This window comes from Amphiura filiformis, chromosome 11 (assembly GCF_039555335.1).
Source record: "Amphiura filiformis chromosome 11, Afil_fr2py, whole genome shotgun sequence".
Lineage (NCBI taxonomy): Eukaryota > Metazoa > Echinodermata > Ophiuroidea > Amphilepidida > Amphiuridae > Amphiura > Amphiura filiformis.
Genome location: NC_092638.1, coordinates 10,759,753 through 10,831,841, shown reverse-complemented (window position 1 = coordinate 10,831,841; position 72,089 = coordinate 10,759,753). Strand labels below are relative to the sequence as shown.

General features: G+C 36.4%; 4 protein-coding genes across 4 annotated transcripts in view; 2 read left to right on the top strand and 2 right to left on the bottom strand.

The window, feature by feature from the left end:
• Positions 1-3,092, bottom strand: part of LOC140163480 (amidase-like) — an 11,776-nt gene extending 8,684 nt beyond the window's left edge. Inside the window, exon 1 of the mRNA XM_072186794.1 lies at positions 3,053-3,092. Coding sequence (XP_072042895.1) covers positions 3,053-3,092 — 40 coding nt within the window. The remainder of the gene's footprint in view (positions 1-3,052) is intronic.
• Positions 3,093-15,964: 12,872 nt separating this feature from the next.
• On the bottom strand, positions 15,965-31,620 carry LOC140163479 (amidase-like). The gene is made up of 10 exons (XM_072186793.1): positions 31,581-31,620; positions 30,140-30,374; positions 29,535-29,707; positions 27,164-27,303; positions 25,941-26,141; positions 25,311-25,385; positions 25,061-25,226; positions 23,455-23,555; positions 16,794-16,983; positions 15,965-16,295 (listed from the first exon to the last, which is right to left on the bottom strand). The coding sequence occupies exons 1-10, from the start codon at positions 31,618-31,620 to the stop codon at positions 16,102-16,104; spliced, it is 1,515 nt and encodes a 504-aa protein (XP_072042894.1). The 3' UTR covers positions 15,965-16,101.
• Positions 31,621-47,535: 15,915 nt separating this feature from the next.
• Positions 47,536-47,925, top strand: LOC140163478 (uncharacterized). The gene has a single exon (XM_072186792.1). The coding sequence runs from the start codon at positions 47,536-47,538 to the stop codon at positions 47,923-47,925; it is 390 nt and encodes a 129-aa protein (XP_072042893.1).
• A 209-nt stretch (positions 47,926-48,134) lies between these two features.
• On the top strand, positions 48,135-49,600 carry LOC140163476 (uncharacterized). The gene is made up of 2 exons (XM_072186791.1): positions 48,135-48,595; positions 48,916-49,600. The coding sequence occupies exons 1-2, from the start codon at positions 48,135-48,137 to the stop codon at positions 49,598-49,600; spliced, it is 1,146 nt and encodes a 381-aa protein (XP_072042892.1).
• The last annotated feature ends 22,489 nt before the right edge of the window (positions 49,601-72,089 follow it).

Here is a 72,089-nt window from a genome sequence, read left to right as displayed (position 1 = left end):
CACAAAGTCAATGGGATTTTTTGTCAAAAATTTCAAATGCTTATTTCAGGGCCTAAAAAGTCTACCAGGCTTGCAAAACTGAAGTAAATGTTCAATGATATACCTAACTTTGTGAAAACATGGGTTTTTACCAAATTAAAGTTCATAGTTGACAGTAATAATAAAATGTTTCAAAAGTGACAGAGGGAGTGTAGCTCAAGAAAAGAATACCCTTGGATATCCCCTGGAAATCCCACCAGGCACCCCAAATTTATACCTTATTGAACTGAACTGTTGATAAAAAAAAGATTAAAATTCTTCACATATTAGTTTGCCCCAATGGTGATACCAGCTTTTGAAATCTTATGTAATAGTAACTATCAAAATCCATACATCTGTATCAGGGGTGGTCATTATGGCCATACCTGATGAAGATTTGTATTGTTTGAATTGAATGACCACAGGAAGGATTAGATTCACCATGGTTGAAAAGAAATGTATATAAATTGGGGTCACAACATTGGATATTACCATAATATTTTGGCTGTTCCAGCAACTGCCTTGCCCCAAATGTAACAGTTTTCACAAAAATGCAATTTTCTGGAAAGCGGGTTAACATTTTTACAATTTTCTTTAGCATTTATTTCAAGGACATTACTCACACTATGATCAAATATTTTTGGCACAATCAGGGAAAATTAACATGGCTTTTTTGTGTTGTAAAGAAAATGGCTCATAAATCCCATTGACTTTGTGTACAAAAGTTCATTGACCGGTAGCACCCCTAAACTTTTTTGAATTTTTTCATATTTTGCAGGTATGATTTTATTATCAAAATGAACAAAATGAGGGGGTGTCCCGTTGAAAAATACCAATTTCATTTTTTTGTGAATCACCCTAATGGGTATGGTTATTACATAGGGTATTTTACATTCTGTCGGTTGCTCGCGATAGATTCGGCTATTCCATCTTGCGCCCTCAGACACAGGGGACACTTACCGTTGTACTCAATGGGGGAAATCACATGTCATATGATAAATATACCTCTTTGTGAAATAATTTTAAAAGTTTGATTTCTTATCAGAGGGTGTCCCCTTTGACAGATGTGAGAAATGGGTAAGTGCACTAGATGGAACAACCCTGACCGAGAGAATACATACATGTATAGCTTGTATGTGTTCACTATTCGCTGCACATTTGTTCAGTTTTTACTTTACACGTACGTGTAAGATACAATCGTACGCGTGTAAGATGCAGTTTGTCTTACACGTTTTATGGACCACTTGGCCTAGAATGTTGACAATCTACTACAGTACGTGTTCAAAAACGATAGTACCTAGTGAGTATATATTAATTGCACATCATGAACAACAATAAAATTCCTATCCTATAAAAACAATTATACAAAATATAAAGATACATAAAAAAACAAAACCACACACACCGAACACCAAAAGCACAGCGACATGGAGGAGATGAATAAATACAAGCAGGTAAAAAACATTCATACTGCAGTTACTGTCCGTTTTCCTATACACAATACACAGTGCTCTTTCCCATTGACGCGTGACCTTTACAAATAGCCCTACGTTAACAGTATGGGGATATGACTAGTTAACGTCGCTGTGTGAAGAATAACCGGGCAAGATTAAAAGTACTCTTCTAAGGTTCTAGAAAATATAGTTTTTTAACATGTCCTAAATTTTTAGCTAATTTAGATGTTTGGAAATATTCGTACTTTGGTGTTTTAGTTAATGTTATAGGTAATAGTACATTGCCTAGTTAACGTCGCTGTGTGAAAAATAACCGGCCAATATTAAAAATACTCTTCTAAAATTCTAGACAATATAGTTTTGTAACATGTCCTAAATTTTTAGCTAATTTAGGTGTTTGGAGAGGTTCGTACTTTTGTGTTTTAGGAAGGATATGTAAACGACAGATAACACCAAAAATATGAAGAAATTATTTCCAAACCGTGTTAAGTCAACAATCATTATGTTGCTCATTTTCAAGAATGCTGGTTTACAAAAAGCACGCCATTGTCTCATTTCGTGAACAATGGTACACATACCATTGTTTCCTTTCGTTTCCTTTATAATCGGTTACCCAACTGAAGCTTTAATACAAACTTTATTGCGATATCGCACATGAAAACAGTCACATGTGCACAGCCAGAGAAGATGCGATTTAATCAGTTGAGCTGCGTCAATGAGTGTTAACGTGGTTTAATAGCTTTTAATGAGGTTAAGTCCTGCAAAGGTCGAGATGAATTCTACTGTAGACATGACTGCATCATGTTCTTTTTTCAAAGCTGTGTCTGTTACGTTGATGTAATACTGGCACTAATAGTTTGCCGAAAACCTCTGACATTGCTATAGTATAATTCAATTTTATCATTGGCTGTATTAATCTTATAAACAACCATCATTCCTTGCATTGTGTTTAAAGATATATAATAAGATACATACAATGAATCACATGCCGTCTTATGGCAACTTTAATTTGATTATCAAATGTAGTAAACTTGTGTTGTATTTTGTTTTGAATCTTTTTTTCTATACAGTATGTTGATTTCATTTTTAAGTGAGGTTTTTGCTGCAATATGTTTATCTTAATGCTCGCTTTGATAACATTAAAAAAATAAGTGTCGCCATTCATATAGCGTCGTTTCAATGTGTTTAAATCGCATTTATATTTATTACGCTGCCATCAGGACATATCACAACAAAATTAAAAAATAACTGGACATAAAATAACAAAAAAATTATAACAATGGATATGAAGTATACTTTATATACTGGCAAAACTATGCACTAGCGACACTATACATGTAATTTAGACATATGTCTGGCCTATTTACGCCCGAGTTCAAAGAGCACCGTTTTATATATCACACAAATATATGTACATGATAACAATAGTGATCTAAAAATTATAATTTATATTATATACTCGTATTATTTCAACTTACTCAATTATAATAATATAACTATCACCTACGGTATTATAAGCTTTCTTTGTTAGATAAGAATGGTAATCTATTCAATAATTGAAAAAAAAGTAACTAACTTACCTGCCTTCTGTTCCTCATTTTCTTTGCTGGACTCAGCCATGTTGATAATATAAAGCAACTAACGTGTGCTTATCATCGACCTGTGTATTTATAGACCACTTGACATCACTGTTTATCAACAAAGGCGAGGGACTCATCTGTCGATATGGTCGAACGAGCCGCTACACTGTTCAATGGCTTTCCTGTACCATATGAAATGTGGCGGGCGATTTAAAATGCACATGCCCTTAGCAGACTACGATGCGTACGCACACTGCAGGGCAAAGAACAATGGAAAATGCCATAATGCGCGCGCATACTGCCGGGCAATGACGTCACATGGCAAGTATATATAGGCCTATAATGTCGAGTCTCCCAAATGTAAGGGACTGGCCATATCTTTTAGCATAGGCAACTCGGTAATTCCTAATATGCTGATTTATAATGCCAGGGATTTTATTTTCACGCGAAAAATCTAAAGGCCTATGTACCACCCAAAAGTCATTCAAATTTCAATACGATTTGTGGGCACAAGACCATTGTCCTTTTTAAAATACTAATGACTCTCCTTTCTGAATACGAGGGGAGCTGAGTTTTTGGCTTGGCTTGGGTGGTGGATCGAAATGTTTTACGGCAGGGAAGGGACGAAAACAACCGAAACAGGTTCCATTACCATACATGTAATGCCCATCCTCTCACTCTAGGAAGGCAAAAACAATACCTTTCCTGCAAATAACGATTAGGAGCAAAATTGTGATCCTATCCTTAAAAGGGCATTTCGTGATCCACAGCCTCATCCCCCCCCCCCTCACTTCTTTAAAAAAAAGTTGAGATTTTTATACCACTGGAAACCTCTGGCTACCGATATTTTATGTACCAACATTTCTTGCAGATTAATTCGTTTAGCAAAAATATCGTCAAATTTGAATTTCGTCCTGGTATACCAGTGGCCTATGTAATACAATCATGCATAACTCGCAAACGCTAAATCTGAATTAACTGAAATTTTGGGAATAAGCTTTTTTCGTGAATATATACTGACAAATGTCACAAAAAGAGGATGCTAGGATCACGAAATCCTCCTTTAGAACCTGTGGTAGATACTTTTGCACCACCCTAATAACGCCTTCTTGACAGGAGTACGTTACTAGTAGATAAGTTAAGATCTACCAAAAAACGTTTCAAAACGTAAAAAGTGGCCAAAGTTTCAAAAATCTTTCCTGTGTGGCTTTTCACACTTTTTAAACTTGGTCCCATTTAGTAAAGTAGCAATAACATGAAGAATGAGTCCTAATTTTTACATGCAACAATATAGCTTTAATTCATTCATTAAAACTCATGTTTTGATCGTATATGGCATTTTATCTGAAATATATTTTGATTATACACAGTCACTTTACACACCTTTTTGTGTGAGATATGTTTATAGGTTACATGTATTATTCTTCCATCTAAGCCAACTTGCCACGGTCTACCATTTATGTAAAATAAATATATATTACCTTTTAAGTTATATTATGTTGGTAGACCGTTATTGCGTCATTCTTGTTATACATATCATAAATAAATTTGCACGACTAACAACGGTTCTCCTGCAGTGTAGTGGATTCGTTACTGGGATTGTGATCAGGAGGTCTAGAGTTCGAATCTCATTTGCGCAGGTGTTTTTTTCATTTATCCCTTTTTGAAATTTCAGATAACACCTACCACGGCAGGTTTATCGATTCTTATTTAAAAAAATAATACTCCATTATGAAATCTGTGAGATAAATTAACAATGTCTCACGATACTGGTTATGGCTTACATTTTATATACTCCTATTTGGACACAAATAACGTAATGTATGTGTTTTGCATCAAAACAAAATAATCATAATAATTTTGTATCAGAAAATGAAGCTTACATTTTTTCAGTGTCAAACAACCATTTGTGTCAGGTTGTTGACAGGTTAATTAGTATTTCTCATTCATTTGGATGAGAAAGTTGTACAGAAATGAATTCCTCATTTAAAACAATGTGACAGTTGGTTGACACGTTAATTAACATTTCTCATTTATTTGGATGAGAAAATTTCATAGAAATGAGAAAATTTTCAATTCTCATACTTTTGTCAAAGACATACGCCACTGAATATACGCATATCGTAAACTGTTATTGTGGTTGATTGTGTGCATTAAACACCACATACTCAAGCTACCTTAAAGGTCCGTATCATTCCCAGGATTTGCTTATTGTTGAGAGTTTTTGGTATCACAATAGATCAATTTTTTTCTCATTTTCATCCTGAAATTTGATGTTCCAAATCGATGTATTTCTGAAGAAATCATCAAAAAAAGTCTTTTTGTTGTTTTAATGTGTAGTCCTGCAGGGGACATGTTCTCATTTAATGTATTCCTACTGGGAAATAAGTTTTGCTGTGGAAGTCCTATATTATTTTCACCTAACTATACATCCTACGACACAATGCGGTATGAATTGTCTGTTTTGTTCGAGCAAAAGCAGTTCATGTAACGTCATTTATCACCATTGCTATTTCATTGCGTTAAACAGCTGTCCGAGTGTTTTTCTTATGGATAATACCCAGCGAACAGCATAATGTTTTTAAAACATGATAATGAATGTTTTTTCATGATAATGAAAGTTAAAATATTTTGATAACATATTAATGTCGGGTTATCATGGTTATATAAAAGTCATGAAAACACTTTTTATATTCGTTTTATACTGAAAAAATAATACAACAACATTTTAAACCAAAACTCGAAATGCTATAGTAAAAAATAATTATTATTTGACAAACCTTTTGAACAAAATGTTTTTTGAATGTTATAAGAACTTTTTATACCCTTGACATTTAACGTTTTCTGTAATATATTTGTGGTTGATGGGTAGTGTTAATCGAACGAGGCATATTGAATTATATATTTTCATTTTGTTTTCAAAATCATTTATATGATAATGGGGTTTATTTATTGCTGTTCGAAAACATACACCTTGGAGGAATTGAGACGAAGATTCACCCATGTGCAATAAGCCAGGTCTGTTACGACTTAATGTGCATGCTCAGATCAATCAACCCAAATTTTCGCTTCAATAACTAATTGTATCTAATGCGCATAAGCATTTTACCTGACAACAAACCGAACTTTCTTTTAATTGCAATATCATACCGATCATGCGCAAATCGTAAAAACGTAGAATAGAAACTCTGTGGCAGGATCTGTGGTATCTCATATCGTGTAAACGGTATGCTTAGCCTGAGTCGTTCGGCCTATCTCGAACAAAATCGCCATCGCTGTTGAAAAACGAGAGGATTCGCAGTACTATCACGGCAATTGTTGACACGAAGATAATGGATGATGACGCTGTGCGACGTATGTGAATTGGGAACAAACTTGTGCTTCAAACTATAATGCGTATCAATTGTTTGAAAGTGAAATTGTACAAAATAATGCACGCGTACTGAGATTTTTTTAAATTTATTTATTTATTTATTTATTTATTTATTTATTTATTTATTTATTTATTTATTTATTTATTTATTTATTTTTTATTTATTTATTTTTTTTTTTTTTTTTTTTTATTTTATTTTTTTTAATTTATGGTAGATTAGTAAGTAATTAGTAACTTTCCATGATTCATCGGTTTATTATTGATTGTTGATAACTTGAAAACATGATCGATTGATAGTCATTTCACATTATATTCCTATTGTCTCTCCAAATAACTTAGACACCCGGTTTTTAGGATATATTTCGAAAAGTTTTCACTTTGGCAAAAAGTCATGAAAGAAAAGTTGCTAAACACGGTCAGACCTAACAGAAATTATTAGTAAAGCGATGAAAAAATATTCTTCCCTGTCTACTTTTATTCAATTTTGACGGATTTACAGCAAGATATCTGGGTCCAGCCGAATATTCCTAATGACTTGAAACTTTTGATGGGATAATCTATTTACAGTAAGGGGTGTTTGAACATTCCCTCATTTCAAATCATTAGTTTTGGTTTCTCTTTTGTTCAGAAACCAAAAATTAAGGGATTAAAAAGTGGAGACGAATTGGTCTGCAATCATAACACTATTGTGCTGGGAGGACACAAGAGGGTATATATAATCAAAAGTATAATGGCCTATAACCATACGTATATAATAGCCTATTGTGCTAACATTTTCATTATCGATATCCATCAACGCGGGCGACAGTTGATGCTCTCTGAAGTAGGTGGCACACTTCCATGACACCTTATAATTACACCCGAGTTCTATATACGAGGCCTACATGTAGAAATCATGTGCATATATTGAGGGGGGTGTTTTGTTTATTTGTCTGAAATATAAACGATGCATGATGATGTAGATGATTTGATTATGAATTAGATTATTCCCGGAAAGCACAACCCATACCTCTTACCTATGTTCCCTCCGCCACCTATATATAACCTCCTCCTTCCCCCCTCCCCACACTCGATATCGACTCTTCCCTATTATTCCACTCCACTCTTGAGCTCCCCTCTCCCCCTCCTTCCCTTCCCACTTCCAATGCTCTCTCCCCTCTGTTTCTCTTTCTCCCTTACCCTTACCCCCCCCCCCACACACACACACACACCCTCTTTCCCTGGCGATCTTTTCTCTCTCTCTCTCTTCTCCAATAAATAAATTGAATAAAAGTCAGTTTAAACCAGCTTTCTATGATATTGATCTTCCGTCATGCGACATGCACATAAATAGAGTTGTGTATAATAGTATTTATATCACTGAAGTCTTAATCTGTCAAGTGTCTATTGTAATGTCTGTGGAAATATTTCGATGGTCTATATATTTTCACAGTGAAATCAGCTTAGGCTATTTCGTAGTCTCAAGCCAATGCTTTCAAACTATATAAATCAATGCTTTCAAATGTAGACTGCTTTGTTCGACTTCTCTGCTCGTGAATATTGCACTGCGAAATGTAAACATTTCTTTTGTATACTTAGATCAGGTAACTCGAAAATCCTGTAATCTTATTCGTCACACCACTTATAAGAAACTGAAACCAAAACCGAAACTACCTGTCACAAATGTTTAGTTTTAAACAAAAGGTAGAAACAAAGAGTTCGATATCTTGTGATTCAAGTGGTTAGGCAGGACAATAGGAAACCACGTGACCAAAACCAAAACCAAAACTAAAACTAAATATTTGAAATGAGGCATTGTAATCATGCATATTGATCAGTGATTCCACCCTTTTTCTTTGATCCTTTTACTAATTCACAATAATGGCGATCTACTCAAATGCATTCAACAAAAGCATGTTTACAATCTACCACGAGAGGTCGTCTCACACGCATAACAAATACACTATGATCAAATAGGTTGATGACAATATTTGATTGAATGGACTGCACTGTGCCATGATTTTGGTGAAGGACACCGGTTCAAATCCTTTGTTTGGAGCCAATCAATAATTTCATGCACAACCTCTATAACTCAAAGATGTCACAGTTGGTGCATTATAACAAATGATAGGGCAAGTTACTATGCGTCTGGAATGTACTCCTCACCAATAACATCAGAACGTTCATAGGGCATACAATTAGTATTTTCTTAGAATTGGGCCAAGCCAAAAGCATGCACAGAAGAAGATTCAAATACCGCGCCGAATTGTTGTAATTGGTTGAGGGACAGCTGGGATCACTGAGTTAATACACTAAGAATAAATATGCCAATTAGAAACGCTGTCTGCATTTTATGAACTGAATTATATTTTTCATTTTTATAAAATGTTTTTGGTGAGGAGTATAATTAATTTAATATTCATTTATTTATTCATCCATTCACTATCCAAAATCACCATACCTACAAATTTGTACAATGAGACCTTCCAAAATAATGGTACCCAACTTCTACCAGATTATTTTTAAAGTGTTGAGAAAAACCTTCCAATTTCAAAAAATTTCTGGTAAACTCTCACTCAATGCTTTGGAAACACAAAAATTCTGTTAGGTCTCAGCGAATGTTAACACTTTTCTTTCATGACTTTCTTTGAAAGTGGATATTTTTTCAAATAAGTAACAAAAACTGGGTGTCTAAGTTAATTGGACAGACAAATAGTATATAGGCCCTATGGAACGCCTATTAATTTTGAATAGCATCGTACATTAGATCAGAGAAGATGTAATAAAGAGGAGGGTCAACGGAATTATATCCTTGAGATAATCCCGTAGGTAATCCTGTCGCATCTATTCATAGTCCTTTATTCTCAAGTAGTTAGACATCCACTTGAAATATCCTATGATGTTATGTGTGTGACCGCCCATGGTTGACCAATTTTCACTTCAGAATTGAAAATATTTCCAATGTTTCTATAGAGAATTTGTTAAAAAGTATGAAACGCGTGTGTTAAGGACCTGCTGCTTGGATGGGATACCACATGTGGATAATACAAGAAAGAAATCGAGTGCTGTAAAATTTCCCCCAAATCCACCGTTTTTTGTAAATATATAAATTTCTAAAGAAGACATTTTTAGGATTTTTTAGAGAGGTGATGATTGTTGATCATTTCTATTTTATTATTTTATGTATTTTCCTGTCAACCTAATAAAGATATTCTGATAATTGATAACATTCTTTATCATAAATAATAGAGTCTGAAAGTGGCAACAAGTAGCAAAAATTATAATTTGCCATGGAACTTCAGTCATATTTTATCTGAAATCTGACAAGATGACAGGGTCTGCATGCATGGTGTGTATGGCATGATGACATGCACACACTGACCTATCCTAAAATCAGTTAGCTGCAACTTGTGTATCACACCCATCCCGGGTTCAAACCCTATTGTGGTATTCTATTGTAAAGCAGCTAAATAGGGTGATTCATCATTTACTTTGAGTGAGCGGTCTCACACATAATTTGTTTGAGGATAGCTTGATCAACCTCCTCTTTATTACATCTTCTCTGCTAATAGTCCCTTGGCTTAGTGGTAACGCACTGAGTTTAAGAAAAGGGAGGTCCCGGGTTCGATTCCCAGCTCTGCCTATTTTTTTCAAGGCTGAGAAAAAAATGCAATTTCTGAACTGCAAACTTATTTGTCGCCGGATCTGAACTGGTCCTTTACACACTGGTGGCTGTGTCTGTTAGACAAGCACACTCCCTCTGTAATCTAAACCATTTTTTTTTTTTTTTTATTTATATATTTATTTATTTGTTTATTTATTTATTTATTTATTTATTTATTTATTTATTTATTTATTTATTTATTTATTTATTTATTTATTTATTTATTTATTTTTTATTTATTTATTCATTTGGTAGATTAGTAAGTAATTAGTAACATTCCATGATTCATCGGTTTATTATTGATTGTTGATAACTTGAAAACATGATTGATTGATCGATTGATAGTCATTTCACATTATATTCCTAGTATATAGGCCCTATGGAACGTCTATTAATTTTGAATAGCATCGTATATTAGATAAATAGGCCTATCAGTATTGATTTATTCTATTCAGCAATATCAAGGATTACTATCAAACTTTTCAAAGCTAATAGTCTGTTGGCTTAGTGGAAACACACTGAGTGTTAGAAAAGGGAACTCCCGGGTTCGATTCCCAGCTCTGCCTATTTTTTTCAAGGCTGAGAAAAAAAATGCAATATCTGAACTGCAAACTTATTTGGCCTGCGAACTGAGCTGGTCCTTTTCTGGTGGCCGTGTCTGTTACAAGCACACTTCCTCTGGAATCTAAATCATTTATTTATGTATTTATGTATTTATTTATTTATTTAAAGGGCAGGTCTATTGCAAAAACAAGTTTATCTCTATTCGAAGATAATAATTATTACATTACAAGTTGACACTCGTTGCAATTTTTTTATGTGTATTTCTCCTGAAAAAAGAGAAATTGTGTGGGTAAAGTTTAGGCTCGTACGTGTTCTTCCCCCGTTTGAAGCAAAATTAATTTTCAAAGCAGCGGGCTGATGAAGCGGGCACTATATCATGCTCTCATTTACTTGTGTGACACAATCACAATCACTTTGACAAGTTTGACATTAGCAACAAATTTTTTCGTAATTTCTGGTGGTATATCTACACGTTTGAGAGGAGAGAATTGGCTGAATGCATTCAATTCTACGCTAAACGAATGCATTCAAGACTACGCTAAACATTTTACCCTTTGGTTGGGATTCCGAAAGGTGGTTTAAACCTAGGTTTAGCTAAACCCAGGTTTAAACCTAGGTTTAAACCTAAGTTGCGTTTCCCGTAGCTGGTTTAAGTTAAACCTGGGTCTAAAGCTGAGTAGTAAAGTCGCAAAAGCCGGGTCTAACTTAAACCTGGCAGGGGGTAGGTTTAAGTCCAGGTTTAAGTGCTTTTGTCTGCATGCCAACCACGGAAGCCTGCTTGTTACGGAAGCGGACCACTGCAATTCGTGGTATTTGCAACTGGAAAAATGTGCCACAGAACCAATTTTTGGAAGTCATAATAAAAGGATTATGTTCCATAATGAATAGAGAAGAGTTGTGAGAATTGTAACCAGAGTTTGAAAGCGGAGGTGATCTGCAAAGCTTGTACACAGCTGCAATCATGGACATGGCAGTGGCAGTGAAATACACGGCAGTGACAGTCATACCGATACCCGGTACTCACGGCACAGTGCAATAGCATAGGGCCGCATCATGACAGTGAAGGTAAGAAACGTCGGCTTATTCGTGATATATTAATACTGTTTTACCACTTAAAAGCCCCTATATATGTAAATCTTCACTCATTATTAGTGACGATTTTAGGCTGTGGTATTGTTTTAGTCAAGCTTAGGAATCGATTAGGCAGTAGGCTTAACAAATTACATGTAAATACCGTGTACATGAGAATAGCCTAGCCGAGGCTTTGTGGATTTTTATCAGAAAAACGAAGCTCGGACAAAGCTTTTACAAATATAACTAAGTACCGGTATGGGCTTTTTCCCAATGAGTTTCAGCTTCAAATGAAGAGTTACTCACGGTACGTAGAGTGATGTCGTGGTGTTAGAAGCCGCTGTAGAAGTAAAACGTTTAGGCCTGCCCCATCAGGCGGCCCTGGCCTGGTCATGATGGTCCTAGCTGGCTAGCCTAGGGCTAAATAGGCTATCATGGGCTGTAGCCATGGTAGCCTAGGCAAAAACTGTATCAGTAAGCCTACCGGTACCCACTAGACAGATATTTTCCGTAGGCCTATGTTCTTTGTCTAGATGTAAATAATTATAGGCCAGGCTTCAAGTTCAAGCTTGGTAGTGGAACATCCTAGGCCCTAGCTTTAATACCGGTCTGTACCATGGGCATGGCATAGGGCATATGTGATGACATGCCCTACATAGGCCCTATGTTTACAGGCTGGCTAGGCCTGGACTCAGGCTGTTCCAGGCTTGTTATTGAACTTGAAGCTCCGCCTAATTAATTAAATATGAAATCTACCGTTTGTTTAATATTTTGTCTGACTCGTGCTAGGGCATTTATCAGGTCATCGTGGTATAACTGGTATGAAAGTTTGGTCTAATAGGCATATTATCAGGCATAAAAATAGATTGCTCATCATTCCTGTGACTGATTAATTTTATTGAATTCTCAGTGTTCACTGAAGTATCATTTTTATATACCACCATGATCATGTAGGCCTAAATATTACTACAATTAATATTGAATTGCAAATTTTAAATGCATGAAACTCTGCGACTGATTAACAGCAGCACCTTTGACAAATAAAATGGTATGCTTTGTTTTGTTTTTTCGTTTACAGGCCCGATTTAATGTCATGTCAAGAGCAGCACCTTTGACAAATAAAATGGTATGCTTTGTTTTGTTTTTTCGTTTACAGGCCCGGTTTAATGTCATGTCAAGAGGAATGTTTTCTAATCTTTGTTTTCTTAGTACGCCATTCCCATTCTACAAAGTTTGTTGGTGGAAGAAGCTGCTGTAAACAAGGAGGATCTTTATGAACTTCAGTTGGCTTTTTAGAGCGGGCTAATATTGTGGGGGTATTATTCTTCATGTAGCATCTAAGTTTACCAATTGTTATTCCGTCTTCAGATATCATATTGTTTTTCTGGATGTCAAGAATGTCTATGCGAAAGATTTGGCAATTTTTGAAGCCAAATTCTTAAATGAACCACTGCACTGCTTTCTCCCAGTTGTCTATGTTTTTTACTCCAAATTCCATTCCTGCAATTTTTAATGTTTTGGTGTTGGCGTACCAGCCAATGTTTATAGTTTTTGAAGGAAGGTCTGTTTGCAATAACGCAACATCTATCAATTTGTTCTGCTAAACATCTCCATTGGTTTGGTGCTGGTTGAATAAAGAATAGATATTTCCCTCTAAACATTTCAAGTGCTTCTTGCATGATGTTTTGGCAACTGCTTCTTCTCCTCTTTCAAAGGCGTATAATGAAATTTCAACTCTCGTGCACCCTCTCTCTTGTACTTTGGTGTAAGCAAATGTTTTCCTCATATGTTCATTGCTACAATCAACATAGTCTGCGAGATGACCACTAAATTGGGACTGCACTTCACCTGCTTCAAAATTAGACACTATTTTGTTGTAGAGTTTGTTTTTTCCATTCTCTGCAGAAATCCATGTGCATACATTGTTGCCTACGGATGATGTGTTTTCTAAAATTGTTGGAGTGTCATTGTTGAATGCAGATATAAAATCTCCTTGCATGTTGTACCCCTGACTCATAAGAAAGTTCACAAGTTTAGTTATGTGAAGTGTGCCTGAGAAGTCTTGGGTATAATCAACACAGAAGAGGTTGTAGGCAATTGCCAAAAGATGTTTTTGAAAGGTGTCTAAGTGTTGGTGTAGTTTTTGTATTGAAACGTCTAATTTAGCCACAAAAAATGCAGCGGAATCTTCATTGGCGATATATCTCCACTGGTTTATGCATTCATTGTTTGTTTTTCGTTCTATTCCTTCTATTGATTTTTCCTACTATCCCAAATGTGCCAGTGTGCATTGTTTGAATTATCTGAACAGGAATGAATGCTTCTCCGGTACCAAATGAGGCACCTATACACACTTGTATGGTTGCCCGGTTTCACCTGTTGATAAAAGTGTCTTTCCTCATTTGTCAATAAGGTTTGATTTTGAAAGATAGCCATATACATAAATGTCATCTATGAACATTTCTAAACCTTCTAGTGTTTCTAAATCAGTAGAATCGATGTTAGAAATGTCTGATAGTAAGTTATTGTCGTAAGTATTTTCAAGTAGCAGATGATAAGAAAGTCTTTTCTCAGCCCGCAATCCAATCTCTTGGAATGTAGTTGATAATTCTTCTTTTGTCGCTGAAACTTTGTTCGCTAAAAGTTTTTTTGCCATATATATAGAAAAATATTTTTTTTGAGCGAATTGTACAAAAGATGGAAAAATGAGTATTTTGAGGGATACCTTTCGCCTAAATTTGTGCTCGCTGAAAATATTTTAAGGCTCTGTTTAAACCCATGTTAGTGCAAGTTTTTTTACCCCGTTTTAGGTTTAAGAACACTATTAAGGAAAGTAAAAAAACACCAGAAACGTTCAAAAAGACATATTAAGAGATATTGATTTTTTTTTGGATCATATGTTGAATCTAACCCTGTATATATAAAATTGAGTTTTTTTACGTTATAAAAAAGAAAGTGGTTGGTTGAGGTACGGTGGTCTAATACTACTAACTATCATATATTTTAGCACTAACCTGAACATAGGCGGCTGAAAATTTGGTAAGGGGGGACGACCTCCCCTTAAAATCACAATAGAATAAGAAATTAAGCAATAATTGCCTGTGCATCTTACTTTTTAGAACCAACACACACTGTTTTGGGTCCATATGGTACAATTGCAATTGATCTTCAATTAAGGGCAGGGGAGACCGGGGCAAGTCCGCCCTCGGGGCAAGTCCGCCCACCCCATGTTTCTGATCTCGTGACTGCTGGAAAGGTACAATGATGATGTCATATTAGCTGGCACACGTCATAGCTAAGTACCCAAGAAAACAAGATAGTCCGACACATCTCGCCACAGAAATTATCGTCAAAAAACGTTTTAGAGTCAAGGAAGTTTACATTTTTGAAATTGGTAATATTGTAATAATCTCAAGACCTTACAGAGACGCTTTTCGTTCTTATATTTATTTGGAAGGTGAACGTTTTGCCCAACATATTATGCAATTAAAAAAAAGTAACGTTAGGGGCAAGTCCGCCCTGTGTTTTCCCCAGGCGGACTCCCGGGGCGGATTCGCTCCATCGGCGTATTATGCAAAATATTTATAATAATACCTTTAAGAAGAGTAAAACTACATGCAAGCATATTTTTAAGTTAAGTGGTATCACTTTTACTCATACCACCGTTTATGCCCTAAAACCATAAATGCCGAAGTTTTTGCTCATTTTGGACCCCTACATTTATAAGCTTACATTATACCCCTCTAATAAATTTAGTAGACTCTTTGGAAGAGAGTGAGTGCCTAATATACCCTTTGCTAAACGTTTGCATTAAATTTATAATTGTTTTGCAATAGTATAACCTTTTCTTTTTATCAGGGCGGACTTGCCCCAGCACGGGGAAGTTCGCCCTGTCATCGTGATTTTTTTTTTCCATTCTCCTGCCGTTACTGAAAGCTCAATGTCCTTACAAATGTGGTAGTATTTAGTTATAGTATATAGCTTTAAAATGTAAAAACTATAGCCTTCTAACATGAGAATTGTCCTCTCTAGGTGAGATTGAAGAAAATAGGGCGGACACGCCCCTGTCTCCCCTATCAAGTTATTTTATAATATATCTTAATGTGCCCAAGTACCGCATTTTAGATGATTATAACCATAAAAATGCATCAAGTATCAATATTTTCATTTTAATTAATTAGTAAATAGATTATTAATTAGAATATTATATGTACATATAATCATACAATTAATATTAAAACCCATCTATTCCACCCCCCAATTAATGAACTTTCTGAAACATATGATTATTGTAATGTTAATCGACGGAAGATTAGCTGGTTTTAGACAACATACTTATTGAACCTATTCGAAACTTAGGTACGTGTGTGTCGTCTTTCGGTTTTCTTTGTTATATCACTACTTGCTCGTCATAATTTTTTCATGAGCACGTGCCACTTTCAAGACCGTGGTTTCATCCCAGTGTTTTCCTACGATCATCATCCCTACGGGTAGCTTGTCTACCCATCCCGCGTTGATGGAAAGTGCTGGATGTCCAGTCACATCAGCCGCCATAGTGTTTTGTGTCATGTTTATGGACTGTGTTACGCGATCTAGGAAAGATAATAAAGAATTAAGATCAATCAATCAATCATTCAATCAATCAATCAATCAGTCAACCAGAGACCCAACCACTCAATCAATCAATCTGAAAAAAATAATTTGGTATTTTCATTTCATCTTTAAACCATGACTCATATTATTCAGCGTTGTCTATGAAATAAGATCGTAGGGTGACGGACTTTGTTAAACTTGTTTTTTTATCTGAAGGCCACACGGTGAATGTCTAATGTCTTGCCGAACCGCATAGGTAAACTGACACGAGATTTAGGAATTAAGAATAAGTTTTTATTCCTTTATTAAAATCCTTCCCATCTTCTGCACACCCACAGGAGTTGACGATCTACGGGCTCGTATAATGATGGAGCCTGTCCAAGGAATGAGGCAGTTGCCTAGTAACGGATGTAACCACTCCCTCATTTTAAACATGGAGTTTAGTTTAAAGATTTCATATTTTGCATCACAAAAAGACCGTTAACATATAAACCTACCTTCCAATGTCATTTCGCCATCTGTTGGCAGCTTTTGAGCTACGAAAGGAAGTGTTGGCATGATGATTACGTCACAATCCTTCAGGACATCATCATAGGCTTGGCGTAACAAGCGTCCCAAATTCTGACAACGTCCGTAATATTGTCCATGGAACGTCTCATTTAAGTATGCACCCGTAAGCATTACATACTAGAAAAACGAAAGATGTAATACATTTTAAAGTTTAAAATGCTGTGGATGCCACTAGTCATTGGCAAGGGACAATATCCGTGACCCTAGGTACAAGATTGATCAGGTTGGACATTGTATACCTTGGAATGGAAAATAAATAAACAGGGTGTAAATGGAGAATTGTCCCCTCTCATAACATTTACGCTTTTTGAAGCTCTCTCATTTCACAATTTATGGGACGTGCATTCCATGTGCGGGTTGTAGATGGAATGAAGGATCATGGCTAACAAAGTTAGAACTTGGAAAAAGAATTGCAAGCATATTAGATCTAATAAACGGAACGGTGAAGACCAGGGTCAGTCTAAAACTGGTCCGGTAGTAGTTGGCACATGAACTCTGGTGCATCATGATGCAGTCATGTCTACAGTAGAATTCATCTCGACCTTTGCAGGACTTAACCCCATTAAAAGCTATTAAACCAAGAAAACACTCATTGAAACAGCTCAACTGATTAAATCGGATCTTCTCTGGCTGTGCACATGTGACTGTTTTCATGTGCGATATCGCAATAAAGTTTGCGTATTATAGCTTCAGTTGGGTAACCGATTATAAAGGAAACGAAAGGAAACAATGGTATGTGTACTTTTGTTCACGAAATGAGACAATGGCGTGCTTTTTGTAAACCAGCATTCTTGAAAATGAGCAACATAATGATTGTTGACTTAACACGGTTTGGAAATAATTTCTTCATATTTTTGGTGTTATCTGTCGTTTACATATCCTTCCTAAAACACAAAAGTACGGCCCTCTCCAAACACCTAAATTAGCTAAAAATGTAGGACATGTTACAAAACTATATTGTCTAGAATTTTAGAAGAGTACCTTTAATATTGGCCGGTTATTTTTCACACAGCGACGTTAACTAGGCAATGTACTATTACCTATAACATTAACTAAAACACCAAAGTACGAATATTTCCAAACATCTAAATTAGCTAAAAATTTAGGACATGTTAAAAACTATATTTTCTAGAACTGTAGAAGAGTATTTTTAATATTGGCCGGTTATTTTTCACACAGCGACGTTGACTAGTCATATCCCCATACTTTTAACGTAGGGCTATTTGTAGAGGTCACGCGTCAATGGGAAAGAGCACTGTGTATTGTGTATAGGAAAACGGACAGTAACTGCAGTATGTGGTAAATTCGATGGAACATTGTAATGACACCAACTGCGATTCGGTGGTCCAAAGGCTGAGGGGTGGGGTCTCCAGGAACATCTATGATGCGAATGGCACGACTCAGGAGTGCACCTACTTTTGATATTGATGTAGGGGTTGCTACTGGGATACATATGATACCTATCTTCGACCTGACCATGCTCTTGTAAATCAGTATGCTTCGATTATATTTATGAATATGTGTACATCCATATCAAAACGATGCACTTGTCGTTTGCCACATGTGTCTCATTTTACATAATAGCTAGGAATGAATACCAGACTTATCTCAAGTGTAGGTCACATCAAATCATCCCCAAGTCACATGGTTCAGGAAAACAGAGAACATGTCTGAAACCATATGATTTGGGGATGATCTGAAGAGACCTGCACTTCAGATGAGTCTGGTACTTATTCGATTCCTAGCTATTATGTAAAATGAGACAATGTAGCAACCGACAAGTGCATCGTTTTGATATGGATGTACACATATGCATTATTAAATACGCACGTGACCCATGGGCACGACATACCAAGACCAGCGAGTGTGACCAAATCCTCATGCCATTGACGAATATACAGAAAAAGATAGAACTTCTTTAAATAAATATCATCAAATTTAAATATTAATTGAATAGCAAATTATTACACATTATTCCGAATTTGTAATAGGTTATTAAAACAACATTTTGAAAGTATTTGCCGGCGGAAAAAAATATTTATCGACGGAAACGTTTACAATATATTCACAGAGTTCAACAAAATAAACAATTTTGCTGCATAATAGTCTCGCGTGGTTTACCTCCTTTGCATTCAAATGTACAGGAAAACCACCCGCTGTTTAAAAGGTCACTTCGATACTAACTGTATGCAAGCTGTTGTGGTAGCGCCGAGGCGGTAACGTGCGTATCTGAAACTACGTATTTATAAATGTAGTCGAAGAATACTGTAAATCATAGCTCTCTAAGCAGGTATGGTAGGATGCAGCTAAGCGGAGGAGTCTGGTACGTTGTGTTTGGCATCTGACTAATAACAGGATTCCGAGAAAAAAACACCTGCTGAGGGTAAGTCCCAAAAGTTCCTTATGCCTCTGTGAGCTTTGTACCAAAGATCGGGTGCTAGAATTGTGATGAATTGGCATTTAGATGCTCTAAAAGGTTCATTCCATGTAGATGTCCATATTTCGATCTCTAGTAGGTCTTTATTTAGAGATGCAGCAGCAGCCTGTTAGTCGGGCAGCAAACTACCCAGTTTTTAAGGCCCGTGGCCTTTTGATGAAGACAATGTGCCACCTACCCTAGCATGTTGTTTGGGTCCCAAGAAACATATTTATACATGTTTACAAAAATCCAGATGCAGCAGAAGGCGACCATCTTGTTTTTCAAAATGGCGCCCATTTTGGCAAAATATTTCCAATATTTGTCTAAATGCCCCTTCCCAATGTGATTTTATCTTCACAGTAGTGATTGTTTTAGGCTAATTATAGTAGTTTTGTCATGTTGGCATGCAGTAGCACCAATATTAATGATTTACAAATTCAAAATGGCCGCCAAAAATTCAAAATGGCCACCGAAATCAATTTATTTCCTTCAAACATACAATAAGCCTATAACCAATCTGGTAACATATGAGATTGGACACGTGACATGAATATTAAAATAATAACACACACAAATCCCATACTTAATGCACATACCCCCCCACCCCACACCCTTACCCCCCCCACGTATATTTCGTATATTATTTTAAAGTGCCACAGAAAATGTATCAAAAACGTTTTCTTGGCTCATACGGGTATCCTTTGTACAAGAACAGTTGGTGGTGCTAGTTTGGGCTCCAGGCTGTATTACTACATCCATAAGCACATGGCAGCAGGGGGTACATGGTTCTTCAAAAAAATTGAACCATTTAAGGACAATTTTGCCCAAATGTGCCCAGTTGGTTGCACTGGTCTCCACTGAAATCCCACCCATCGATATACCAAAATCGCTGAAAAAGGTACCACAAAACCGTGGCACCTTCCTGTACACCTTCAAACAGGAAGACCTCCCTGGACATGACATTGGCCAGACATTGAGAGGTATTGAGGGGTATTGAGAACAGGGTAAAAGGTACCGAGTGGTCCCAGATATGGTTTATGGGTCCCGGTGGATGGAATTTTTAATGGTTTCTAGGGATGGAGTTAGGGATACCAGGGATGGGTTATAAAAGGGACAACAGTTTATGGATCCAGGTGAAGATGCTAGGTTCCAGGGGTGACATTAGAGGTGTCAGCAATGGGGTTTGGGGTACCAAGGAGAGGGTTAGGGGTTTGGGGATGAGGTTAGGGGTTCCAGGAATGGAGAGAGTCCCATGGTTGGTGTTAGGACACCTAAAACAATGCCTACTGTACCAATAAATTCACAATGGGAAGGGTCAATTTGAAAAATATTGGATAGGGTGAGGGGAACTGGGATGGAGTAAAGGGTCCCAGGGTTTGGATAATGGGTACCGGGGACAGCGTTAGGTGCACTGAGGAAGGGCTAGGGGTACCGAGGACAGGGTAACGGGTTATGGGTCCCGGTGATGGGGTTAGGGGTTTCAGAGATGACCGGTCATGGGTCCAGGAATGGGGTTAGAGGTCGCATGATCGTAACGCGTGTTTCAGGTCCAAGGGATAGGATATGGGTGACTGGGGATTGAGTTAGGGGTACCAGGGTTGGAGAAATGGGTACCAGGAACTGAGTAAGGGGTACTGGGCATTGGGTATGGTGAACCAGATGTGGGCTAACAGGTTCCGAAGATGGTATTAGGGTCCCAGGACGGATGTTTCATGGCCGGGTCTCAGGGACGGAGTTTGGTGTTCCATGAATTGAGTTAAAGGACACATAGTTTGTGTTAGAGGTCCCCGGGAATAGGGTAATGGGGATGGAGGCCAAGGGTTAGGGATATGAGTACCAGGAACAGGGTAAGGGGTCTAAGGCATTGAATATGGGGAACCAGATGTGGGGTTACAGGAGCCAAAGATGGGATTAGGGTCCCAGGGATGGGTCATGGGTCTCGGGACGGAGTTACGGGTTCCAGGAATAGAGTTAAAAGTCCCATAGTTGGTGTTAGAGGTTCCAGGGAATAGGGTTATGGGCAGACCTGCCAACCTAGCGCAGTAAGAAAGAGAGACATTGAGGCCAAAACTTTGTACATGTACACAAACCAGGTACCGACAAATTCAAAGACTTGAGGTGTGCAATACTTTCAGAATTCAGGGAAGGTTTTGCAGGTCTAAATTTATCACAATAGACTAAAAGAGAATGCTATAGCAAATTTTAAAGTGAAATTTGCATCATTTTCTGCTGTTCTTACATTTAAATTTGCCATCACTGAAATTTTTAGAAAGCAGGACTGTCCCTCTTTTTCACTTTGGAAAACCCCAAATGAGGGACAGTCCCTCGAAATGAGGGACAGTCCCTCGAAATGAGGGACAGTTGGCAGGTCTGTATGGGTCTTGCGAGAGTTTCAGGTTCCAGGAACGGAGTTTAAAAGTCCCAAAGTTGGTGTGAGAGGTCCTAGGGAATACGGTAAGGGGTATTATAAATGGAGATGGAGTTAGGGGTCCCCGCGTTGCGGTAATGGGTACCAGGAAAGGGGTTAAGGGTACCGGGCATTAGGTAAGGGGTACCGGATGTGGGGTTACCGGTACCAAAGATGGGATTAGACTAGAGGTTCTAGGAATGGAGTTAAAGGTCCCATAGTTGGTGTTAGGTGTCCCGGGAATAGGGTTAGGGGTACTGGAGATGGAGTTCCGGGTTTCCAGGTTTGGCGTAAGGAGTCCCAGGGATGGCGTTAGGGGTACCGAGGACTGTGTAAGGGTACTGGAGGAAGAGACTTATGGTACTAAGGATATGGTTAGGGTGATAAGGGTGTGGTTATGGGCTGGTCCGAGTACATCAAATTTAGCCAGAACATATCAGGTTATGGGCCACTGGGCAGTGGATTATGGGTTCCGGTGTTGTGTTAAGGGGTCCCTTGGATGGGTCTAGGGGCCCCATGGATAGGTAGTGCTACTGGCCAGGGATGGGGTTAGGGGTACCAAGAATACAGGATAAGGGTAGGACATTCGGGTACTAGTACGGGATACATGTCATTGGGTATAGATATCAGAGTACGATGTACGTTTAGCATGGTAGGCCTACAGGGTTATGAGTTAGGTACCAAGTTAGGAGTGATCGGGGTAAGGATTAGGATTACGGGTTCGGGTAGTATGGGCTGGCCCCGGTACATCAAACTTAGCGGGAACATAATTATTATTATCATATCCAGATGAGGAGGCATGAAGACATTTAAGGTGGAAGTTACAGATTTTAAATTCAGGAACTATTTTAAAATAAAATGTTATCATAGAGAGTGAATTATAGGTAAGCATTGGAATGTGGGGGTGGGTGTGTGGGGTGGTGTGGTGTGTATTTGGAGTGTAGTATGGAGTTTGTGTATCTGTTGGTATATTGATTACCATGTTACTTGCTTAAACTTATTTTTTATAATGCTCATTGTATGTATAGAGGAAATAAGTTGAATTTGGCGGCCATTTTGAATTTTTGGCGGCCATTTTGAATATCAAAATCGTCAATATTAGTGCATACATGTCATAAATAATATCTTAGGCCTAAAACAATTGCTATTGTATCAATAAATTCACAATGGGAAGGGTCAGTTTGAAATATATTGGAAAATTATTGAAAAAATGGCCGCCATTTTGAAAAACAAGATGGCCGCCATCTGCTGCATCTGGATTTTTGTAAACATGTATAAATATGTTACTTGGGACCCAAACAACATGTTAGGATAGGTGGCACATTGTCTTCAAAAAAAGGCCACGGAATTTAGTTTGCTGCTTGACTATGTCACTCTGTCTTCCCTAGACTCGATTTAAACGTCATCAGGGTGACATCGGCAGCATACAATATGAAAATATTTGTCAATCTCTGAGTGATGTCATCAAGTGTCACAGTTAGCTGGGTTAGCACAGTTAGCTGGGTTTGCCGTTTCTTATTTCGCAATTTTTAAACCTAAAATATGAATTCCACGACTCACATGATTCAAAGACAATTTTTTGTATGGTATTCATGTGGAAGTTTGTTCAAACTCGTCGTTGTACGGGCCCGATGTTGTCACTGCAATGACATTTAGCTATTCCAAGTAAAAAGTTTTAATATTAATATATATTTTCAAAACATTGTAACTTAAATTTAAGATATAGCATACTTAAAGTCGAAAACTTTAACCTATGTTATACCTTGAATGTGTCAGACAAATGCTTGGTGTCATGCTTCAAAGCCGCTCCTGATGTCTTCATGCTGTTAGTTGCATAATATCCTTTGAAACCAAGTCCTTGAACTTGACAAATGAATCAAAACGAGATTATAAAGACAGTGTGTGGGAGTATGTATGTGCAGGTACATGGCACATTTAGATTTATGTATGGCCACGAGATAACAACGTCATGGGGAGGCAAAGTGAGTCGGTCTCATTTGCAGAGACATATACCAGTTCATACCATGCAGTGTCATCGCCCCGATATCTCCATGGCAGAAATCGCCATGGTAGGTTGAATCCACAGCCACGCATGGCCATGTTGTTCCGACCTGTTTAATAGTTTTGAGACGCATAATGAACCGACGGACATCCGACTAAGACTATTGACAATAGCCTGGTAATTGACCTCTCTGTGTGTGAGTGAGCATGTGTATGCCATGATGAGGTCATCTGCTTTTAGACTGCCTCCACGAGTGAGTGCAGCTAGCCTACTCTGCGCTATAGCTCGGCACATATAAAATCAGACTTTTTGTCAGTTTTGAGCTCAATACGCACGCTTTTTTCTCAATGACGCAAGCTAACGACTATCATATCCTTTCAACACATATGTTCAAGTGCGGCGGTTGAGGGCGATTGCACCGGTGGTTGAGGACGGTTGAACCGTCTTACATTGTTCAGAACAATAGAGAATTAACGGCTCACATATCACATTAATTTAATGTTTTAGATTAATAATATAAACTGTACAGTTTAACCAAAATTGGAGCAGGACACTCTTATACTTACGCGATCCTCTGACCATTGTGTGATAAGCGCCTTCAAATCCAAAACCCGCCCAAATGTCTGCAGCTGAGAAATTTAAAATATCAGAAATAATATTTCATTCTGAAAAATTACCACATTTGTATTTCTGTCTCGAGCGTGGAACCAATGACTGTTTTGCTTTGTTCCTACAAGCTGTATCAAGTTGTCATTTAATTGAAAGCAATTGTGGAGTATAGATACAGATCATACCAACTGATTTATATATTAAATCATACTATAACGTAATAACAAGAGAATCCTATGAAACATCTAAAAAAAAGACTTTTCAATAAACATTAACCGCATCTGTATTAATTTTCATAACCACTTTGTAGGATATTTTATGTTTAGGCTATAGCTACTCTCAATGAGTATGCTATACCACTGAATACTGTAAGACGATATGTTGTACATATTAAAAGATATTTTGCTCAAAATTTTATTACATTTTTGTACTAACAATTTAATTTTAAAACTATAAAAAAACGTCAGCAGATTGGAGTCTCAAGATTAAGAAAAAAGAGTACAATGTCAAATTTTACATTTTTGTATTGCTCTAAACGAGGCCTTTGGTAGATTCTGTGTTTATGTTAGTTTATATTATGTATGTTTATTTTTAGTTTTTTTCTCTTTAGATCTTTACTCTTTTACTTTTGAAAACTGTAAACTTTAGTACACCGTGAATAGTTAATGTTAACGGCAGTTATGTCATTTATTAGATCTGGCATTGCCATAGCATGATTTTTTCCCCTTTGGTAGAAGAATTATTAGAGTTTACTCACAATTTGTATGGATTGGAATGGATACATCGACAACCTGAGCACCAACATTTGTTAAATTCTGTGCTGCTTCTTTTACAATTCTATCTACAGCCTCCTGGGATGCTTCGTGTCCGAATCCCTCCTTAAGAATCCCAATCCTCAATCCATTTAAGCCTTCCACTTCAATCTGGTACGAAAGTGGACAAATTGTTATTTTTTTTAATAGTACAGTATACCAACACATCTCATACACTTTTGGTAATAAACATACCTTCTTAGTGTATTCAGGGACCTCAATATTGGGAGGCTGACGATGATCCAATCCGTCATCATATCCAGCAATAACCTATGAAAGACATTTAGTAAGAATAAATAAGCACTGACTGTTTGACTGGTTTTAATAGCTCAGAATAGTTTTGCGCATTCCATTTAAAAGATTTAACACAATTTCTCTGTTACGGTAAGCGGAGATATGTAGCTTATCGGTTTTGGATTTTGTTATCACTTTGCACCACAGAGGTCCAGGGTTCGAGATAATTTACTCACTCTTAAGTTCATACTCGCTATCGAAGATTTTACCTGGATACTCCGGTTTCCTCTTGCATCAAACCCACCGGCCGAATTTGAACTCACTTAGTAAGTGATACTGTCCCACTGTTCTTGCATCATTTTATTTATCATCTTTGCACGTATCTTCTGGTTCTCGCAGTATCACAAACTGCTAAACCTTTCCACCAAGACACTGATCAGTTGAGATTGCTCGAGTACCAGCTGTGAACTCAGGGACTGCATGGGGGAAACTTTCAACCGGACCCAATCCCCGTTTTTTCCTCTCTCAATGTATGATGTTAGTTTGTCCGAGCCCATAAAATCAATAAATGGTCACTTCACTAAGACATACCTCCAGCATCAGTGCACAATCATGGACTGTCCTTGCCATAGGTCCCAGATGGTCAACTGATGGTTCGATTGACCCTGCTCCTGTGTATGGTACAAGACCCCATGTAGGCTTCAACCCAACACAGCCATTCCAACAGGATGGTATTCGAACCGAACCACCCTGATCACCACCAATCGCCATATCAACGTCTCCTGCCATAACCTGAACGTCAGTCAAGAGAACATAATGTGATTTTATGAACAATTTATTTGTGTGTAATCTACGCCGATAGGTGTCAAATGACATCGTCCTTTTTACCAATTCAGTTTCGTATCTGACCCCATGGACGTATCTTTATGCACGAATCTAATCAGTTATAATAACCAACATAACCAGGATCAACTCCACGAGTTTCTTACGGGTATACAGGAATTATTAGAAGTAAGTTCCTTAACCAGGGAATTACGAACTAGCTCAATTTACCACGAGAACAGAATGTGACACTGCGGGAATCGAACTTGTACCGTCAAGCACTCTCGCATCAGAGTCTAGCTAACTGGACTGCTATAAACAGCGTTGTCCACTGGCTTTGTCTTGTTATTTATAACAGATTTGAAGGTATTTTATATCTAGTGGTATCGGTTATATAATGTTATATGTGGGTGGGCACTACCAATGAGCCATAAACTGGGCAACTTGCATTCTGAGTTTGTAAAATGTACGTGACGGTCGTATTCATAGGTATCTCAATAAGGTGCGACAAGTATCTCATCAAACACTGTTTTAACCAATCAATAATCCTATTGCTGAAGAGGATAACAAGCTTCTACCTATTTCTATAGAATAGTTCTTGTCTTTGTTTGCTTTGGCGAAATCCTGTTCAAGTGGTGGATAACAAAGCATTGTATGTATCACCAACAATTAACAATGAGAGGACATTCCTGAACCTCATTGACTTTTGATGATTGTAAATGACCGCAAATTATGATTGTTTGATATTTATTACCAGAAATGTGGAAAAAAAGAGACACGTGTAGAACCGCAAAAAGCTGCAATTTCGTTGAACGAACAGAGTTCAGCAAACCACAACCCCGCTTCTGGATATCGTTTGAAGTCAAATGATATACCATTTTAAAACTTATGATATATATTTTCTAAACACGAAATAAAACAAATTGACCGGGCCGACTTTACGGCTGATTCGTGGTGTCCAGTCACATATGTTATATAATCATTTCTCATACCAGAACAGCGCTTCCGCTACTTGATCCTCCCGCTGAGCGTGTCTTATCATGGACGTTGAACGCTGGGCCATATGCTGAAGTGAAACTACACCCTGAGAAACACATGTTTTCACATCTTGCTTTGCCTAGAATAGTTCCACCTGAAATCAAAGAAAACCAACAAACCCATTATTTAATCAGAGAACCATGATAATGTACCGTTCTTCAAAGACACTTCGAAAAGAATGTTTTTCAAAGCGTCACAGAGAGTCCCAATCCTGGTAGAAAAATATATATTGCTCACTTGCCTCGAAAGGTTAGCAGTATACGTTGAGAAACAGAAAGTTAAGCCCAATTCAATCTTAACAATCATTTTGTTTAATTTCGCAATGGTGTACTAAAATACTACGTGAAAAACTACACTCTTATTTCGCCAATTAAAAAAGTCTTAAACAATCTTAATCAATCTTAAACTCGTGTTAGTTACGTGGTCCTCTCGTCGAAATATTGGTTAAGGGCCCTTAATTATTTTCTTGTTGTTTAAGGCTCAAATCAATAGTTAGTTAAAACTTTTAACCAATAAATGCATATAGCACTTTAACCAGCTTCAAGTTTAAGTGCTTAACCAACTAGGTTGTTTAAGGTCTTTTAATCAATATTTGCTTAATAACTCTAAACAGATAATGATTTATATGTTCTATTTTATCTAAGCATTGTTTAAGAAATACAACTGCTTAATCAATGGTTGTATTGGATTTAATTATGATTGGGACTTTCTTTCTTTCTTTTTTTTTAAATGTTATACTGAAACATAATTCATGATAGATTTGAAGTCATCAGATCTTGGTCAACTGTGAGATTCGTTCAAAAATACAATTTCATGCATAAAGTTGTTTGTTTTTTTTATCAGTTCAACCCGCTATGTATCCGGGCAATGTATCCGAGTAAAAAATTAAAATCTAGTAAGCCTTTCTCTCTCGCATGCATTACGATACAATGCTAAAATACAATACATCAACGCTAATAAATTCACACACTCGATACGGTATCCAGCATACCGATACTTCAATGCATCTCGTCTACATTGTAAGCTATTGTGCGTATGCCCAAAACTGAACATCGCGGTACACACATTGGTGATATACATGTACCGTGCACGTAGAACAGTATAGTACAGTATCGCTAGAATGTCAATCCCAATGACGTTGTTAAATCTAGCAAATGAACGCATCAATATCCATCCTTAAATGTCTCAATGATGTCTATGCATAACTTATCAAACGAATCTCGAGTTTGGTGCAACCTGATTGACTCAAACCTACCTATTTGAACGAAGTTTCAGGATACCATAAGCAGCACGACCAGCATTCACTCGTGGCCGCCATTTGCTTTTGTCATTTTAAACAATAATTGGTTAAAATTCCGTGGCGCGAGATGTATCGTTAAACAGGTAAAGTACAATTCCACTAAACATTACACAGTTTAACGCCTTTTAACGTAACAAAAAATAACCACCTTTATACGCTCGAGTTTAACAGTCTTCTAACATACGTTAAACTTTGCAGATTAAGCGCAAAATCACGCCTTTGAACATTAATTGTTTAAAAATCTTAAACTGTTCTTCTTATACTTGGCGACTGTTAACTGCCGGAACAAGAGTGTAAGCATAGAGTGCTTTAATTACATTAAAATCATTTTTTTAATAATAAACCCGGTATTCCACGTTTATTCACCGTGTTCACCGATCGAGTGATGGTTGATACGTGTCGTCAATGTGTATCATTGAATCATTGACTGTGTGTATATCGCTATGCGTTTTTTAGTTATACGTCTTATTTATACGTCCCAGATGCGTGAGTCTCCGCTGGATAACGATCAGCGAGCTAACACATGCATTGACGATACAAAGAATGAGATACCTACTTTTTTCCATTTCTCATTTCTTTGGCTCAAAATTAAAAGGAGTCATATAAATGTTACCAGTGAAAACTAACATTTGGGTAAAACAAATAAGAATTGTTTCTTTTATGGAAATCGCACATTGTTGGTTTAAGGACAATGTTTTGTTTGTTTACACTATCAGTTAAAATCAATAAATGAAAAAGAAAATGAAAGTAAAAACAATTGTTACAATAATCTTAAGCAAACATCCAGTACGCCATCATGAGTGGAGTGAACCTTTGCTGCTTGTATTCGAATAAACTATTAATTAAGAATTTTGAGTAAATGAAACGTTTATGAATACTGGTATTTGCCATTTGGCCAACATCTGCTTGTGGATATTTATTTCCCACAACCATGACAACGGGAAATACATGCCAACTCTGTCTGGATTTCACCATGAAAGTGAGTAAAATATTTTATAGTAGTAGTTTTCCTTGTGGTAACTTACCAGCATCCAGAAGTCTCGTGACTACGGTTGCATCCACATCAGGTACAGTGCCTTCCAAGGCTCGACATCCATTCATCATTGGTACTCCAGCTACCATAACATTGTCCTTTATTGCAATCGTCTTGCCGAACAATTTACCAGTATCAGCCCCTTTAATTGTTGATTTCCAGTACCTTAAAGATATTTAAAAGCAGAATTTACCATCCTTGACAAACAAAATCGGAACATGCGTACGCCGCACAATTACCACAAATTACACACAACAAGCATAATTAGCATCAACTTCACATAATGGCGGTCATTTTTTGAACGTGATTCCGAGAAAGACTAGAATTGGCGCAAAAGCTTAACACTACTTTGATCCACAGTCAATGTGAAGTTAGTTGCTAAAAGGGATTAAGCGCACAACTTCAACTTTGGACGATTTTCTGCCCGATAGATTGAGCTGGCCGGCCCAGTCAAATCACTTTGCGGTACACTCTGCCCCCCCTTGCATAATAAGCTACTTTATTGCTACAGAACAATTAATAAATACAGATGCGAGCTAATGTGTCTTGTGGAAACCGTCGCATCCAAAATGCATGAAAATTAACATTATACGTTACCAGGCGTTATAAGGGTTTTCATCACCATTAGGTCGGTAACCCGGTGTCCGGGGGTACTTCACGGGCAAAGTTGGTTCCACGAGATGGTCAAGGCGGTTGAAACCCTTCAGAGCACCATTTATAAGAGAATGACATTGTTTTAATTCATCGTCGTTGAGTGAATAATTCAGACGTGTCGCCAATGCTGACAACTCGGATGTAGTTGGTCCAGGAACCGTAGGGTCACTGAACAACTCTGTTATAAAGAGAACGTTGTTCTATATCATCAATGCTGCAAATTCTCATGAGGTCAAAAAATATGAATGGCCAAGTGGACCAAAAAACGTGTAAGATTATACGTGTAACCTTACACGTGTAAGATGGCATCTTACACGTGTAAGATAGCATCTTATACGTCTTATAATCTAGCGGGTTGCTTAAATTGATGAATCATGTATAAAGAACCCATATTTAAACCCCAAACCACCAATCATCTTACGCGTATTCATCTTCGACCAATGACATCTCGCCATAGCATTTCTTACACGCATAAGAATTGCCTATTAAGGACGAACGGTATTCCAAGTCCAAGTATAATCTCAGCCTCGATATCGGTATGTACCGCGGTAGATTCCCGGGTAGATTTCGCAAACGTGATCATTTTACTTTCACCTCTTGAAATTAATTGACATTGAATACAAATTGACTCCAGATAACTGAGAAAAAGTAACCAGAAAGTGAGATAAATAGGGCTGGGATAATATACGGTCCAACAATCGGAACAATTCCTGACAGAGTTTCGGCATATACAACACAGGACATTGTAGCAGTCATACAAATTTAGAAATTACCTTGTTTAGCTTTGTTTACGATGTTGTTGCCGAGCGCTACTTATCCTCGGAACACCGCCAACAACATTGTGTATCGTACATCTCTAAATTCAAAATCTTACACGTATAAGAAGTCGTGGGTGTTACAAATCTAAAAACATCTTTACATATTATTGGTCATTCACGTGACGCGTTTTGACAAATCACATGCGTGATATTCGATACCGTACATGCAGTATGCATATTTTTCGCTAGAACAAAATTTAAAAAAAAGATAAATAAATAACAATTAAAAAATAACTGGACATCAAATAACAAAACAATATTATAATAATGGATATGAAGTATACATTAGATACATTAAATAGCTATGCACTACAGACACTATACATGTAATTTAGACATAGGTCTGGCCTATTATGACACCCGAGTTCAAAGAGCACTATTTTATATATCACACAAATATATGTACATGATAACAATAGTGATCTAAAAATTATAATTTATATATTATACTCGTATTATTTCAACTTACTCAATTATAATAATATAACTATCACCTACGGTAATATAAGCTTTGTTAGATAAGAATGGTAATCTATTCAATAATTGAAAAAAAATAACTAACTTACCTGCCTTCTGTTCCTTATTTTCTTTGCTGGACTCAGCCATGTCGAAAAGCAACTAACGTGTGCTTATCATCGACCTTGACCTATGTCCTTATATTATAGGCCCAATGTCGGGTCTCACAAATGTAAGGGACTGGTCGATCATTATTTTTTAACATAGGCAACTCGGAAATTCTTAATATCATGCTGATTTATGATGTCAGGGAGTTTTATTTTCACCCGAAAAATAAATTCTAATTAATAGACTTAATGACTCTCCTTTCTGAATACGAGTGAAGCCTAGTGGATCGAATATTTGTAAATTTCCTAAGTAAAACAAGGGTTCGAAATGTTTTACGGCAGGGAAGGGTCTAAAACAACCGAAATAGGCTTCATTACCATAATTGTAATGCCCATCCTCTCACTCAAGGAAGATAAAAACAATACCTTTCCTAAAAAATATATTCCTGTCATTATTAGGGTCTCTGCAATTTACAATTAGGGCAAAAATTGTGTTCCTATCCTAAAGAACCATAGGCTTAGGAACCGGGGGGCTTAAGGGGGCTCAGCCCCCTCAATAATTTTGGTGCGGGGCCTTTCAGCCCCCCCCCCCCCACCCAATAATCCCAGGTGAAGTTAAAAAATTGTGGTAAAATAGAGGGAAAATGGGTGTTTGTGACCTATATTTTTGCACAATTTTCTGACCCCCCCGGGTGGCCCACCATTTTTGTTTCAAAACCCAGCCCCCCCATGTTGAAAATCTTCCTAAGCCAATGAGAACCCGTAGTAGATACTTTTGCACCACCCTTATAACGCCTTGTTGACAGACTTACGATACTAGTAGATAAGTTAAGATAAGGAAAGACCTTCGTCATAACATGTATACATAACGATATAGGCCCAGACGTAACATACGCCACTGACTATATGTGACCCGGCAGCACAAATGAGCCGTAAATTCCTTAAATTGTATTCTGAGTTACGGTATAAAATGTGTACGAAGGTCATATTCATCGGTAACTTAAGCTGGCCCGACATCCGTCTCATTTCGATAGTCAAAAACTAATCAATAATCCTATTGTTGAAGTGGATAATAAGCTTCTACCTTAGATGGCTATAGAACTTTTAATAGCTCTGGTCTTTGTTTGCTTATATTGCTTAATCCTGTTCAAGTGGTGGGTTACCAGGCATTGTATTTTGTACAGGTATGCATAACCAACAATTAACAATGAGAGAAACCTCGTTGACTTGGGGATGATTTGAAATGACCGCCAATTATGACTGTTTGATATTTATTGCCAACAATGTGGAAAAAGAGACACATGTAAAAACGTAAAAAGCTATAATTTTGTTCAAGGAGCAAAGTTTGACAAACCATAACCCCGCTTCTGGATATCGTTTGAAGTCAAATGATATACCATTTTTAAGTTTATGATGTTTATTTTTAAACACGAAATAAAACAAAATTGACCGGGGAGGAATTTACGGCTCATTCGCCGTGGACGGTCACATATATCGCAAACTATTATTATGGTTGTTTGCGTGCATTAAACACCACATACTCAAGCTACCTTAAAGGTCCGTATCATTCCAAGGATTTGCTTATTGTTGATGAGTTTTTGGCATCATATAATAGATCAAATGTTCCAAATCGATGTATTTCCGAAGAAATCGTCAAAATAAACCCTATTGTTGTTTTAATGTGTAGTCCTGCAGGGGACATGTTGTCATTTAGTCCAGTGGTGTAGCCCCCCCCACACACACACACACACACACTCGTCATGGCCGTCGGTACATGTTAAGGCCGTCGGTACACGGAAGGTGTTGGTGAAAAAAAGGTAGAATTATAAAAAAAGTATGAAAATTTTTAAATTACACATAAAAATCTTGTGGTTTTTTTGCTCTTCACTTTTTCAAACCATGCAAAAAAGTTTGGGGTCAACAAATTACAACTTCCGTCGGCAAAAAATATTTCCGTCGGTACATTTACAAGTTGTGCCCCCCCCAAAAAAAACATGGCTACGCCACTATGTAGTCCTACTGCTAAATAAGTTTTGCTGTGAAGTCCTATATTTTTTTCACCTAACTATACATCTTATACTACCCAGCGAACACCAAAGTGTTTTTAAAACATGATGAATGCGCTTTTGATTTCAGTTCAAACATTTTGATAACATATCAATGTCAGGTTATATAAAAGTCATGAAAACACTTAAAACGAAATTTATACATGTACGGAAAAAATACAACAACATTTTAAACCATAATTCGAAATGCTATAGTAAAATACTATTTGGCAAACCTTTTGAACAAAATGTTTTTTTGATTTCTATTAAAACGTTTTATACCCTTGACCCCATATACAGGCTGAGTCAAAAAGAAGTAAACTCATGTTTGAGGAGTTGTAACTCGAGATCTGTAAGGAATCTGCTACAAATGAAAATACCACTGGAAAGAAAAAAGAAACATTTTTACACGTCTAAATAAAAAAGAATTGTTGCAATTGCTTACAGCAAACTCAAGTTATACTCATTTGAATACAACCACCCATTTTTGTAGCTGCACACGATTTCATTACCCAAATAGGGGCCTACCTATTATATTGATTGGTGGAGGCGCGATATTCAAATGCAAATAAAGTTCTGTGGCAGGTGTGGTTTCGATCAATAAATCCTACATGTTAAAGGGCTCTTTTCAATATGAATTTTGCCTCATTGCACTACATTATAATAAAACGGGCCAAATGACAATATGGCACCACAATTTACCGCACGGGAGCGCACGTTTCTGTCGACGAAGTATCATGAAACTAAGAGTCCCACTGAAGTTCAGCGTCTTTTTCGTCTCCAATTTCCTACAGCTAACCGGGTTTCATGTAAGGGAGCAGTATATAAGAATGTGAACAAGTTCAATGTGCATGTGACACTAAGGAACAAACAGCCGGAAGCTTCAGGCAGACCACGAACTGCTAGATCACAAGTGAACATTGCTAGAGTTAAACATGCGTTACAGCAAGACCAAAGATCCCCTCAATCCTTTACCCAACATTCCACAATCAAGCTTCTGCCGGATCGTTCGTAAAGACTTGAATTGGTATCCCTACAAACTATAGTACCGTCACGGACTTTTTTGAATATTAATTAAAAGCAAAAGTTGTCTTTTCAACAATAAATCCTGTTAGCACTTTGCTGATTCGTCGAAATTGAAATGGATGAAAATCAATCAGCCGTGTGCAGCTACAAAAATGGGTGGTTGTATTCAAATGAGTATAACTTTAGTTTGCTGTGAGCAATTGCAACAATTCTTTATTTTTATTTAGACGGGTAGATTTGCTCTTTCCAGTGGTATTTTCATTTTTAGCAGATTCCTTGCAGATCTAGAGTTACAGGCCCTCAAACATGAGTTTACTTCTTTTTGACTCAGCCTGTACCCTTTAACCAAACATTTAACGTTTTCTGTAATATATTTGTGTTTGGTGCGTAGTAATCGAACTAAGCATATTAAATTATCTATTTTTATTTGGCTTTAAAAACTATTTAGGCTATAATGATAATGGGTGGTTTTTTTTCTTGCTGTTCGAAAAATATACACCATGGCGACTTCCAAAGCTTTAATGGTCAATCCAACACCAAATCTGTTTAGGTTATTCAGACAAATAGCATACACGTGTGAACAATACTCATCAGAGAAGATGAGAGTCTACTGCCATCTTTTCTGGTTCGATGCACCCAAGAGGATTGAATGGGTGCTTCATATCTCTTTAGGCCTATATTTGTCTCAGCAGCGCCACCATGAGCTTAATGCAGTTGTGTTTGGATGTAGTTTCGGGCCAGACTGTATGCAGCTATCACGATTATACCAGGAATGACGAGCGTTAGGACAGACACAAACTGACTGTGAAGGAGACTAGTTTGGATGCGAACGGCATAATGACGTTCCACCGCACAATGTCGCAATACGTAAACCGTGTATATGGCGTTAATAGTGAACGCCTCTTCACAATCTCTCTAATTGGTGGATGCTACTGGTCTAGTTGATGCGACCTGATTGTGATGATTCTTTGGAAGCGAAATCACAGCACCTTAAATCCCCTGAAAAAAACCACTATATAAATCCAAAATGTATTTATTTATTTATTTATTTATTTATTTATTTATTTATTTATTTATTTATTTATTTATTTATTTATTTATTTATTTATTTATTTATTTATTTATTTATTTATTTGTTTATTTATTATTTATAAGTTGCAATCGAAAGTATCAACATTGTATTGATGTACTGACTAAAACCAAGGTCGTATTTAAGAGCGAGATTATTAACCAACATATAAACCAATTGCAAAACCAATTGCATGCTTTTCTGTTATCATGCTTATGGCTTAATAATTTCATCTACATCCAGGGCCATACCCAGCAAACACAAAACGTTTTCAAAACGTTTTCAAAACGTTTTCAATTGGTTTTAGTTTGGTTTCGGTTTTGTGAAACGTTTATAAAACGTTTTAAAAACGCTGCCATGTAACATGATGTAACAGTTCAATTCTTGATTGCTGAATGTTTGCACCAAAACGTTTTAATAACGAAATAATAACGTATACAACGGCTCTTAAGACATTCATGATGGAACGCAATCATAGCGTTTATAAAACGTTCTAATACAACCAATTAGTATAAAGCATAATTTGTCATCATTAAATCGTGTGTCGTCTTCTTTAACATCATCATCTTCATATCAACATCGATCATCATCATCATGCATCATTATCAGCATCATCATTCCATCCTATCAAAGAACACATTTTCATAACATGTTTTATAAAAGTTCGGGGATATGGTTCATGTTAAAATTAATTTCTGATGATATTTTTGTTAATTTGTAAAAATGTACAATTGAAAGTTATTTCCTCAACCACTATTTTTTAATGTTGCGTAAATATTTACATCACATGTAGGCCTATCTTGAAAAGACTTTCTTTTTAGCTCCTTTTATTAGGAAAACATACTGCATTATATTGTACTCCCTGAAAAATGAACTTTTGAACCTTTGGCCGTAAACGATCATAAATTTGAAATATCCAGCCTCATACCATGTTGCTTTGACCTCTGCTTGTGACTGCGCAGTGCAAGGTGATACTATAGTATATGCAGACAGTTCGCGTACTGGAAATGAGACTGCGTACTTGACCTGTAGTATGCCAGGGCTGTTATTATTTTAACGGTCATTATACATCATGTACATGTTTTTGCCGAGCCGGACAATGTTGATTTTAGTATTAATACATGAGTATAGCATTTTTAAAATCAACAAGTGCAGGTATATGGAGAAATGACTATGCAGACCTACACCATGGGACCTACACATCAGCCAAGTATCGTTTTGGAATATAATTTATGTATACACTCTAATGACTGTAGGATAGCTGTTGGGATATTACTTCAATATTTTCCAAAAGGTGACATTTGCGGTTGAGTTTTCTTCCATCGGTAATTTGCATTGAACGGTGTCTTTACAAAATGCGAGTCTATGGATATGGATAGTATTCTATGCGGTCGCATAATCCAAACAGGTAGGCCTAGATGTTTGATACTGCAGTCAGTAAGAAGAAACATGGAAACTAACACAACGGCTAAAAGCTATATAGCTTTCATATTTTGGTTGATCTGAATCATTCCTGCCGGCAAGAAGAACCGTCAAGAGCATGAAGCATGGAAGCCTTTGAGATATGCATTATCTCATGATGTGAGCTTAATCAATCATAGTTAATGTATCTCTTTATCGGCCATGTCTTATACTACACAAGAGATCGAGAAGTTTTAACGTCATAATGATTCTATGGAAACGTTATTAAAACGGTTACGAAACGGTTTATGAAGTTGGGAAAAACGCTATGATAACGTTTTTAAAACGTTTCATGCAAACGTTATTTATACGTAATCAAAACTCTACACAATTGCGTTTTTTAAACGTAATACTGAAACGTTTTTAAAACAAAACTGAAACGTAATAGTATGCTCTAGCTCTGATAATTGGTTATATGCTACTTGTAGAACTTGTAATCTAGTTAAATTTCTAAACATATCGGCATTTATATTAACGTGAAAAAAACGTGAAATGGCTAGCTGGGATATACATACCATAACCAACACTAATCCTAATAGTGGGTGGAAAAACCATATGGAGCAACAACAGCCAGGCACCTCCTCCTCATGCTGCTCACCAGCCTGGTCACGTGTTGCTGTGGGATAGCATTCCATTATTCATCAAGGATTCGTCGCAGGACATTCAATGTGGTTGCATTGCATGGCTACTCTGGCACGCACAGCACGACCAATAAGCTTGTCTCACTAGTGTTCAGAAAGGGGTTTGTGGTCTGGGCTGATGGCAGGCCATTCCATTTTCTCTACTCCCATATTTTGACTATCCGGGCTCTATGAGGCGAGCGTTGTCATCTTGTTGGATTGCCATTATGTCCCAGATTGTGAAAATATGGGGTTGCAGCTTATACACGTACAGAATAATGGCCAATTTGGCACATTCTGTTTGAGACCCCACTATATTCACAAGACGTGTACTCAGCTTTAAAAAAGGTGATCACTTAAAATATGTGGTGTTATTAGGGGACTAATGTAGCTATTCATTGATATGCAACACAATATGAACATGTCACAAATAATCTGAGATATAGATGCTTAAAAAAACTTTCCGAACTTTTGTTGAGGAGTTTATATAGATCAATTATTTGGCCACAGTTAATCAGGATAATGGATCAATGACAACTTTAAGTTTGTCGAATTCCACTTTTTTCATCCATGTTGAAATACTTTTTTGTATTGTGTGTACACATTTTAATTTCATGTTAAAAACATTAAAATCATTTCTATACCAGTAAAAACATTTATAGAGATGAAATTAGATGGCCATTTTAATAACATTTTATATCCGCTAAAGTATGACTTTGCTGGCACTGTGTCAGAAGTGAAACAGAGGCAGCTTCCAGAGTTTTGCTGTGGCAGCCTACGCATGGTAAAAGATCAAGAGGACAACCACGGAAGGACTACATCAAGCAACTAATCGAGGATACTGGACTAGAGAAACAAGACATTAGGACCTGCATTCAGAACAGAGTTGTGTGGAGAGCCATCTGCGGAGTCCGACTAGACAAGTCGACATAAGCAAGCAAGCAAGCAAAGTATGACAAAGTTACATTAGTAGGCCAATGTATTTTATATACATATCAAAACATAATAAATATTTTTATCCTCTAATTCTTACCGATTTATTTATTTATTTATTTATTTATTTATTTATTTATTTATTTATTTATTTAAGAAGATGATGGTCATGATGGTATTAATAGTAATGTTATTTTTTCATCACAAATAAAATCAGTGACAATCACAAACCAATAAAGAATATTAACGTTCTATATTAAAAGTAAAATATCTCCGGTTTTGGTCTGGTCGCACCTGCAAAAAGGTTACACGTGTGTGACACCCTGTTTAATATCCAACCATTTCATTTCCTGTAAATCCCATCTCCATATTTATTGCCTATTCTTTATATTAACGTGTTGCAGACACCCCTGTGGCTGCCAAAACATGTCATTTCTTTCTTCAAAGAATTTGCCTCTATCTCTGTTCCAGATATTCATAAAAATTATGTTGGATAGAAGGATATATCTGCGCTCAATAATGGCTCGATGAACCTGAAAATACTTATCAGGGATAAATACGATTTTTTTTTATTCACATTATTATTTCAATAAAAATAAAAATAAGTAGTAAGCCGAAGCAAATGTTAGTTCTTTTAGTAATTAGCATACTTCGGGGTAAGAACCAATCATACAAACATTATTCTATTGTTGAAATTGATGCATTTGTAGGATTGTAGAATAAATCAGGTCAGATTTTTTGATTGACCAGTCAAAAACAACACTCTTATCGCTGATATTAAGAAAACGCTGTTTAGGAGAAAACTGTTTAAAATTTTTGCCCTGATTACGATTTTTTGCTTTAAACAGCTAGCATATATTACTCGTATTTTCTTAGGGCTAATCAGGGGTATTGATATTTGCGAAGTAAATGCTTTAATCAGCATGTTTGATTAAAGAAATAACATGCGTTTAAGCAACATCTGTTTTATTTCGGCAATAAAGTTCGCGCAACCCTTATTTCAATCAAAGAGTACAATAAAATGGCGAACGACATCGACAAGGCATTGCGTGGTGGCTGTCGACCATAAAAAAATACCGGAATATCTACTTCAATGTCCATCTACATTAGTCAGATGTGTAGCCAGGAAGCCCAGGATAATACTGATTTACCATGACAGGCGATTACAGAGAGGTTTTGGAAGTTCTAAAGATCGAACTTGTTTCGAGTCTGTCAGCTTCGGTCAGCTCCGTGAAGTGTAAATTCATACACGTACACGGCATTCGACACATGATCGATGCACCGTGTATAATGCATGTGTATATAGTGAAGGCATAGCCTATCAGTGTTCAACGATTACAGAGACATTTCTATGCATTGATGATTTTCGGAACGGTACCTGTCTGTCTTTTGATGTTTGTTTTGGCAAGAAAATATTTGGGGGGGGGGAGCGCCGCCACTGTCTATCGATCGGTTACTTAATTCTTATAGGCCTATATAATTGGATCGTATATGTGATCAAGAGAGTAACTACCGATATCCAAGTTGACTGTTTTGCCCCCCCCCCCCCAACCCCGCCTACTAATCCGAATTACTTCTCTGATGAGTCTTATTTGTTGATTTCAATATTTCTCAAATAGTTTGGGCTCTTCTCAATTGATTACATGATTTTCTATAGCGATGTGGTCGGTTATAGCAGATTTATTAAGTTTGGAAGTTGACACAGTTTTATTTTTACTGGTGTATTTCCTGTCAGCGACTTTTCTGCATCTTTCATGTTCTTTACGTCTCGCTCCAAAAGGACGTCCCGTCATGCCAATGCAAGACTTTTGCACTCAATTTCATGCACCACTCCACCAGTCTTGATGGTATCAACTTTGTCCTTCGGATGATACTTAATGTGAGACTTATAAGAACTAAGCAACCGAGGGATGCGAAAATCGCCGGAAGTAGCTGCCAATCCCACGGAATAAGTGGATCATTCTGAACATGCTGAAAAAGCCATCAGCTAAGATGGCGAAAGTCTAAAACTTGTGAGTAATTTTTGGATTTGTCCAGAATTGTTTTTAATAATAATGATTTTTTTTAAATAGTAGTACAAATTATATCAACTGAGCGGCGCTATTAACATAGGTCAACTGGTGCACCTACTCTGTGAGGCACCAACAGCTGCTAGAACACCAACAGTGACCTAGATTTGATTTCGTTCATGGTCCCTAATAAGAAGGATTCTACCCACCAAGTTTAATCCCAATCGGGCGAAAAACTTAAATTTAGCCCTTAGATGACCTTTAACCTTGGTTGGCATCGGATCTATTTTGTGCATATCCCCCTATAATTGAAGACCGAATTAAAAAGACTAGTTTGCGTCTGACGTCAGGGCAAAAGGGCGACGTGATTGTTTGCTGACCTGCGCAGTACGGCAATTTTGGTCTGGTTGACAGGACTTCATATGCAAACTAGTCTTTAAATCGGTCTTCAATTATAATATCGACGATTCCACACACCAAGTTTGATCTCAATCGGAGAAAGTTGAACCCTCCGTGACCATAACCTTTGACCTTCGATGACCTTTAGAACCAACCCGTAAAGAGTCCCCGCCCGGTCACCATCTTTTTCCCGAAATATCGGAGTCATGCGTCTATGCGCGGCGAAACACATAGCCTGATAGACACACAACACTCAATATTTAATTAAACATCTCAAAAAAAGTAATTACCCCCCTTAAATAATGACCATTATTCAAAAACGGGTGATTGTATTACAAATCTGTAAAATGCGGTGGAAGCAGAATTTATTTCTGCAAATGTTGACACCTCATTTGTAGCAATTGACTAAATATTGACGTCACAGCGTACATTTAAATCAATGTAGCCCAAGATTTAAAAGTTGCAGTAAATTCTATTGATTTTGACAATATTTTTCTCACTGTACCATGAAATATTTATTGAATGTGTGAAGCCTAAATAATGAACTTCTTAACTTGGTTAATTTTAATAAAAACAGAAACATTAGAATGTGTCTTTTTCGATTAATTTAATTAAAACGGTTTGAAACCAAAGTGTTACAGGGAATTCCCCCATCCTGAGCAAAATCATGAACAATGGCGGAATTGACACCACCTATAATTAAGCCTTGAGATCTCCGATAGAACACATACCATTCCTCATTTGTGACATTTTGTATTTTCCAGAATCCTAGAGTGCAAACATCGCTAGGTAATGTTCCCTCCAACCTGCCTTCAACATGTTATAGGAAACAACAAAAACAAGACAAATCTTACTGTGCTTCTTTAGCATCAGTTTTTAACGACTACGTAGAAAAACTACATAATCAGAAAGTTCGTCCAATATCATCACCACATTAAACACCACAATTGCATTCAGTAACCATTAGAAACCTAAATTACATTTAATTGCTTATTATGTTTAAAACATTTGCCTAACAGGGCCTCTGTAGGCATAAGTAATTACTAATTAGGTACGGTAAACAGATTGTGCCGATGACTAAGTTAATTTGATGACCCAAATGTGCCAACCTATTTGTATCACCACGCTAAATGAAGCATCAACTTGGTTCTGAGAAAACATTACAAATGGTGATATTTGTTACAATGGAAACTACACTGCAAACAAGTATAAGCTGCAGAGTAAAAATGGAACTTACCAACAAAATGATTGAATTGAACTCCGTGCTGATTAAATTGTACGCATATTTAGTACAAATGTAATCGTTATTATGTTTTGATGGATCCAAGTGTGTGAAAATATTGAACCCAAAACATAAAAATGATAAAATTGGATGCTTTGCGCCCAGTATTTATTGGTCTCGCTATGAGTCTTAAAATATATTTTAAAACTCGCAGCTCAACCAATAAATATAGGCTCAATCGATCCAATTTTATATCAATGTTGAGTTCCCTTTGACTCATTTTGTTGCTTAATTCCATTTTACTCAACATTGAGTATTGTTTTACTCTTTTTATTTAGGGTGTACTATTATTTGATGTCATGAAGTATCGTTTAAGGATCGAGAACGATGTACAGATTTATCATTAACACTGTCAATAATTTTGCATCAAAATCACAGCTAAAACATTTTTAAACTGATTACGAACTAAGAATATGAAATATAATAGCAAAAATTAATCAAAGCTTTTTTTGCCTTGCCTTTTCCCCCATGGTCTGGCGTATTCCGTAAAACCATAAAACAAAATTATGTTTTGACGCTCCGACAAAGTAGACACACAGGTCAACTTTTTCTTAATTTCCCTCATGATTGAATTCTACAAGGACCGGAATTCCGCAATAAGATCGGGTATACAGGATTTTCCGGCAGCAATACCGCACATATTCTTCATATTAGTTAATGCATTTCCGCATAATAGATTTTCATTTTCAGTCGGGGTGTGCTCCTGTTGTGTATTTGGCGAAGTGGGTGAAATAAATTGAATTTGTTTTATTTTTTCTTCAGAGGAGCCGCTAACCAGGTCACACGTGAATCAGATGATAAATGGCTGACATGTTCTTGTTCGTGATAATATAGTGTTACGTGCGACAATATTCTTTTCACAGCCATACTTCAAAACTTTTAAAAATAAAATGAAATTGTAATCGAATTGTGGTAATAAAAGACCTAGATGTTAATGCAATAAATTGTTATCCAAATAAATTTTTATATGAGGGCTTTAAATATTTACAATTAAATCCACATTATTTCCGTCTGTCTGCAGTGTCGTCATCAAAACGCTCGACAGAGTTGAAAGTAGGTTATGCTGGTGCATAGAGTAGCACATAAATAAATGTGTTTTGGGATGCGGTTCTCATACATTCTCAGCAGATGCCAAACCACTTTAGTTGGTACTTTCTAATGATAGTAGTGAGCTTTGCTGTTTGGTCATGGATCTTATGAAGTAATTGGTCAAACGCGTCTTATCTAGACATTTTTCTGTGAGAGTCCAGCATTCAGAACCATACAGAATGTAAAAAGGAACAAAGGCATATTAAAATAAAATTCATCTTTTGATGTGCCGGTCATTCTTAAAAAGCATCCGATGTTTTGCCAATATCCCCTTAGCATTGCACCTGTCTGCATTACAATAATGCTACCTAATGAGGCCTTCGTCTCCCATTGGATCAGAAGGTGTTGAGCCAGAATCACCAATTGACATGATTTCTGTTTGATAAGTCCCAACTTTACAGCTGCGGCTTCTATTGCTTCTGTAATTAAGGCATCATATTCTTATAGGAGGGCTATGCCATAATTTACATATTAGCCTAGATTTACCTCCGGATACCTTGAACATCGCCTAAGATTATACCTCTCTTGTTTTAATCTACAGCTCCGTGATTTAATTACGAAGTCAATGGTAAGGTCGAAAAGCAGCGGCGACCAGGAAGACAAGAATTTGGAAAGGGGGCCCTCTGGTTACCACATTTTAAACCTGTTATATTCATTGCATTTCTACATGCATACTGAATTATACGACCCAGTGAATACAAGAATACGGTTTGGGGGAACGACACTTTTACTATGGCAGATTTACCTTGACACTATTCTTTTCCTCATAACAAACACTTCCTCTCATGTAAATGTGTTTGCTAATTTAGTGATTAAGGGTACCCACTTTTCTAAATAATAGTATGCAAGAGTCACATCCACTGAACCAAATATTGACCTCTTGTACTTCTCCCTTAATTATATCAAGTGTAGATATAAAATCTGCATGTGACTAGGTAATTGTAGTGTCGTAGTTGTAGTGTCCACGGATGAGGTTTGGCTACATCAAAGAAAACGAAACACACGGTTGATGACATCAGCCAGCTAGCCTCCAACATCTTCGCACCCGTATTACTGCTGCATTCGCAAGTATACGGCTCACAAGGAGGGTACGCAATGCAATTGATGCAATGAAGACCAGGGCTGAAATCTGTATTCGTCAAGGAGGCAACCATGTAGAGGGTAAAGCAGCACAGTAAACTCACTTCAGAAGAACCAACGACATACCAAACAGCCCTTTTCCGTCTACCTTTTATCCCCAAAGAGAAAGCAAGAAACAACAAAAAGTAAGAAAGATAATAAAACAAAAAGGCATAAATAACCAAGAAAAAAATAGTTTAATTATAAGTATAGCAAGAGAAGTCACATCCCACATCCATTTTGCCGACAAGTTAATAGGCCCACCAGCAAAGACCATTGTCTAAATAAAGTTCGTTATTTTATAAAGTTATTATTAAGGAATGTTTGATATTCATGCGTGGTACGTCTACTCCTTTTCAATCTTTGAAGTAGCCAAACCTCCTATGTGGACAGAGTGAAAAACGGGTACATTTCTTTAAAAAGAGCATATCTTCAAAGGTTGTGAGCCGATTGAAATAATTTCTTTTGGTTTATTACAGCTAAAATTTTATTTTACTAAAAAGTTTATTAAAATAGGAGAAAAAGAGTACGAAATGAGAGTTCTGTTTTTATTACCCAGGGTTATATCCCAGGTTTCATAGCAATGGTAATTTGTTGTTTTTCGATGTTAGTATTTTGGTATTAGGTTTAAATTTAATGTATTACATGCTAGGTTAAATACATATGGCGCTGGAAAATTTATTATACATGTATTTTCTTGACATTTTTTTGGTTTCTGATGTTGTTAATCATGTGTTTTGGCCTGCAGTATTATGATCATAAGTCCCCTGAAAACATTTGCCTCGTTTACACAATTTTACATGTATAAAGTATGTATAATCATCTTCACACTAACTTGCCGTTTTCTGATTCTCAATTACTTCTTATATCTATTTACCATACAGCTATATACTCAAATTAATATTGCGTTACAATTAATGAATCATAATTTTGTTTGTTAGGGGCCGATTTCTCTTTATAACTACCCAGATAAATTCCCGTTTTAGAGATAGGCATCCATTGATCAGATGTGATATATGAATGATAACCTGTCAGAGTACCAAATAAAATAATAAAACTATCGTGGTTTAATAAATGTCTTCATATTATTCTGAGTATTTATGCACTTACCTAAGATCTGAGGTGTTTTACGTGTGTTGAATGAGGATCCTAACATTTTATTATTTTTCTGAGATGTCGCAGACAAGTATAAGTATGGGACTATGTTCCGGAATATAATCATGTGATCCTTCATATAACGAGTCTGCTTAAAGCCATATTATAACACTTCTGTAAAAATAGATTAGTATTTATAAAATGTTAGCTTTTACTGCCAGATATGCCCCCTTTGAATTTTTAGCCGAACAAGTGAGGTAAAGCATAGAAAATTGGAATTTACTACTAGCGCCAGTGCATGTTACTCCCGCGGTTGTAATACGGTACGATCCTCTGGCATGTGTGTGTATGTGTATCCCGCACGCGTGTCCGGGGTGTACATACGTGTTCGACTAATATTTCCACCGTAATAATAAAACGACGGTTCCAGCGTTTTATTCAAAATCTCGGATTTTGACCAAACTACAGCACCTAAAGTCTTGATTTTTGCAGAATATCTATATTGACTAAAGTACATTACAATCGTGTAAAAAGCAGAATTTACTTTTTTTTGAGGGCGTTCTCCTCAGTAAATGTTATAATATGGCTTTAAATGAATATATGATTACCTTATGATTATAAGCACTGCACAAAAATGCATTTCATGATTTAAGATTGAAAAAAAATCGACTACACATAAACACGAGTATGATAAATATCATAATATTTAGCACAACTTTAAGCATTAATCTAACCGAACGCCAAAAACGACAGAATAATGTGAATAAATGCCCCAATTATAGATCATTAATAACTATTATTAATCGCGGACATACATATTCATCATACTGCCAATGTTTTATTTTGCTTATTGGTTCTACATCATGGGAGTTGAGCTAATAGTATTACATGGCAGCTCACACGTTCTACAAAGTATATATTGTTAATCATTATATTGTGCACGACCCTTTTTTTGATTACCTCAAAATTGCATGCATTAAGCAACAATTAGAAACCTAAATTACATTTAATCGGAAAATTATTCATAACGTCTTTGACTATTAGAGCCTCAGTAGGCAGAGGTGGGTGACTTTTTGTCACAGGGGTAAGTGATGCGTCTAGTGCACATAGTTGTAGTTGTAGATGTAGTTTGCTGCTGTTTCCCTATCCTTCATTCTTAGCTTTCTACCCTTCTAACATTCTCCTAGCTTCTCTTCTATCATTCTCCTCGCTTCTCTTTTTTGCTTGCTTGAAACGCTTCTATACTGCGGACGAACCCAACTTGCCGCTGGCTAGCCGAAAGGCGAAAATGGAAGCAAATTATGTAAGCCTTCTCCTGCCAGTACATAGCCTCTCCTTACTCAAGACTCCTCATGGCCTCCCAGCGGTCACTACCGGGCAACTGGCATCCTGCGATACCAGGCAGACATGAGGGGATCTGGGAGCAGCAAAGGGCCCCAAAGGTGTGGTACGCAGGCCCACCGGCGCGTGGACACGCCCTGGTTACACACCAACCTTTGCCCCAACTATGGGTCAAATAGTTGAGGTAGTTCACTACCTCAGGCGGACAGTCTCGAGTACCCGGTATTGTTTCGGCAGAAGGGCGCCATGGATTACATTCATATCGCGGCCAGTGAACACAAACAGGGAGTCCTGGGACCTGTACTACTTGCCATATCTGGTTGGAGACGGGATGGTAAGAGTGAAGGGCGATGTGGATCAGATAGTTTCTCTTTGCTTCGGCCACTGGACAGCTGTGAGAAGGTAAACTCCAATGTCAAACCATTCTGTAGGAGTTGCGACCACAGATATTATAGAGCAACAGAAAAACTATGACAGCAAACCCATATAACACTAGGGTTAAAGTCCCTAACAAAACATCAATTCCTGGAACTGACGCTGATTCAAAGAAATCAAATGACGATTTTTCCTCAAAGCCTTATGGAAGGGACAAGTCTGATAAAAGCGTTTGTAACAGGAAAAACCTAATGAACTGCAAGAAAATCATCAACATCTCCACAATGAATGTGAGAACCATCCGAGAGAACAGATGTAGAGAAGAGCTAGTGTCAAACTTGATAGAATACAACATCGACATCCTGGGGATCCAGGAGCACCGCATAGTGCATAAAGAACCAGTCAAATTTGAAGACATCCTGGGACAGACTCTTATCACAACATCAGCTACCAGGAATAGAGCAGGTGCAGCTACAGGGGAGTAGGAATAGTGCTAAGTGCAAATGCAAAGGCTTCACTGGCTGGTGTGGTACCACATACAGAAAGAATATTGGTTGCCAACTTTCAAGGAAACCCTGCAACTACTGTTATCGTTACTTACTGTCCCACCAATGTGGAAGACGAAGACAAAGTAGAAGATCACTATAACAACTTGAAGAGAACTATAGATTCCATCCCTGCGCACAATGTCTTGATGGTTATTGGAGATTTCAACGGCAGAATTGGACCAGAGGATGCAAAGTTCACCTACCATGACATAACTAATAGGAATGGGAAGTTCTTGGTTGATCTGGCAATTGAAAAGAACCTGATCTGTGCTAACACTTATTTTAGGAAGAGAAAAGGAAAGCTATGGACTTTCTGTAGCCCAGCAGGAAACAAGTACCAACTGGATTATATCCTTCTTCGCAAAAAGTGGAGAAACAGCCTACTAAATACAGAAGCGTACAATACCTTCTCAAGTGTAGGATCAGATCATAGAATTGTGACATCAAGGATCAGACTCAGCCTAAGAAAGAACAAGACCCTGCCTAGAGGGAAGAACCATGACTGGAAAACACTCTGCTCAGACTCCAAGCTTCAGGAGTTATATACTGTTGAAGTACACAACAGATTTCAACCCTTGGAGGAAATGGAGGAAACAGCCACTGAGAGGTATGAAAGATTCATAAAAGCCAACAGGGAAGCAGCAGAAAGGTTATTCCAGTCAAAAGAAGAATAGGAAGGTACGGCTTTCAAGCGATATCAGAGTGGTGAGAGCAAGAGATGACATCAGAGAAACCTATGATGCGTACCAGTTGGATGCAACTGAGAGAAACAGACACAGATATAAGGAAGCCAAGGCGAACTTAGAGGAAGCATAATAATACTGCTACGGAAGAAGATCTCAGTAAAAGGCTAAGAGCGGTTGAGGATGCGCATGACAACTGCAAGCATGGACAAAGCTGGAAGCTAATTAATGAAATAACTGGAAGGAAAGCATCAGTGAAAGGTCAGCTGAAAGGAGACACACAGAATGAAAGAATTAACAACTGGTTCACCCACTTCAAAGATCTCCTAGGTAGCCCTCCAGAAATAGATGGAGAAGATGAGGATATTGTACCGGTGGCCAAGGATCTAAACATCAATGTGGCACCATTTAGTCAGGAGGAATATGCAAAGGCAAAGTGTGCACTGGTAGAAGGGAAGAGTTGCGGAGAGGATGGTATACCACCAGAGGTACTGAAAAGATGCGATCTGGATGGCATAGTTCTGGAGTTTTGCAATAATGCACTGATTAAAGGAAGCAAGCCTGACCAGTGGTCTATTCTCAACATAGTACCAATTCCTAAGTCAGGAGATCTTAGTCAAGCAGGGAACTATCGAGGGATGACCTTAAGCTCAGTTGTTGCCAAGATATTCAACAAAATGATACTCAACAGGATCAGGCCTGAAGTATACAAAGTTCTTAGGATCAACCAGAATGGTTTCAGGGTTGGCCGAACAACAGTAAGCCATATACTGGCCCTAAGGAGGATCATAGAAGGAGTGAAGGCTAAAAACCTGCCTGCAATAATAACCTTCATAGACTTCAGGAAAGCCTTTGATACATTCATAGAGGAAAGATGCTGCAAATGCTCCAGGCCTATGAAATCCCTAATCAACTTGTGGAGGGCATAGCAAGGATGTATGAAAATACCAAGGCAAAAGTAGTTTCACCAGATGGAGAAACTGAACCGTTTGACATTCTTGCTGGTGTACTGCAAGGAGACACCCTTGCCCCATACCTCTTTGTGGTGGTATTGGACTATACATTGAGGGAGGCAGTTGAAGGCAAAGACGAGCAGCTTGGATTCCAACTGGAGAAGAGAAGGAGTAGACGGATCGGACCTGAAGTGCTAACAGATTTAGACTTTGCAGACGACATAGCCCTATTGTCTGAGGAAATCCACCAAGCACAAGAGCTACTGCAAAGGGTTGATTCATCTGTTGGAAAAGTATGCCTCAAAATGAACGCTTCAAAAACTAAGTTCATGTCTTTCAACCACAATCAACAGATATCTATACAGACAAACAACGGCACCAAACTAGAAGAGGTGAGCGACTTCAAGTATCTGGGTGCATGGATGGCTAGTACAGAAAAGATGTAAAAACACGCAAAGCAGCTGCATGGAGAGCATGTAACAGCCTCAACAAAATCTGGAGGTCAACTCTCCCAAAGAAATTCAAGAGCCGTTTATTTGCTGCTACCGTCGAATCCGTTCTAACCTATGGATGTGAAGCGTGGACTATGTCTCCCAGACTATGTAAAGAACTTGATGGTTGCTACACAAGAATGCTTAGATCAGTATACAACATCAATTGGAAACAGCACATCACGAACAAAGAGCTATATGGTGACCTACCGAAACTTTCACAGAAGATCAGAGAGAGGAGGACACGTTTTGCTGGGCACGCATACAGAAGCAAAAATGAACCTGTAGCTAAGCTGATCCATTGGACACCAAAACATGGAAACAGAAAACCTGGTAGACCCCCTCTAACATACGTGGATGTATTGAAACAGGACACTAGACTGGATGTTATGGATTTGTGAACGGCCATGCAGGACAGAAGGGTTTGGCGTGCTGTTGTAGTTCGAGGACACCACTCATCTTAAGCAAGTAAGTAAGCAAGGCAGAGGTAATGGTTAATTTGGTACGGTAAAACGATTGAAGGGGCCTTTAATTAAGTTGATGTTTATATAGGTGACGCATCAACTTGGTTTAGCTAAAACAATATGATGGTGGTATTTTTAAATAACAACCCGGCCCTTGAAATAAATCCATATCTTGGGTAATGTGAGGGCGCTCTATCCGTTGGTGACATCCGCAAATTACCACCGCGCTTTGTCACATTTTGTCAATTACTTGTGTTACGAAGTCAATCAATGAAAAATCAAATTAACTTCCTAAAAATGGTCGTTATTTCAAAGTTACTCAACTAAATTAGCGATTTGTTTTGGAAATAGTAAGACTTTTAGATTAAAGATTTTTATATGTGTTTATTAATTTATATATTTGATAAAAAAAAACGTCAAGAGTTCAAACTTTAAAGCCCTTTTTCTCAAAAAAGCGATTTTCAAGCTAGATCATGTTACCAAATCAGGGCCGAACCATGATTAAAATAAAATTAACTCTTACTTTGCTTTGTCGTATCGTTCGACGACTCTCATATGTTACGTCACTCAGAATTAGCGCCCATTAGGCCTGAAAATACGTCTCGGGTGAAACGTGATTCTGTAGCCAGCTCAAAACAGTATGTCCAGATGAACAGTTTGATTTAATTTTACTTTACTGTATGTTCGGGAAAGATGCAATGAAGTTTTTCAATATCACTATCAATACTAGTTAGTCTAGGAGCTAAATCTCACACGGGCCTTAGTTAAAGATTGAGCTCAACACCCATGTCAACCAATGTTTAATACCATGCGGTGTTAGGATAGACCCTCTAGATCACTTCTAGGGGGGTTATGGACTCAAATTGTGGGGTACGTTTTTCGTTAGAGGTCACGAAAGGTCACCATACAGGGGTAAACAACTTAAAAGGGTCTATAGAGGGTATAATATACTCAAGTCTGTCTTATGTGTACGCTAATGGATACGAGTTCCAGTATATTTGCACGGGTATGGGTGCGGGTAATGGGTCCTGTTCTCAAGAGGTGTGGGACACGTCCCCTGCCCCCCCATTGACGCCAATGTCCGGGGGTATGGGGTAGAGGTACAGGCTCTACTCATTAACGGGTACGGACATCGTTTAATGCTACATGCGAAAGAATCAAAAGACATCTTTTCACCCGAAGTGAACCATATATTAATCAGAGTAAGACGTGCTTTGTAGTGGAAGATGATGCTATTTAAATAATACTGCCTAATCCAACAAAATTAATGCTAAATAATTCTTTGAAATTATTATAAACTATATAGAATATGAAATTTAACAAAGTAACAATTTGATTCTAGTCCGTTTGTTTCCTTATGTAATGTGAAAAGGCAGAGTTGAGTGTTTGTCTTGTTCTCAGGTTTTCTCAGGTGGTATGGCCGTATTTTTTTAAAACCAAATTATCTTATTTGATTCTGCGACATGCTGCAAAAGTAGACAACTGGTCAACCGTGTTCTAATTTGAAGAACCGTAATGCCGAAATAACATCGGCTATATGCGATTTTCCGCACATTCATGTTCAGTTAATGCACTTCCGAATAATATATTTTCATGCTAGTATCTCCAATCTAGGTCTCACCATTGTGAGCTTAGCGAAGTAGGTGAAATAAATTGCATTTCGCTGTTTTATTTTCCTTCAGGTTTACATTAACCAGGTCAGACGTACAATAATATGATAAATTATTTCCACGGTAAAGCATGACTGCATGGCTGACATGTTCATGATAGCATAGTATTATACTATTCGTTTTACAATCATATTTCAAAATTTTGTAGGTTAAGGGATCTAGAATGAGCGTTTATGGCGTTTCGACAGTATTTTTTGTGGGACATGAGAGCACCTCAGACGTATCGAATTGCATTCTGAATACGAAGCATGTCTTTCTGATATCAAATAATTTTCATTTTTGAAATTCACGATATAATACAAATTTTATTTTTTCAAATTTTTGATATATAACAGTCCTCGAAATAAATTTTATAAATATAATGATATATTCTTAAAGTGTATGTAGCTGGAAGGAAAAGCCGACGATCAATTGACAATTTTGACCTTTTATATCGAAGATATGGATTTTTTTCCCCAAAAGACCTTTTTTTTTTTTTTTGTGTTTTGGAAAAAAAAATCCATATCTTCAATACGAAAGGTCAAAATTTTCAATTGATCGTCGGCTTTTCATCCCACCTACATACACCTTAAGTATAAATCATCAGATTTATAAAGTTTACTTCGAGTACTTTTAAATATCAAAAATATCAATTTTAATGATTTGCCATAAAATGTGTATTACATTGCGAATTTCAAAAAATCAAAATTATTTGATATCAGAAGGACATTCTTCGTATTCAGAATGCAATTCGATATGTCTGATGTGCTCTAATGTCCCACAATAATAATACTGTCCAAACTTTCATACCCCTTCCCTTAATGGAATGGAAATCGATTTGTGGCAACTTGAGAACTTGAGTCCTGTTTATCAGGGACAGTCTATGTAGTTCAGTGGTTAGAGTGCTCGCCCGACAAGCGGGAGGTTTGGGGTTCGAGTCCCCGCACAGGCAGGTATATCCGGAGTTTTTACTCTAGTATATCTGTCTATGCATGTCATGTTTCCATTTGTAAATTCATGTTTAATTGTGCTAGTGTGCGATGTGTAATTCTCCTTTCCCTTGTATAATATACATACATAAAAATGTATTATTATTCCCTATCTCTACTTTTAAGTAAATTACAAAGTCTGATATATTTGTCATCAGTATGTCACAGAAGGTATGCCAAACACAGACTCCAAAACTACCTTATCTATCTGAATATCGAAACTCATTTTCTTGGCCAAGGAATTATGTTTCGTATGTTAAAGCGAATTCTGTTAATAACTGCCCAGAGAAATTCGCGTATTAGGAATATGCATCCGTTGATCAGATGTGATCGTGAATGATAACTTGCCAGAGTAGCTAATAAGTACGAGGCAATAAACTTCTTATCCTGATTTTAATTCATGTCTTCATATTAGTCTGAGTATTAATCACTTCCCGGAGATAGGTCTCGCAAGACGTTTTTCGTGTGCTGAATCAAGATTCTAACATTATTTAAATGCGTTTTCTATTTTTATTATATGTCGCAGACAACTTACGCATAGGAATATGTTCCAGAATATGAATCATGTGATGCTAGAGATAACGGGTCTGCTGGTGTAAATAAATGATTACCATCGTATTAATGCAAAACACCAAAATCCCAAACATGATTTCAAGTAGCAAGAAAATCGATTGAATAGACACACGCACATGGCAGATATCATAAAATTAAGCACAACTTAAAGCATTATATCGACCGCAAAGGTATATTTTATCATAATTTATACTTTTGCATTTGCTCTGTATCTCAGCAATAAGATTGAAGAAATTTTGATGATACAACATCCATAGCTCTATTAGTTGGAGACACAATACATTCATCAAACATTAATAACACTATTACTCGGGGACATTTTGGCATGTTATATTATCTCATTTATTCTGTTTTAAATCATAGGTGTTGAGCTGCGGTGTTACCCTGCAATCCACACGTAATAATTGCACATTGTCTGTGTTTTACGATTACTTTCGCTTGCATTATTAAGGAAAATATTATTGCTCAATATGTTAGCGCTCAGGTGTGTCTTGGTTAAGGCGGTTTCACGGTTCTTGAGAAGAAGCAATAATTATTATCAAAATATATTTTGACCTCTCATTGGCGTCACTCAAGAACCATAAACCCTAGGATGATCTCTGATATCATATTACCCACACTTTGTTACATAAAGATGTGCTTTGTATAGACGAATCCCATTTCACGCATTCCTACACCTCACTGGCAGCCATAACTGTGAAACCCAAAATGTGAAATGATTCAGCCTTGGCGGGACTTTTAACCTGCATTCCATCACCCGTTTTACACGTGGCGAAAACATACCTAGACAAAAGAATGATGAAAGTTTACAACACAATAGAATTCCCTTCGGCAAAACACACAGCTTCTAGTACGTGGTCTATTGGCTTTTACGTGCGGTACAAAGGAAATGAAGTCTTTTTCGTATTTAATATACTATTCCACCGTTAATATCAAACGCTACTTCAAATGGATGTCTAGTACGGAATTATCCCTATTGTATATATTATTCAAATTAACCATCCTCCTCCTTGCATCTTCTCTTGTTGTTAGGCGGCTTTTATTCGCACAATTGGGCTGTCAAAACACCAGTTTGGTCCAGCGTGGACCCAGTAATGGCCGACCAAATCCTGACCATGACTTGGCTCGCGGGATTCGTCTATATTAAACTTTGGTTTACTTCAAGGTCAGTTATCAATACTTCTTCGCGATAAACCTTTCCGCGTGCGATTCGATACTGCGATTAGCGAAATACGCACCTACAATCAACGAAAAAAGTCTTGGAACGCTTGCGTGTAAATAACGGAAAACTGTCACCCCCTCTCTCCCGTGCTATGTTGAGAAATGCCAATGTCTTCAGCGGTTCCGCAATGTGTTCCAACATTGCTTGATGGGGAGAGGGGAAGGGTAAATCATTGTTGTAGATGTCATGTTTCTTTCCAAACACAATATAGGTCATTTCCATGAACATAAGAAATTCTGCACGGAATTTCGACAGAGTGTGCCAAGCGTTCCAAGGACTTTTTTCGTTGTTTGTCTCTACCGAGTGCAAAATATTTCATCTAAATTTCGTTTTTGTCTCATAACTCAAAAAAACGGAATGTCGTATGAGCTTCAAATTTCACACGATTTGAGAGTGGATTATATGCTTTGCAATCATAATAAAATTGTTGATAAAGAATTTGGTTTATTTAGGGAGTGGTCACTGAAAACACCCCATATGCTAAATTACACGTTTCATAATTATGGCTCTAAACTGCTCTAAAATGTCGTTTTTGTCCATAACTCAAAAACAGAATGTTGTGTGAGCTTCATATTGCACACGATTAGAGAGTAGATAATATCCTTTTGAATTATAATAAAATTGTTGATAAAAATGTGGAGTTATTTAGGGAGTGGTCACTGACAACACCTCCTATGCTAAATGACACAAGTTTTGTAATTATGGCCCTCTTCTGTATGATACTGAGTCAATTTTCGTTTTTGTCTCATAACTCAAAAACACTACAAATGAATTTTTCGTACAATATCACAATGTTTTGCAGCATGTTTTCCAAAATGTTTTTGAATGTTATTAAAACGTTTTGTACCCTTTATGATATAACCTAACGTGTAAAATTTATGTTTTCTCTAAAACTTGTGTTTGCTGAGTATGGGCACATCCGAGCGAATCAGAAAGATTATGATGTAACAATTTGAAACAACTCATTTCTGAATATTATTTATAACAAAATACGCTTTTGCGATGAGAAAAAAAAACCAATTTAATACACTTAAAGAAAAAATATAGACCACCGTTGGGACTCGAACCATGCACATCAGTCAATAGGCAAAAGGTTAACAGTCGGAGGACTAAACCGCTACGCCACGCTGCCACTTCGCAATCGAAGTAACAAGTTGTGTTCTTTTATAGTAGTCAGGTATCGGGGAAAGTGTAAACTTGTATAGTAGAAATGGTCAAGTGTATCAGTTTACCCTAATGACAAAATGGTCCAAAATCGACATTTTATGTTTTCGAGGCCGCATTTCATGAAGCGTCACGTTCGTTTACATTTGCTATACCAATTGAGAATGTTTTAATGCAAAAGGAATGACACCTTGATCTCTTATATGAAATTTGTTAACACTTTACCATTTTGAATTGAAATAAATATATATGCGTATTTCTTTCAATTCAAAATGGTAAAATGTAACAAATTCGGATTAGTTTCATTCCTCAGACTGATAACCTTTTGACTAACCGATGTGGTTCGAGTCCCATTACCGGTCTTTTTTAAAAGTATATTCAATTGTTGTTTTCTTTTTTCTTTTCTTGTTTTTTTCTCATCGCAAAAGCGTATTTTAATATAAATAACATTCAGAAATGAGTTGTTTATGCGTATTTATTTCAATTCAAATTGGTAAACTTAACTGTTAACAAATTTCATATATGAAACGAATGTTTCATTTCTTTTGCAATAAAACATTTTCAATTGGTATAGCAAATGTAAATGAACGTGACGCTTCGTGAGATGCGGCCTAAAAACATAAAATGTCGATTTTGGACCATGTTGTCATTATGGTAAACTGATACATTTTGCTGTTTCTACTATAGGGTGCTTGCATGGAAGATCATAAACATGATAAAGTTCAAACCATCCTAAAGACACGCTCCAGAGGACATGCAAATGCACGGAGTACAATACAATCACCTGTTTAACTGGTTTTAATCAAAGTAATTCTTTGTACTCTATCAATTAGCATATCTTATGGAGCGTGTCTGGAGAGATGATTTGAACTCATGACCTTTCGTGCAAGCACTCTATACAAGTTTACACTTTCCCCGATACCTGACTACTATAAAAGAACAAAACTTGTTACTTCGATTGCGAAATGGCAGCGTGGCGTAGCGGATTAGGCCTCAGACTGATAACCTTTTGACTATTGACCGATGTGAATGGTTCGAGTCCCAGTGGTGGTCTTTAAAAAAAATTATATTCAATTGTGTTTTTTTTCTTGATTTTTCTCATCGCAAAAGCGTGTTTTAATATAAATAATATTCAGAAATGAGTTGTTTCAAATTGTTACATCATAATCTTTCTGATTCGCTCGGATATGCCTATACTCAGCATACACAAGTTTTCCCGAAAACATTTATATATGCCTATACTCAGCAAACACAAGTTTTAGAGAAAACATTTACATGTTGGGTTATATCATAAAGGGTACACAATGTTTTAAGTTTTAATAACATTGAAAATATTTTGGAAACATGCTGCAAAACATTGTGATATTGTAAAAATGCATTTGTAGTGTTTTTGAGTTACGAGACAAAAACGAAATTTGATTACAGTATAGGGTATAATTACGAAATTTGTGTAATTTAGCATAGGAGGTGTTTTCAGTGACCACTCCTGAATAACCCAACATCTTTATCAACAATTTTATAATGATTTAAAAGGATATTATCTACTCTCAAATCTGGTGCAATATGAAACTCATACAATATTCTGTTTTTGAGTTATGGACAAAAACGACATTTTAGAGCATTTTAGAGCCATGATTAAGAAACGTGAGTAATTTAGCATAGGGGTGTTTCCAATGACCACTCCTAAATAAACCAAATTCTTTATCAACAATTTTATTATGATTGCAAAGCATATAATCCACTCTCAAATCGTGTGCAAATTTAAGCTCATACGACATTCCGTTTTTGAGTTATGAGACAAAAACGAAATTTAGATGAAATATTTTGCATTCGGTAGAGACAATCAACGAAAAAAAGTCTTGGAACGCTTGCGTGTAAATAACGGAAAACTGTCACCCCTCTCCCCGTGCAATGTTGAGAAATGCCAATGTCTTCAGCGGTTCCGCAATGTGTTCTAAAATTGTACTATGGGGAGAGGGGAGGGGTAAATCATTGTTGTAGATGTCATGTTTCTTTCCAAACACAATATAGGTCATTTCCATGAACATAAGAAATTCTGCCCGGAATTTCGACAGAGTGTGCCAAGCGTTCCAAGGACTTTTTTCGTTGATTGTCTCTACCGAGTGCAAAATATTTCATCTAAATTTCGTTTTTGTCTCATAACTCAAAAACGGAATGTCGTATGAGCTTCAAATTTCACACGATTTGAGAGTGGATTATATGCTTTGCAATCATAATAAAATTGTTGATAAAGAATTTGGTTTATTTAGGAGTGGTCACTGAAAACACCCCATATGCTAAATTACACGTTTCATAATTATGGCTCTAAACTGCTCTAAAATGTCGTTTTTGTCCATAACTCAAAAACAGAATGTTGTGTGAGCTTCATATTGCACACGATTAGAGAGTAGATAATATCCTTTTGAATTATAATAAAATTGTTGATAAAAATGTGGAGTTATTTAGTGAGTGGTCACTGACAACACCTCCTATGCTAAATGACACAAGTTTTGTAATTATGGCCCTCTTCTGTATGATACTGAGTCAATTTTCGTTTTTGTCTCATAACTCAAAAACACTACAAATGAATTTTTCGTACAATATCACAATGTTTTGCAGCATGTTTTCCAAAATGTTTTTGAATGTTATTAAAACGTTTTGTACCCTTTATGATATAACCTAACGTGTAAAATTTATGTTTTCTCTAAAACTTGTGTTTGCTGAGTATGGGCACATCCGAGCGAATCAGAAAGATTATGATGTAACAATTTGAAACAACTCATTTCTGAATATTATTTATAACAAAATACGCTTTTGCGATGAGAAAAAAAAAAAAAAAAAAAAAACCAATTTAATACACTTAAGAAAAATATAGACCACCATTGGGACTCGAACCATGCACATCAGTCAATAGGCAAAAGGTTAACAGTCGGAGGACTAAACCGCTACGCCACGCTGCCACTTCGCAATCGAAGTAACAAGTTGTGTTCTTCTATAGTAGTCAGGTATCGGGGAAAGTGTAAACTTGTATAGTAGAAATGGTCAAGTGTATCAGTTTACCCTAATGACAAAATGGTCCAAAATCGACACCGTCACGTTCGTTTACATTTGCAAAAAGGAATGACACCTTGATTTTTGTTAACATTTTGAATTGAAATAAATATATATGCGTATTTCTTTCAATTCAAAATGGTAAAGTGTTAACAAATTTCATATATGAAATCAATGTTTCATTCCTTTTGCATTAAAACATTCTCAATTGGTATAGCAAATGTAAACGAACGTGACGCTTCATGAAATGCGGCCTCACAAACATAAAATGTCGATTTTGGACCATTTTGTCATTATGGTAAACTGATACACTTGACCATTTCTACTATACAAGTTTACACTTTCCCCGATATCTTACTACTATAAAAGAACACAACTTGTTACTTCGATTGCGAAGTGGCAGCGTGGCGTAGCGGATTAGTCCTCAGACTGATAACCTTTTGACTATTGACCGATGTGGTTCGAGTCCCATTGGTGGTCTTTTTTAAAAGTATATTCAATTGTTGTTTTCTTTTTTCTTTTCTTGTTTTTTTTTCTCATCGCAAAAGCGTATTTTAATATAAATAACATTCAGAAATGAGTTGTTTATGCGTATTTATTTCAATTCAAATTGGTAAACTTAACTGTTAACAAATTTCATATATGAAACGAATGTTTCATTTCTTTTGCAATAAAACATTTTCAATTGGTATAGCAAATGTAAATGAACGTGACGCTTCGTGAGATGCGGCCTAAAAACATAAAATGTCGATTTTGGACCATGTTGTCATTATGGTAAACTGATACATTTTGCTGTTTCTACTATAGGGTGCTTGCATGGAAGATCATAAACATGATAAAGTTCAAACCATCCTAAAGACACGCTCCAGAGGACATGCAAATGCACGGAGTACAATACAATCACCTGTTTAACTGGTTTTAATCAAAGTAATTCTTTGTACTCTATCAATTAGCATATCTTATGGAGCGTGTCTGGAGGATGATTTGAACTCATGACCTTTCGTGCAAGCACTCTATACAAGTTTACACTTTCCCCGATACCTGACTACTATAAAAGAACAAAACTTGTTACTTCGATTGCGAAATGGCAGCGTGGCGTAGCGGATTAGTCCTCAGACTGATAACCTTTTGACTATTGACCGATGTGAATGGTTCGAGTCCCAGTGGTGGTCTTTAAAAAAATTATATTCAATTGTGTTTTTTTTTTCTTGATTTTTCTCATCGCAAAAGCGTGTTTTAATATAAATAATATTCAGAAATGAGTTGTTTCAAATTGTTACATCATAATCTTTCTGATTCGCTCGGATATGCCTATACTCAGCATACACAAGTTTTCCCGAAAACATTTATATATGCCTATACTCAGCAAACACAAGTTTTAGAGAAAACATTTACATGTTGGGTTATATCATAAAAGGGTACACAATGTTTTAAGTTTTAATAACATTGAAAATATTTTGGAAACATGCTGCAAAACATTGTGATATTGTAAAAATGCATTTGTAGTGTTTTTGAGTTACGAGACAAAAACGAAATTTGATTACAGTATAGGGTATAATTACGAAATTTGTGTAATTTAGCATAGGAGGTGTTTTCAGTGACCACTCCTGAATAACCCAACATCTTTATCAACAATTTTATAATGATTTAAAAGGATATTATCTACTCTCAAATCTGGTGCAATATGAAACTCATACAATATTCTGTTTTTGAGTTATGGACAAAAACGACATTTTAGAGCATTTTAGAGCCATGATTAAGAAACGTGAGTAATTTAGCATAGGGGGTGTTTCCAATGACCACCCCCTAAATAAACCAAATTCTTTATCAACAATTTTATTATGATTACAAAGCATATAATCCACTCTCAAATCGTGTGCAAATTTAAGCTCATACGACATTCCGTTTTTGAGTTATGAGACAAAAACGAAATTTAGATGAAATATTTTGCATTCGGTAGAGACAATCAACGAAAAAAGTCTTGGAACGCTTGCGTGTAAATAACGGAAAACTGTCACCCCTCTCCCCGTGCAATGTTGAGAAATGCCATTGTCTTCAGCGGTTCCGCAATGTGTTCCAACATTGCTTGATGGGGAGAGGGAAGGGTAAATCATTGTTGTAGATGTCATGTTTCTTTCCAAACACAATATAGGTCATTTCCATGAACATAAGAAATTCTGCACGGAATTACGACAGAGTGTGCCAAGCGTTCCAAGGACTTTTTTTGTTGATTGTCTCTACCGAGTGCAAAATATTTCATCTAAATTTCGTTTTTGTCTCATAACTCAAAAACGGAATGTCGTATGAGCTTCAAATTTCACACGATTTGAGAGTGGATTATATGCTTTGCAATCATAATAAAATTGTTGATAAAGAATTTGGTTTATTTAGGGAGTGGTCACTGAAAACACCCCATATGCTAAATTACACGTTTCATAATTATGGCTCTAAACTGCTCTAAAATGTCGTTTTTGTCCATAACTCAAAAACAGAATGTTGTGTGAGCTTCATATTGCACACGATTAGAGAGTAGATAATATCCTTTTGAATTATAATAAAATTGTTGATAAAATGTGGAGTTATTTAGGGAGTGGTCACTGACAACACCTCCTATGCTAAATGACACAAGTTTTGTAATTATGGCCCTCTTCTGTATGATACCGAGTCATTTTTCGTTTTTGTCTCATAACTCAAAAACACTACAAATGAATTTTTCGTACAATATCACAATGTTTTGCAGCATGTTTTCCAAAATGTTTTTGAATGTTATTAAAACGTTTTGTACCCTTTATGATATAACCTAACGTGTAAAATTTATGTTTTCTCTAAAACTTGTGTTTGCTGAGTATAGGCACATCCGAGCGAATCAGAAAGATTATGATGTAACAATTTGAAACAACTCATTTCTGAATATTATTTATAACAAAATACGCTTTTGCGATGAAAAAAAAAAAAAAAACCAATTTAATACACTTAAAGAAAAAATATAGACCACCATTGGGACTCGAACCATGCACATCAGTCAATAGGCAAAAGGTTAACAGTCGGAGGACTAAACCGCTACGCCACGCTGCCACTTCGCAATCGAAGTAACAAGTTGTGTTCTTTTATAGTAGTCAGGTATCGGGGAAAGTGTAAACTTGTATAGTAGAAATGGTCAAGTGTATCAGTTTACCTAATGACAAAATGGTCCAAATCGACATTTATGTTTTCGAGGCCGCATTTCATGAAGCGTCACGTTCGTTTACATTTGCTATACCAATTGAGAATGTTTTAATGCAAATTCAAAATGGTAAAGTGTTAACAAATTTCATATATGAAATCAATGTTTCATTCCTTTTGCATTAAAACATTCTCAATTGGTATAGCAAATGTAAACGAACGTGACGCTTCATGAAATGCGGCCTCACAAACATAAAATGTCGATTTTGGACCATTTTGTCATTATGGTAAACTGATACACTTGACCATTTCTACTATACAAGTTTACACTTTCCCCGATATCTTACTACTATAAAAGAACACAACTTGTTACTTCGATTGCGAAGTGGCAGCGTGGCGTAGCGGATTAGTCCTCAGACTGATAACCTTTTGACTATTGACCGATGTGGTTCGAGTCCCATTGGTGGTCTTTTTTTTAAAAGTATATTCAATTGTTGTTTTCTTTTTCTTTTCTTGTTTTTTTTCTCATCGCAAAAGCGTATTTTAATATAAATAACATTCAGAAATGAGTTGTTTATGCGTATTTATTTCAATTCAAATTGGTAAACTTAACTGTTAACAAATTTCATATATGAAACGAATGTTTCATTTCTTTTGCAATAAAACATTTTCAATTGGTATAGCAAATGTAAATGAACGTGACGCTTCGTGAGATGCGGCCTAAAAACATAAAATGTCGATTTTGGACCATGTTGTCATTATGGTAAACTGATACATTTTGCTGTTTCTACTATAGGGTGCTTGCATGGAAGATCATAAACATGATAAAGTTCAAACCATCCTAAAAACACGCTCCAGAGGACATGCAAATGCACGGAGTACAATACAATCACCTGTTTAACTGGTTTTAATCAAAGTAATTCTTTGTACTCTATCAATTAGCATATCTTATGGAGCGTGTCTGGAGGATGATTTGAACTCATGACCTTTCGTGCAAGCACTCTATACAAGTTTACACTTTCCCCGATACCTGACTACTATAAAAGAACAAAACTTGTTACTTCGATTGCGAAATGGCAGCGTGGCGTAGCGGAATAGGCCTCAGACTGATAACCTTTTGACTATTGACCGATGTGAATGGTTCGAGTCCCAGTGGTGGTCTTTAAAAAAAATTATATTCAATTGTGTTTTTTTTCTTGATTTTTCTCATCGCAAAAGCGTGTTTTAATATAAATAATATTCAGAAATGAGTTGTTTCAAATTGTTACATCATAATCTTTCTGATTCGCTCGGATATGCCTATACTCAGCATACACAAGTTTTCCCGAAAACATTTATATATGCCTATACTCAGCAAACACAAGTTTTAGAGAAAACATTTACATGTTGGGTTATATCATAAAGGGTACACAATGTTTTAAGTTTTAATAACATTGAAAATATTTTGGAAACATGCTGCAAAACATTGTGATATTGTAAAAAATGCATTTGTAGTGTTTTTGAGTTACGAGACAAAAACGAAATTTGATTACAGTATAGGGTATAATTACGAAATTTGTGTAATTTAGCATAGGAGGTGTTTTCAGTGACCACTCCCTGAATAACCCAACATCTTTATCAACAATTTTATAATGATTTAAAGGATATTATCTACTCTCAAATCTGGTGCAATATGAAACTCATACAATATTCTGTTTTTGAGTTATGGACAAAAAGGACATTTTAGAGCATTTTAGAGCCATGATTAAGAAACGTGAGTAATTTAGCATAGGGGTGTTTCCAATGACCACTCCTAAATAAACCAAATTCTTTATCTACAATTTTATTATGATTACAAAGCATATAATCCACTCTCAAATCGTGTGCAAATTTAAGCTCATACGACATTCCGTTTTTGAGTTATGAGACAAAAACGAAATTTAGATGAAATATTTTGCATTCGGTAGAGACAATCAACGACAAAAGTCTTGGAACGCTTGCGTGTAAATAACGGAAAACTGTCACCCCTCTCCCCGTGCAATGTTGAGAAATGCCAATGTCTTCAGCGGTTCCGCAATGTGTTCCAACATTGCTTGATGGGGAGAGGGAAGAAATAAATCATTGTTGTAGATGTCATGTTTCTTTCAAACACAATATAGGTCATTTCCATGAACATAAGAAATTCTGCCCGGAATTTCGACAGAGTGTGCCAAGCGTTCCAAGGACTTTTTCGTTGATTGTCTCTACCGAGTGCAAAATATTTCATCTAAATTTCGTTTTTGTCTCATAACTCAAAAACGGAATGTCGTATGAGCTTCAAATTTCACACGATTTGAGAGTGGATTATATGCTTTGCAATCATAATAAAATTGTTGATAAAGAATTTGGTTTATTTAGGGAGTGGTCACTGAAAACACCCCATATGCTAAATTACACGTTTCATAATTATGGCTCTAAACTGCTCTAAAATGTCGTTTTTGTCCATAACTCAAAAACAGAATGTTGTGTGAGCTTCATATTGCACACGATTAGAGAGTAGATAATATCCTTTTGAATTATAATAAAATTGTTGATAAAAATGTGGAGTTATTTAGGGAGTGGTCACTGACAACACCTCCTATGCTAAATGACACAAGTTTTGTAATTATGGCCCTCTTCTGTATGATACTGAGTCAATTTTCGTTTTTGTCTCATAACTCAAAAACACTACAAATGAATTTTTCGTACAATATCACAATGTTTTGCAGCATGTTTTCCAAAATGTTTTTTGAATGTTATTAAAACGTTTTGTACCCTTTATGATATAACCTAACGTGTAAAATTTATGTTTTCTCTAAAACTTGTGTTTGCTGAGTATGGGCACATCCGAGCGAATCAGAAAGATTATGATGTAACAATTTGAAACAACTCATTTCTGAATATTATTTATAACAAAATACGCTTTTGCGATGAGAAAAAAAAAAAAAAAAACCAATTTAATACACTTAAAGAAAAAATATAGACCACCATTGGGACTCGAACCATGCACATCAGTCAATAGGCAAAAGGTTAACAGTCGGAGGACTAAACCGCTACGCCACGCTGCCACTTCGCAATCGAAGTAACAAGTTGTGTTCTTTTATAGTAGTCAGTTCTCAGGGACAGTGTAAACTTGTATAGTAGAAATGGTCAAGTGTATCAGTTTACCTAATGACAAAAACATGGTCCAAAATCGACATTTTATGTTTTCGAGGCCGCATTTCATGAAATGCGTCACGTTCGTTTACATTTGCTATACCAATGTCGATTTTTAATGAGAATTTTGTCATTATGCAAAACTTTACCATTTTGAATGACACCTTGATCATTTCTTATATGTAACAATTTGTTATTCCTTTTGCATTAAAACATTCTCAATTGGTACACTTTTACCATTTCCCTACTTTCCCCGATATCTTACTACTATAAAAGAACACAACTTGTTACTTCGATTGCGAAGTGGCAGCGTGGCGTAGCGGATTAGTCCTCAGACTGATAACCTTTTGACTATTGACCGATGTGGTTCGAGTCCCATTGGTGGTCTTTTTTAAAAGTATATTCAATTGTTGTTTTCTTTTTTCTTTTCTTGTTTTTTTTTCATCGCAAAAGCGTATTTTAATATTAATAATATTCAGAAATGAGTTGTTTATGCGTATTTATTTCAATTCAAATTGGTAAACTTAACTGTTAACAAATTTCATATATGAAACGAATGTTTCATTTCTTTTACAATAAAACATTTTCAATTGGTATAGCAAATGTAAATGAACGTGACGCTTCGTGAGATGCGGCCTAAAAACATAAAATGTCGATTTTGGACCATGTTGTCATTATGGTAAACTGATACATTTTGCTGTTTCTACTATAGGGTGCTTGCATGGAAGATCATAAACATGATAAAGTTCAAACCATCCTAAAGACACGCTCCAGAGGACATGCAAATGCACGGAGTACAATACAATCACCTGTTTAACTGGTTTTAATCAAAGTAATTCTTTGTACTCTATCAATTAGCATATCTTATGGAGCGTGTCTGGAGGATGATTTGAACTCATGACCTTTCGTGCAAGCACTCTATACAAGTTTACACTTTCCCCGATACCTGACTACTATAAAAGAACAAAACTTGTTACTTCGATTGCGAAATGGCAGCGTGGCGTAGCGGAATAGGCCTCAGACTGATAACCTTTTGACTATTGACCGATGTGAATGGTTCGAGTCCCAGTGGTGGTCTTTAAAAAAAATTATATTCAATTGTGTTTTTTTTCTTGTTTTTTCTCATTTTAAAAGCGTGTTTTAATATAAATAATATTCAGAAATGAGTTGTTTCAAATTGTTACATCATAATCTTTCTGATTCGCTCGGATATGCCTATACTCAGCATACACAAGTTTTCCCGAAAACATTTATATATGCCTATACTCAGCAAACACAAGTTTTAGAGAAAACATTTACATGTTGGGTTATATCATAAAGGGTACACAATGTTTTAAGTTTTAATAACATTGAAAATATTTTGGAAACATGCTGCAAAACATTGTGATATTGTAAAAATGCATTTGTAGTGTTTTTGAGTTACGAGACAAAAACGAAATTTGATTACAGTATAGGGTATAATTACGAAATTTGTGTAATTTAGCATAGGAGGTGTTTTCAGTGACCACTCCCTGAATAACCCAACATCTTTATCAACAATTTTATAATGATTTAAAAGGATATTATCTACTCTCAAATCTGGTGCAATATGAAACTCATACAATATTCTGTTTTTGAGTTATGGACAAAAACGACATTTTAGAGCATTTTAGAGCCATGATTAAGAAACGTGAGTAATTTAGCATAGGGGTGTTTCCAATGACCACTCCTAAATAAACCAAATTCTTTATCAACAATTTTATTATGATTACAAAGCATATAATCCACTCTCAAATCGTGTGCAAATTTAAGCTCATACGACATTCCGTTTTTGAGTTATGAGACAAAAACGAAATTTAGATGAAATATTTTGCATTCGGTAGAGACAATCAACGAAAAAAGTCTTGGAACGCTTGCGTGTAAATAACGGAAAACTGTCACCCCCTCTCCCCCGTGCAATGTTGAGAAATGCCAATGTCTTCAGCGGTTCCGCAATGTGTTCCAACATTGCTTGATGGGGAGAGGGGAAGGGTAAATCATTGTTGTAGATGTCATGTTTCTTTCCAAACACAATATAGGTCATTTCCATGAACATAAGAAATTCTGCCCGGAATTTCGACAGAGTGTGCCAAGCGTTCCAAGGACTTTTTTCGTTGATTGTCTCTACCGAGTGCAAAATATTTCATCTAAATTTCGTTTTGTCTCATAACTCAAAACGGAATGTCGTATGAGCTTCAAATTTCACACGATTTGAGAGTGGATTATATGCTTTGCAATCATAATAAAATTGTTGATAAAGAATTTGGTTTATTTAGGGAGTGGTCACTGAAAACACCCCATATGCTAAATTACACGTTTCATAATTATGGCTCTAAACTGCTCTAAAATGTCGTTTTTGTCCATAACTCAAAAACAGAATGTTGTGTGAGCTTCATATTGCACACGATTAGAGAGTAGATAATATCCTTTTGAATTATAATAAAATTGTTGATAAAAATGTGGAGTTATTTAGGGAGTGGTCACTGACAACACCTCCTATGCTAAATGACACAAGTTTTGTAATTATGGCCCTCTTCTGTATGATACTGAGTCAATTTTCGTTTTTGTCTCATAACTCAAAAACACTACAAATGAATTTTTCGTACAATATCACAATGTTTTGCAGCATGTTTTCCAAAATGTTTTTTTGAATGTTATTAAAACGTTATGTACCCTTTATGATATAACCTAACGTGTAAAATTTATGTTTTCTCTAAAACTTGTGTTTGCTGAGTATGGGCACATCCGAGCGAATCAGAAAGATTATGATGTAACAATTTGAAACAACTCATTTCTGAATATTATTTATAACAAAATACGCTTTTGCGATGAGAAAAAAAAAAAAAAAAAAACCAATTTAATACACTTAAAGAAAAATATAGACCACCATTGGGACTCGAACCATGCACATCAGTCAATAGGCAAAAGGTTAACAGTCGGAGGACTAAACCGCTACGCCACGCTACCACTTCACAATCGAAGTAACAAGTTGTGTTCTTTTATAGTAGTCAGGTATCGGGGAAAGTGTAAACTTGTATAGTAGAAATGGTCAAGTGTATCAGTTTACCCTAATGACAAAATGGTCCAAAATCGACATTTTATGTTTTCGAGGCCGCATTTCATGAAATGCGTCACGTTCGTTTACATTTGCTATGTCCAATTGAGAATGTTTTCAATGGTAAAGAATGACACCTTGATCTCTTATATAAATTTGTTAACACTTTACCATTTTGATATTGAAATAAAAAATATATACGTTGTTACTTTCAATTCAAAGTGGCAGCGTAAGCGGATTAGTCCTCAGACTGATAACCTTTTGACTATTGACCGATGTGGTTCGAGTCCCATTGGTGGTCTTTTTTAAAAGTATATTCAATTGTTGTTTTCTTTTTTCTTTTCTTGTTTTTTTTCATCGCAAAAGCGTATTTTAATATAAATAACATTCAGAAATGAGTTGTTTATGCGTATTTATTTCAATTCAAATTGGTAAACTTTACTTTTAACAATTCTTATATCATTCCTGTTTCAATAAAACATTTTCAATTGGTATAGCAAATGTAAATGAACGTGACGCTTCGTGAGATGCGGCCTAAAAACATAAAATGTCGATTTTGGACCATGTTGTCATTATGGTAAACTGATACATTTTGCTGTTTCTACTATAGGGTGCTTGCATGGAAGATCATAAACATGATAAAGTTCAAACCATCCTAAAGACACGCTCCAGAGGACATGCAAATGCACGGAGTACAATACAATCACCTGTTTAACTGGTTTTAATCAAAGTAATTCTTTGTACTCTATCAATTAGCATATCTTATGGAGCGTGTCTGGAGGATGATTTGAACTCATGACCTTTCGTGCAAGCACTCTATACAAGTTTACACTTTCCCCGATACCTGACTACTATAAAAGAACAAAACTTGTTACTTCGATTGCGAAATGGCAGCGTGGCGTAGCGGATTAGGCCTCAGACTGATAACCTTTTGACTATTGACCGATGTGAATGGTTCGAGTCCCAGTGGTGGTCTTTAAAAAAAAATTATATTCAATTGTGTTTTTTTTTTCTTGATTTTTCTCATCGCAAAAGCGTGTTTTAATATAAATAATATTCAGAAATGAGTTGTTTCAAATTGTTACATCATAATCTTTCTGATTCGCTCGGATATGCCTATACTCAGCATACACAAGTTTTCCCGAAAACATTTATATATGCCTATACTCAGCAAACACAAGTTTTAGAGAAAACATTTACATGTTGGGTTATATCATAAAGGGTACACAATGTTTTAAGTTTTAATAACATTGAAAATATTTTGGAAACATGCTGCAAAACATTGTGATATTGTAAAAATGCATTTGTAGTGTTTTTGAGTTACGAGACAAAAACGAAATTTGATTACAGTATAGGGTATAATTACGAAATTTGTGTAATTTAGCATAGGAGGTGTTTTCAGTGACCACTCCTGAATAACCCAACATCTTTATCAACAATTTTATAATGATTTAAAAGGATATTATCTACTCTCAAATCTGGTGCAATATGAAACTCATACAATATTCTGTTTTTGAGTTATGGACAAAAACGACATTTTAGAGCATTTTAGAGCCATGATTAAGAAACGTGAGTAATTTAGCATAGGGGGTGTTTCCAATGACCACTCCCTAAATAAACCAAATTCTTTATCAACAATTTTATTATGATTACAAAGCATATAATCCACTCTCAAATCGTGTGCAAATTTAAGCTCATACGACATTCCGTTTTTGAGTTATGAGACAAAAACGAAATTTAGATGAAATATTTTGCATTCGGTAGAGACAATCAACGAAAAAAGTCTTGGAACGCTTGCGTGTAAATAACGGAAAACTGTCACCCCTCTCCCCGTGCAATGTTGAGAAATGCCAATGTCTTCAGCGGTTCCGCAATGTGTTCCAACATTGCTTGATGGGGAGAGGGAAGGGTAAATCATTGTTGTAGATGTCATGTTTCTTTCCAAACACAATATAGGTCATTTCCATGAACATAAGAAATTCTGCCCGGAATTTCGACAGAGTGTGCCAAGCGTTCCAAGGACTTTTTTCGTTGATTGTACGTCACTACCGAACTTTAGATGAACCAAAGTATACTTCTAGAAGAAGTCTTAGTTAGGAAAGCTATGTGTGTGGGGGGGGGTTGCGTTTGTAAACACATTAATTTGAGTGGTCATAACTATGAGAACAATTAATTAGAAACCGTAAAATCCAGATGACTCTTTTGTTAGCTGCAAGATGATACTTACCCTGCTTTATAAATTAATTGGAATTACCGAGAAGTTAAAGAATTAATGGCATTTTGTGCGATTCAAAAAGTCGCAGCGTTATTTACTGCGAAAAAGATACCGTCATGTAAATGCAAATACGACCTTTATCCAAGTCCACAAAATGTCCCGGAGACTCGATGTGAATGTGGTTCGCATACTTGACAGAGACAGCAGGTGGTTCCAACGTGGAGTCAAAGAAGCAATTCACATCAAAGCCAACCAACCATCTCTCAACAAAGACGGGGGCCGGTTCAAGCTTTCAGGAGTCTACGAGTCTGTTATCAGGTCAAATGTCAAGAAAATCACGACCTGATACAGTCACTCACTCGCTGATGAAAGATGGAGTACCATCTGAAAATTCCGAGGTAGGAATTATTTCCTTGTGTTTGGATCAAAAGTTTAAATCAAAATCATGATTTATACCAACACAGATGAACTTTCATGAACGATAACTAATGTTTATTTATTTATTTATATTTATTTATTTATTTATTTATTTATTTATTTATTTATTTATTTATTTATTTATTTATTTATTTATTTATTTATGCGACGAAAAACGAAAACCCTGTTCTATTTTGAACAAACAAATTTTTCCTGTGCAAATGAATGCCGACCCCAAATTTCGGAAATTTCAGGACAATTTTTTTGTTGTATTTTCTCAAATTGAAATTTATTTACAGATTTTTGTGATTTTTTGGGTTATTTAATTTTTTTTTTTTTAAATACCAACCGACCGACCGACCCTACTTGAAAGGTCCGTTCGCCCATAGAACAGGGTTTCTCTCTTTCTCGCCTTACTTATAATTTTATAAATATTATTTGCCCCCCCCCCCCCCCCTTCCCCCTAAACCACCCCTCCCCCTTTTACACTCATAAATTAATTGCTTTTTTGCTAACTTTCCGTGTAAAGTAAAACTTTATAAGCCGGTTGAATCAAACTGAACAAAATTGACGTATACAATTACAATATACCATGACAATAATGTGTATTACGAGATCTAACTTACTAGCTGAATAAACCTCAAACCATGCATCACATACGTGATTGTACGTCATATTGTCATATAACGTATGAGCGTGATGTATAGTATACGAGTCTTCCAGCCGGGATGATTAGATCATGTTCAGTCATCTACGTGTTTATACTATAAATTGTACGTCAAAGGGTGACAAAGGGTGTACAGATTACCGATTTAGCATGGGGGACACAAAAAGGTGCTTAA

Bases quoted from the DNA above. Each gene is read 5' to 3' on its own strand.
- LOC140163478 (XM_072186792.1), top strand. From the start codon at position 47,536: ATGACAGCAAACCCATATAACACTAGGGTTAAAGTCCCTAACAAAACA.
- LOC140163476 (XM_072186791.1), top strand. From the start codon at position 48,135: ATGGTTATTGGAGATTTCAACGGCAGAATTGGACCAGAGGATGCAAAG. The intron at 48,596-48,915 runs GTATGAAAGATT...AATAACTGGAAG, and splicing joins GAGGAAACAGCCACTGAGAG to GAAAGCATCAGTGAAAGGTC.
- LOC140163479 (XM_072186793.1), bottom strand. From the start codon at position 31,620: ATGGCTGAGTCCAGCAAAGAAAATAAGGAACAGAAGGCAG. The intron at 29,708-30,139 runs GTAACGTATAAT...AATATCTTTAAG, and splicing joins GAAAACCCTTATAACGCCTG to GTACTGGAAATCAACAATTA. The intron at 25,227-25,310 runs GTATGTTTATTA...CTTTCGTACCAG, and splicing joins TCCCTGAATACACTAAGAAG to ATTGAAGTGGAAGGCTTAAA.